General features: G+C 33.7%; 1 long non-coding RNA gene and 11 other non-coding genes across 12 annotated transcripts; 7 read left to right on the top strand and 5 right to left on the bottom strand.

The window, feature by feature from the left end:
* Nucleotides 1-23628: 23628 nt before the first annotated feature.
* Nucleotides 23629-23702, top strand: TRNAN-GUU (transfer RNA asparagine (anticodon GUU)). Its single transcript has one exon. It is a non-coding gene; the product is annotated as a tRNA-Asn (tRNA).
* A 302-nt stretch (nucleotides 23703-24004) lies between these two features.
* On the bottom strand, nucleotides 24005-24084 carry TRNAL-UAG (transfer RNA leucine (anticodon UAG)). The gene has a single exon. It is a non-coding gene; the product is annotated as a tRNA-Leu (tRNA).
* Nucleotides 24085-35292: 11208 nt separating this feature from the next.
* On the top strand, nucleotides 35293-35366 carry TRNAN-GUU (transfer RNA asparagine (anticodon GUU)). The gene has a single exon. It is a non-coding gene; the product is annotated as a tRNA-Asn (tRNA).
* A 1156-nt stretch (nucleotides 35367-36522) lies between these two features.
* Nucleotides 36523-36596, top strand: TRNAN-GUU (transfer RNA asparagine (anticodon GUU)). Its single transcript has one exon. It is a non-coding gene; the product is annotated as a tRNA-Asn (tRNA).
* A 2219-nt stretch (nucleotides 36597-38815) lies between these two features.
* TRNAN-GUU (transfer RNA asparagine (anticodon GUU)) lies at nucleotides 38816-38889 on the top strand. Its single transcript has one exon. It is a non-coding gene; the product is annotated as a tRNA-Asn (tRNA).
* A 308-nt stretch (nucleotides 38890-39197) lies between these two features.
* On the bottom strand, nucleotides 39198-39277 carry TRNAL-UAG (transfer RNA leucine (anticodon UAG)). The gene has a single exon. It is a non-coding gene; the product is annotated as a tRNA-Leu (tRNA).
* Nucleotides 39278-42290: 3013 nt separating this feature from the next.
* TRNAN-GUU (transfer RNA asparagine (anticodon GUU)) lies at nucleotides 42291-42364 on the top strand. The gene has a single exon. It is a non-coding gene; the product is annotated as a tRNA-Asn (tRNA).
* Nucleotides 42365-42688: 324 nt separating this feature from the next.
* TRNAL-UAG (transfer RNA leucine (anticodon UAG)) lies at nucleotides 42689-42768 on the bottom strand. The gene has a single exon. It is a non-coding gene; the product is annotated as a tRNA-Leu (tRNA).
* Nucleotides 42769-46384: 3616 nt separating this feature from the next.
* On the top strand, nucleotides 46385-46458 carry TRNAN-GUU (transfer RNA asparagine (anticodon GUU)). The gene has a single exon. It is a non-coding gene; the product is annotated as a tRNA-Asn (tRNA).
* Nucleotides 46459-46664: 206 nt separating this feature from the next.
* On the bottom strand, nucleotides 46665-46744 carry TRNAL-UAG (transfer RNA leucine (anticodon UAG)). Its single transcript has one exon. It is a non-coding gene; the product is annotated as a tRNA-Leu (tRNA).
* A 194-nt stretch (nucleotides 46745-46938) lies between these two features.
* Nucleotides 46939-47012, top strand: TRNAN-GUU (transfer RNA asparagine (anticodon GUU)). The gene has a single exon. It is a non-coding gene; the product is annotated as a tRNA-Asn (tRNA).
* Nucleotides 47013-49587: 2575 nt separating this feature from the next.
* Nucleotides 49588-51535, bottom strand: LOC131044073 (uncharacterized). Its single transcript, XR_009105617.2, has 3 exons — nucleotides 51189-51535; nucleotides 49934-50359; nucleotides 49588-49841 (listed from the first exon to the last, which is right to left on the bottom strand). It is a non-coding gene; the product is annotated as an uncharacterized LOC131044073 (long non-coding RNA).
* Between the last annotated feature and the right edge of the window lie 20554 nt (nucleotides 51536-72089).

The raw sequence follows: 72089 nt of genomic DNA, 5'->3' as shown, positions 1-72089 counted from the left end.
TAAGAACAATGGGAGAAGAAGGTATGTCATCCTCAACATCTCAATTCAATTTACCAAATGAATATAATGCAGCTATTGCAATTGATGAAGAGACATTTGATTTACCATTTGAACCTAATGCAATTGAAGAAGATAGCGCATTGAATAATCAATTAAATGATGAACATATTACACCTTCTCTACTTGATGAATTGAATGTACATAATGCACCGATGTTAACACCTCCTAGAATCATTCGTAGGAAACCAAAGTATCTAATTGACATTGATGAGAATATATTGAAGTCAATGCCCAATAAAATGAATGAACGAACTTGTAGGAGAATGGTTAAAAGAATATGGAAAATTTATTTTAATAACTTAAATCGAACCACAAGATGTCAATTAATTGTTCAAATGACTAAAAATTTGAATTTTAGAGAGACAATGAAAATTCTAGGCCTAAGATCATCTAGAAGTAATAGTGAAAGAACTATTGTGAGAAATCTATTTGATGCATATCAAGCTATTGGTTCAAAATCATGTACTAAAGATTCTAATGCTACTTGACGTGTCATTACATCAACCATAATGAGCAAGAAAATTAAAAAAAGATCGTTTGATAAGAAAAACAAGTAAGTCATTAAACTTTAGTAGAACAACATTAAGTAAAGCATTAAAGAGGCGGGGAAAAATAGAGGAACCTAACAATAATTCTCTTTGGGCATTCTCGGGTAGATTACCATGCAAAGACAAGGTTGTTGTTGATGCACTAAAAACATTAATTGAAAATTTTTGGCATGACAACACAAGAGTTTCACCCAACCAAAGAGATGTTGTTAGAAGGCGAATTGGGTCTACAAATCGTGAGCCACATGATAAACACTATTTGGATATGACTCAAACTAAATTTTATGAAAGATTCTTTCAAAAGTTTCCTCAAATAAGAATTTCTCAAAGATTTTTTGAAATGGCAAAACCTTTTTATATTAAGATTAATCATGTATGCACCACATGTTGTCGTAGGATGCATATTGAATTTTCCATGCATTATGATATTTTTCATCATATTTGTTCTACTTTGCACACTAATGATGTTTTGCAGGAATGTAATATACAAGCACCTCCTAAGTCGATAAGAGAATTTATTTTAAGTGTGATATGTAATAGACATGATGGTTTCATTTATTATAAGATGTCTTGTTTGGAAGGTTCTTGTGCTATATGTGGTGGTTTGCAACATTTACCAAGATGCGTACACTTGAAGAGCACACATGAAATTGGTATGAAACTAGTTTCTTTTGGAAAATACAAGACAATCACATATGGAGTTAAAGATGGAAAAGATTTGAAGAGATGTGAGCTAGTGAAAAATGATATATGTGTATCTCAATTTATGAAAATGTTTCAAGAGAAACTAGTTTATGAGTACATAATGCATACACATAGAGCTTGATGGTTAGATGAGAAATTCAAGTTATGTAAGGACACATTTCCTCTTGGCACCATTGTCTCTATCGTTGATTTCGCTGAAAATTATACAGTACAACCTCAAAATGAAGTGCAACCCATGTATTATCACTCTACACAAGTTTCTATTTTTGTACACATAGCATGCATGCATGCATGCAGATGGTAGCATAGAGGAGGATAGAAAGGTTGTAAGAGAGTATCACTTCTATATAAGTGATGATCGTACTCATTCATCAGAATTTGTACAAGGATGCTTTAAATTTTTCTATGATAGTTTAAGGGAAAGGAACATACGATACAACCGACACTTAATATGGTCAGATAATTGCACTGCACAATTCAAGAATGGAAGGATGTTTTATTGGTTGACAAGGATGCATATGACAAGCAGTGTACACCATTTTTAGAATTTCATTGAGGCTGGACATGGTAAGGGAGAGCACGATGGTGCAGGAGCATGTGTGAAAAGAGCCCTAGCTAGGGAAGAATTGAAGTACAAAGGTGGTGCTGAGTTGATAGATGCAGAAACAATTGTACGATGGTGTAGGTCTACGATGGGTCCAGGTAATCTAGGTACATCAATGGTTCATAGATATTTTTGGTTGATCACTGAATCTAACATTGAAAACTATCTAGATTTTTGTACAGTTGCAAGATCGAGTGACATGCACTCATTTATGAGTTCAAATTCAAGTTCACTGGTAATTTATACGAGATAGATGATATTTTTTTCCTCTTCATGCATGTATTGTTTGTGGGAAGAATGTGAATCACAAGAGTGGGTTGACAAATGGTCTTGTAGACCGTTGGTTCCCATTGATTCATATCAAATTCTCAAAGCACTACAATTGAGCCAGATGGAGACATCAGTGGATTTTGACCATGTATCCGACCTAGTGGATTTAGGTGATTTTTTGAGTTAATTTTTTTGAAAGTATTCTTTTTGGTTCATTTTGTTGTACATCATACTTTAATTTTGGTATTAATTAACACTTTATAAAATGCAGGTCATGTGTATGCAGTTGTTGCAGAAGAGAACAATGAAGAAGGAACACATTACTATTTGTGTCATTGTGTTGAGCCTAAAAGAAAATTGACAACCACAATCATTGACAGAGAGGGTATTGAGTACCCAATAGGGTCTGTTGTCATGACAGGAACATGGCTTCGGAGATAACCCATCAAGAATTCTGATGTTTGGTTGTTTGAGGACTTTGAAACACACATACATATTCTTCATTTCTCTGACCTTGTTGTTGCAACAAATATTCATTTGATGAAGCATCATGGTAGACCTCATAACAAGATTTTATGGAAAGTTCGTGAATCTGACCACGAGGCAATACTTGACACAATACGGGTTAGAGCCGATCCTGAAGGCTCACTTGATTGATTCTATGGTTCAAAGTAGAATGATTTTGAGAATTTTGTATAAATCATCGACGAATTGTTCTATATTCATTTTTTGTATATATAAATGCCCATGAGCTGATTTTTACAAGTTTAGGGGCATAATTTTGTATATTTAAATGGCAATGAGATGATTTGTACATATGTACATGCCAAATTTTGTATATTAAAATGACGATGAGCTGAATCACACATATTGTAATGCCAAATTTTGTATAAAATCCTATGAGATGATTTGTATATTAAAATGGTGACGAGTTGAATCGCACATATTGTAATGCCAAATTTTGTATAAAAGCCCGTGAGATGATTTCTAAGACATTTTTTTGTATAATCAAATAGCCAAGAGCTGGTTTGACCATATTTAGAGCCAAATTTTTGAATAATATGTGACTATTTTGTGTGTCAATGTTTTGTGACTATGTTTTGAGTATATGTGATGTGTCCCTGGTCAATCATGAGCATTCTTGATTCTTGTATAATCATGGAGAATTATTTGAGTCACTATCAGGTCATAGGGGTCATAGATTGAGACTAGATACAATTTGAGCAAAAAATGTCATTGTTGTCAAAAAAGTTGTCAAGCAACTTCTACATTGCATCGGTAGGGTATGACACTCGACGTTTCGGTGCTTTGGAATGCACAACAGGGGCATGCCTATCGTAATACTGCCTACCCGAATGCGCTCGTGATGTCGGTTTGTGCACACGACGAACCGAATTAATTCTAGCCAATCTGGCAACTTTGCATTGCATGCAACTGATGGTTTTTATAGTAGGCGAAAAAATGCTACCAATCGAAAATGGCCCCAACTCGTAAAAAACCGAGACAAACCATTTTAGAGGAGCCTTACGTGACCCCACGGGTTCAAATGGATCGACCATATGTATCTTGGATTTGAAGAAATAGTTCGTCAAGTTTTGACAATTTTTTGGACTTAGGGCACTTAAGAGATCGCACTGGTACGATATGACTCTTGACGTTTCAGTGCTTTGGGATGCATGACAGGGGCATGCCTAGTGTAAACCTATCCACATGGATGCACTCATGATGTCGGTTTGTGCACACGATGAACCGAATCAACTCTAGCCAATCTGGCAACTTTGCAATGCATGCAACTGACGGTTTTTGCAGCAGGCGAATAAATACTACCAATCGAAAATGGCTCCGACTCGTCAAAAACCAAGAGAGGATATTGTAGAGTATCCTCATGCAACCCCACAAGTTCAAATGGATCGACCATATGTGTCATGTATTGGAAGAAATAGTTCATTAAAATTTGACAATTTTTTGGACACAGGGCACTTGAGAGATCGCACCGATACGGTATGACTCTCGATGTTTCTATGCTTTGGGATGCATGAAAGGGGCATTCCTAGCATAAACCTGCCCACCCAGACGCGATCGCGATGCCAGTTTGTGCACACGACGAACCAAATCAATTCTAGCCAATTTGGCAACTTTGCATTGCATGCAACTGATGGTTTTTGCAGCAGGCAAAAAAATGCTACCAATCGAAAATGGCTCCGAGTCGTCAAAAAATGAGAGAGGAAAATGTAAAGGAGCCTCACGCGACCCCACAAGTTCAAAAATATCAACCATATATATCCTAGATTAAAAGAAACAACCTGTCAAAATTTGACAAGTTTTTGGACTTAGGGCACTTGAGAGATCGTACCAGTACGGTATGACTCTCTATGTTTCGGTGCTTTGAGATGAATGACAGGGGATTTCCTAGTGTAAACCTACCCACCTGGACATGCTCGCGACATTGGTTTGTGCACACGACGAACCAAATCAATTCTATCCAATTTGGCAACTTTGCATTGCATGCAATTGATGGGTTTTGCAGTAGGCAAAAAAATGCTACCAATCAAAAATGGCTTCGAGTCGCCAAAAACCAAGAGAGGACATTGTAGAGGATCCTCATGCGACCCCACAAGTTCAAACGGATTGACCATATGTGTCCTGGATTGGAAGAAACAATCCATCAAAATTTGATAATTTTTTGGACTCAGGGAACTTGAGAGAGCGCACCTGTATGGTATGACTCACGACATTTCGACGCTTTGGGATGCATGACAGGGGCATGCCTAGCGTAAAACTACCCACCCAGATGCGCTCACAATGTTGGTTTGTGCACACGACGAATCAAATCAATTCTAGCCAATCTGACAACTTTGCATTGCATGCAATTGATGGTTTTTGCAGTAAGCGAAAAAATGCTAACAATTGAAAATGGCTCCGACTCGTAAAAAACCGAGATAGGCCATTGTAGAGGAGCCTCACGTGACCCCATGAGTTTCAAACGGATTGACCATATGTGTCTTGGATTTGAAGAAACAGTCCGTCAAGTTTTGATAATGTTTTGGACTCAGGGCACTTAAGAGATCGCACCGATATGGTATGACTCTCAATTTTCTGGCACTTTGGGATGCATGACAGGGCCATGCCTAGCATAAAACTGCCCACCCAGATGTGCTTAAGACGTTGGTTTGTGCACATGACAAACAAAATTTGACCATTGTGAGCGTGAGGGTGCTCTCGCACCAAACATATATTGTTGTTTATATTCATATTGTCGATTTTTGTTGTTTATATTCATATTGTTGATTGCATATGCAAATATTCATTTAAATTTATAAAAGGGAAGCCACCAAATACAACGAATACACAATAATGAATTGAATACAAGGAGTTTTGTAGGGTTAATTCAACATTTTAGAAATTTTATCAAATCATATTCCACGATTGCAATGTTTTATATCATATATTTTTGTTGTTTATATTCATATTGTTGATTACATATGCAAATATTCATTTAAATTTATAAAAGGACAACCACAAAATACAACGAATACAAAATAATGAACTCAATACACATTTATTGGATCGAATATATATATATATATATATATATATATATATATATATAGGCATGTCTACCAAGTCAATACAAGTATTACAAAAATGTGGCATATGCAATGTCCAAATCGATATACAATAAAAATGTAGAATATATCTACATATATTGGTCATTCTATGACCAAAACTAACACTATATGATCCTAAACTCGTGGTGGATCATCAAAATCAATCTTCTTCGATGCAGTACGCATATATATATATATATATATATATATAGGCATGTCTACCAAGTCAATACAAGTATTACAAAAATGTGGCATATGCAATGTCCAAATCGATATACAATAAAAACGTAGAATATATCTACATATATTGGTCATTCTATGACCAAAACTAACACTATATGATCCTAAACTTGTGGTGGATCATCAAAATCAATCTTCTTCGATGCAGTACGCAACTTTGTAGATGGCTGCAAAACCACAATTCAAAAGCCAAGTTAGAATTCTTTTGTAGAAAATATATCACAATTAACAACATAACTATGCATTTAACTTTAATTCCTTTGCAATTGAAATGTAGATTACCTCATCAACTGATCTAGGAGCTAATGTCTTCGCTCTCCTCTCCTTGTCACTCTTAGGAGTTTTCTTGAATACATACTTAAATGGATCCATGTTATGGCTATACTGTGAAGGGGTCTATTGTAGATTAAATGTACAATTAATACAATGTACTAACATAAATATATCAAAAACAATAAAAAGCAATAATATAGAGAACAATGACGTACTTGTTCCTGAGATGCTTCTCCAATGGACTGAGGATGGCTCACCATCGATGTAGAAATTGTCGCTATTACCTATACAAAAAATGTTCAAAGATTAAATACAATTAATATAATGATAAGTATTGAAGGTTAAATACAATTAATTTTACATATCAAACAAAACTATACCGGATCCTGAGATGCTTCTCTAGTGCAAGGAGGAGGGTTCGCCATTGATGAAATAGGTAAGGATATTTCCTGTATGAAAAAATTATAAGATTATAATACATCACAAGTTCACATGTACGCATGCATATAATCATGAAATCAAGAAAATAAAGTAGAGATACATACCTCTGCCCTCTCTTGATCCACAGGCGAATCGGGTGCATTCAACAAATCCACATAGCTCAATGACCATCATACATATAAAATAGACAAAAAACACTAATCAATCTACAAACCCCAACTAATACTTGATTTCAACATTTTCAAACAATTGTACAACTAAAAATGTGTTCAATTACCTTCTTCCTACGTTTTGGTGTCTTCGAAGAATCATTTTTCTTAGGACATGTTGTCTTCAAAATCTGATTCACTTCAACACCCTTATAATAAAATGACTAAACTCTGTGCAGAAGAGATATTAAAGAGAAGGAAATTCTTAGGACAACATATGACAAGGTTTGATTTAACCTTCTACACTTCGGACCTACTTAGAGTCCAGGCGGGTATACCTTTGTGAACTAAATTCACACTTTCAAAAGATAAATCCACAACAAACCAGTCCAGAAAACTAGTGGATCTAATCACCTTGAAACTAACTGAAACAAAGGAATGAAAATTATACTCATATTCAGTATTTTGACCTACAAAACATGTAATAGACAACTTCGATCTATACCAGTGCCTTATCCAAGGTCACACAGTCATCTAAATTCAAACAATACTCCCCAAACAAAATATCTTCACACATCCCATTGGCTCGGCTTTTGTTAACCCTTATATATGCCTAACACACATAAGAATTTATGCATACCAAATTAAACTATGCTCATCAAGATTCAAAGTATCCTACAGAGAATTTACTGGTAGAAGTGAACCCCGCATATTTAATTTCCCTCCTAAAGAGAAAAGCTAGCAAACACATCTATTGAAAGTTGCCTTACAACCCTATTCAAACAAAATAACCCTAGATTATTTAGAATGAAACTGTAAACAATTGCAAACACATTTGAAGATGACACAAAGTTTTACCCAAAACCGATGGTCTGTATATTGATATATTCTTCAAGAAAGTATTACAAAAACTTTGGAATATTCTCCATTAAACTTAGAAAAGCTCAGATATAAATTTCTGCAGCGTTTTCTTACAATTCTTTGCGATCCTTAGTTCGATCACCAGATTGATAGGATGCAAATGATGCACTCACAAAAATGGCTACATTAACTGATATAACAATGGAAGTACGGATAACTGAAAATGATAGCTAAATGAATCCTTTAAAAAACCGATCAAACGGATTAGCAGAGACTTGAAACTTGAAACATAGCTCATCATTTATACCAACATTAGCCCAAAAGAAACATTATGGCATGACGCTTACTGAGGCAACTTTTACACTTATGCGAAAAAGGGCTCCGATTAGCTGTCGAAATAGGGACTTGCCAAAACACACAAATTGCAAACGGATTTGGCTATGAAAACTGAGCAAATGGATTCGTCAAGACTTGAAACTTTGCAGGCTAACTCACATTTATGCATAGAATTGAATCCACTTTGAATTCATCCATGAAGATCAATAGGGCAAAAGATGTAATCGCTCAAAGTAGGCTACTCAATAAAATCTGCATTTGTACCTAAAATGCACTTTCAGCTCACCCCTCAAAATGGGTACTTGGTAAACTTCTCCAAACTGAATTCTAAAAGTTGCACATCACTAAATAGGCCAAATCAAGGGTGTGGGACATGAATCTCAATCCTTACCCTCTGAAAATCAACTGGCTCCACTTTCCCTCTCTCCAACTACGCCATTCAAACTGACTCATTTAGGTACTTTTCTGACATGCAGAGCAAAATTTTGAAATGGGCCTTTAAAATTAACTCAATTTTAAATAGTCCCAACATGAGGGTGTTGAAGTGAATTAGATTTTGAAGACAACAAAAATGGTGACTCTGTTGGGGAATTAAATGGATTCAAATGCTTGATTGATATGGTTAGAAGTGGAATGTATTCTTCGTCCTGTCAATTTCATATCCAGTTAGTCAGTCCATTGTATATGCACAGAGTTGAAAGTGGTTTTATGGTGAAGAAAATGCTCCTTGTTCTGGATCTGCAAAATGATATGTGTTTCATGTCATATTTTATGAAGGAGTAACAGTGAATTTATATTGTTGAGAGTTGTAAGAAGTTCTTGCAGCAGTATGCAAATTTTTCCCCAATTCCTTATTGGGTGGCGACTCTGTGGTTCATACCAGTGTTTAAAGCTTGGAGTGAATTGATTGCAGAAAGATTGAAAGAGAAACAGAGAATTAAATAAGTGTTGAATGGTATTCTACTGTTCAAAATGTCCTCTGTGCAAGAGGTGGCTACTCTGATGTAAAAGATCATGCTAAAAGTGAAGTAAATCCCCAAATCTACAAGTCTTACAGCTGCAAATCTCCAGTTATTTTTAGAGGTTTTAAATGCAAGACATCTCTTCTAAAAATTTGAATGTGTAATGTTGTTTTCCCATTTAGTGAACAACACTAGTCTAGAGGGAAAGAAGAATCACAAAATAAATTTGCATAGCTATTTTGCTGAAATATCCAGTGTTTATGATCTTCTGTAGTATGCAAATTTAGGAAAGATTTGTGTCAAGCAGTGTTATGAATAGATCAGTATGATGATATGTGCTTGAAGATTTTTATCCAAGATTGTAAAATCATTTGTGGAAATAAGGAATAAATGTGTAGTGAACTTTTTCAGCCCCAATTATTTCCACATGTGGCCATGCCTAGTGAAATGTCCCAACCATGTAATAGAAAGAGTTTTAGTATGAATTATTATGCTGCTCTAAACTTTGAAGGTATTCCGGGTTACCCAAATCCCATACCCACAGAAATTAGAAAGTATTTGCCCATATTCAGTGGGAAGAAATTAGAATCAGCATGTCAACATGTTAAAAGACTTTCAGATTTGATAAGAGAGTTTGAAATTTGCCAAGAAGATGTATGCATGAAATTGTTTGTTCAGTCATTGAAAGAGGATGCAAGGGATTGGTTCTCTTTTTTGCAAGTGAATTCTATTACCTCATGGGAAGAATTAGTTTCAGATTTCATGGATCAATTCGATGAGAAGGTGAGTGATTATGACTTGTTGAAATAATTCACTTATATACAAATTAGGGAAGATGAATTGGTACCAACATTTAATATCAGATTTTCACAAGCTTTGTCTAAAATTTCCAGAAAGTATAAACTTGATGATAAAGTATGTCTGGATGTTTATATGAGTGCATTTGATGAAAAGATGAGCTTCTTATTGAGAAACAAAGAACCCAAAACCTTGTATGAAGCCTTTAACACAACTAGGGATATGGAAAATAACTTGAAGTTTGGAATCTCGAAGAGATTTATGTCTACTGTAGTTTCTTGCCAAAGTACCTTCAATGGTGAATTACCATGTGAAGCTGAGAAAATCATTCTGTGTCTAGGTGCATTAGGCTTTGCAGTTCCAAATGGTTTTGTTGATGCATGTGTTTCAGATTTAAATGAGAGTCAAGAACCTCTACTGTTAATGCCAGTTGTCTCTCACAATAATGATGGAATGATCAATGGGAAGTGTTGTGAAAATGTTGATACAAAGATAGATATATACAAGGGATACGTACCATTTGATTTGTATGTTGGTTATGCTAATTATGTGGCTGCCAATTACCAAGTGAATTGTGCATTTCTCCAGGACAATGCTAATGAAAATAATGATGGTGATGACCATCGATCTTTACATGCTGCTAATATATTTGATGTTGAAATACCAAATACAGAGGGATTACCAAGTGTTGCTATTTGTGCAAGTGAAAAGGTGCAATATGATGAAAATCATACTTATTTAATGCAAACAATAGTTGATCCTCACTTAAACATTGATAATGTCACTTGTGTTGAGGATGAAGTAAATATATTTTCAGATTTCACTTCTTGTAATCATGTTGATGATCTTTCTATTTTGAAAGTTATGCACAAGGTTAATTTAGAAAATCTCAATGGTACACATGATTGCAATGAAAATATAGCACACACAGATGGACAATTTTTTACGGAATCTCACATGGAACAACAAAGTGCAATGCAAGTCCAGAAGATTGTAGAACTTAAGAAAGCTCTTGAGGTTGTGGATAAGAAGGTTCAGATATTGGAGAGCCTTCGAGTTGTTGATGAAGACCTTCTGCAATATAGTGAAGAAGATTCTTCGGAAAAGGACTGTGAATTGAATGCTTGTACACTTGATGAACAACTTGCTGATCTAACAGATGGTTTTATGACAGAAACTTTTTGTGAACATGCTGAAAACTTATCAGATGAAGTAAATAGCAACGATATTCATCTTTGTTCTTTGGCTGATGACGAGTGTTCTATTGGTGAAGAAGATCAATTGTGGCAAGATAAGTATGACTATCTTGATTTTCAGAATGATGGTCATAGGATAAAATCTTATGGATGTGAAACATGGAACACTGAGGATTGTTCCAGCCAAGTTTCAATTTCTTCTTTACTTGATGAAGATGATTATGATGATCGAATGGATGGTGTCTTTAGCAATTTTACTAATGCTTTATTCAATGCTGATATAGATACAGACTAGCCACTTCAGTGTCATAATGTTCATAAGGGGATTCTTCATTTTGTTTCTAACCCTTTGTATGAAGAAATCACTGATCAGCCAGATGTTGTAAATGATGAACCAGTCCATAATACTGATGAAATTTCTAACAACAATAGCATGGGTTGTAAAAAATTATTTCATGATGAAGGTAAGAGGCATGGGTTGTATGGTGATTACTTAAGACCACAAATGAAAGTGTTTCAGGTGGATGTAAGCCTGAAAGGGAAAGAGGTAGCTGAGGATTTGCTTCAGCCGGAGGTATACATTCTTTTCCATGAATGGGATGTTGAGAATGCAGAGGTTTTGAGTTTGATAAACAAGGATAGTATGGGGTGTGATCAACATAGTGAAGTGTCACATCCAGATTGTAACATGTATGTTCTTTGTTTGCATCAGTTGACTAGTAATGCCCCTCATTCTATAAATTTAAATGGTGATAAGGCATGTGCTGATAGGAATTGCAATGTTGAAAATGAGTGTTTTATTTTTCAAGTTCAGCATGATGATGTCATTGCAAATGATAGAGTTGAGTCGGATAGTGAAGTGTATGGCAGCTTGTGGGAAAGCCTTTATGGTGAGTTGTCTCATGGTTTTATTTTTGTTGAAGTAGTGTGTGATCACAAAGTTCAAAATCAGACCAAAGGTATGCACACTAGTTGTTTCAGTAATGAGACAAAAGAGGTGGATTATAAGAATTATGCTCAGTTGTTATTGAAAGGTGCCTTTGTTTGGATCATAGTATCAAGTGATGAAAATCAGATTTTTGACAGAGGTAGATGTTAAGATTGTTTGAGCAGCTTATATTTAGTTTTAAGCATGTTTGTATCTATTGTATAGTTGCTTTGCTTCAGTTGTGTGGTTTTCAATAAAGTGCCCTATTGTTTGGGTAGAATAAGGAGCCCTTTGTTTTTGAGAAGAGAAGGAATGTATTTCATTTTTGGGTGGTCTGCTCTGCCATAGATTCTGAATTCTTGTGCTGATCTTGCAATCAACCATCCCCAGTCAGAGCCACTATTGGGACTATTTAAAATTGAGTCAATTTTAAAGGCCCATTTCAAAATTTTGCTTTGCATGTCAGAAAAGTACCTAAATGAGTCAGTTTGAATGGCCTAGTTGGAGAGAGGGAAAGTGGAGCCAGTTGATTTTCAGAGGGTAAGGCTCGGGATTCATTTACCACACCCTTCATTTGGCCTATTTAGTGATGTGCAACTTTCAGAATTCAGTTTGGAGAAGTTTACCAGGTACCCATTTTGATGGGTGAGCTGAAAGTGTATTTTAGGCACAAATGCAGATTTTGTTGAGTAGCCTACTTTGAGCGATTACATCTTTTGCCCTGTTGATCATCATGGATAAATTCAAAGTGGATTCAATTCTATGCATAAATGTGAGTTAGCCTGCAAAATTTCAAGTCTTGACAAATCTATTTGCTCAGTTTTAATAGCCAAATTTGTTTGCAGTTTGTGTGTTTTGGCAAGTCCTTGTTTTGACAGCTAGTTGGAGCCCTATTTTGCATAAGTGTAAAAGTTGCCTCAGTAAGCATCATGCCATAATGTTTCTTCCGGGATAATGTTGGTATAAATGATGAGCTATGTTTCAATTTTCAAGACTCTACTAATTTGTTTGATCGGTTTTCTAAAGGATTCATTTAGCTATCATTTTCAGTTATCCGCACTTCCATTGTTATATTAGTTAATGTAGCCATTTTTGTGAGCACGCTGTTTGCATCCTGTCAGTCTGGTGATCGAACTGAGAATCCAAAGATTTAATATGTACTTCAAGGTACCTGTGTTTCAATTTTGAGAGCCTACGGAGGCCATTTGATATTTTTGAGAAAGGCGTCATGGGTTGCCAGAACATTGACTTTGTCTGGTTCGCAGTGCCGACAAAACCAGTTTGTCATTTTCGCTTATTAATATCTCTTCGCTCGGGACTCGTCTTGAGAAACAATTTGGTAGAAGTCATCCTTGTATATCAGAGTACACTCCTGTCAGATGGCAAGATCCAGAAAGGTGTTTTGACATGTTTGAAAATTACCTCTTCGCGATTAAATGCGAAAGTGCGATGTAATTGCCTGAAGGTTGCATAATTCAGTCTGATGATCCGAAAATGATGTCGATCATTTCCAGAGGTGTGTTTGAGGTTCGTGAAGCATCTCAGAGGTCAGTTGTGTGAAAACGATTTTTTTTTTTTTAGTCGGACCCACTTTGGGGCCCGACCTGGCTCAACTGCAATTCGCCAGTGGGATGGTGAGAGATGATTTCAGTTATTTGTCGTTAATGGATTGATGGATGTATATTTTGCATACTAGTTTTAAACCTCAAATATTTCAGAAAGATATCAAATTTACCAATGTATCACTGTGTTTGATTTTGGAAGCAATAAAGTTGGGATTGCTGAAGTAGTTTGAAGGAATGATGTGGCACCATCACTTAAGATTTCTTTCTAAATCTGATATGTATTGTTCTGGGAGTGAGGCACAACTTGAAAATGGGTCAAGTGTCTGCCCCAACAAAGATGCAATGGTCACAATGCTACAAAGCTCAAACTTCATGGCTGGCTATTTTCAGTCTCATGCCATACATTATAGCCCTTCATTGCTGAAAGGGAAGATGATAAAAGTTCATACAAGAGGAATACATCATTTGTGTCAAAATCTATGCAAGTTTAAGGAGGATATGATTCCATCTCTAAGGCTGTTGGATGTGCGCTGTATGTCCAACCTCCCATAAAATACTATCTATGGAGGACCGAAACCCGAATCTCCCTGGGAGAGGCTAGTACTGGAACAACAGACAAGCTTTTCAAATAAATAGTAGATTTTTGGCACTCAAACGTATTATGTTTGGAGGCCAATTAAACTCCAGAAATATTGCATTGTGCCTCCTATGTGTTCCATGCCGTGTGTCGTTGTCCTTTGGCGTTGAAATGGCGTTTCAAACCTTTTAAGTTTCTGGCAAATTCGAACAGCAAGTGTATGACAAATTCTGGTCAATTCCTTAGTGTGGCGTTTGGAAGGCAAGTGAAGTAACCATCAAGCCTCATGCAACATATGTGGCAGGTGTAACATAGTTGCAAGTGCAGCGTGGTGCTTGGAGTGCTCCAGCGGTGTCTCCTCCCTCACGTGCCTCCCCTAATCTCTCCAGTGCAGCGTGGTGTTAGAGTTTACAAAGCAAGGTAAATGCTAGCATAGCATCCCCCCACGTGAAGCTCCAGTAGTATGATTAATGACCAGTAGCATCCATTCTACCCTCTACATGGTTTTTGACAGGCATGGTGTTTGGAATGAAGGTTAAAGCATCAAATTAATTTAAAAAGCCAATGCCAAGGTTTGAAATTGTTTCCTCCCTGTGAGTGGCGTTATGGTTTGCTCAGAAAGCCATCGAACCTCATGCAAATAGAAGAACTCGCCATTAAAGCTCAGGAAAGCTTTCGAATACATAGTGCCAGGCGAATAACAATATCCCACATTCGCTGGGAAGTGATGCTTTTTAATGTTTATAAGCAAAAACAAACACATCTATAATGTCAAACCCTCTGGGCTTTTGATGGACGGTGCCTATGGGCACCCAAGGTGGGCCCACGCGTGGGCGCTGATCCCGAGGTGATGGAGGAGGTGACTTAGCGACGACCAGGTGGACCCCACATAGGCACACTTCCCAAGGCAAACAGGCAAATTTTGCAGAGAAGGGCTGGCTTAACCAGTGAGCAGGTTCGAGATGATCCGACAAAGCGCCTGATTTCGCGGGCCGAAGATGCACGCGAGTTACACCCTACGAAATGGCGAAAAAGGTAAAGATCGTGCATGTTAGATGGAGATCAACGGCTCGCGTTGTTTCATGAAGGAAAGTTGCTCACCGGTTAAGGTCTGTGAAACAGCGAAACGCGAAATCCGAAAATGCCGTAGGTTAAAGAGTGAGCAAGTTTGATGAAGATCGACGGCCTGCGCGGTTTCGTGGAGTGAAGATGCATGCCAGATAAAGCCCTGTGAAATGGCGAAAGCCAGGTGGCGCACAAGTGGTAGGTCCAGTTAGCGGTCCAACAGGCGGGTCATGGTGAGATGGCGATGACGTGGCACAGAGGTGGCACCTAGGTGGACGACAAGCAAGCAGACACATGACAGAGTGACGAGGTGTCATCCCAGGTGGCACCCAGTGGACCCCATCGACCAATCAGAGGCCGCCACGTGGCAAAGCGTCAAGGCACAATCAGAGCAAAAATCAAAATTAAAATTAGTTAATTACATAGTGCAAACTATATCAAATAAATGAAAAATTTAAATGATGTGCACAAATGGGGAATTAATTCGTCGAGGGCTCATTTTTTGGGCAAAATATGAAGTGTTATATGTTTTCGGAAAGCTCTCGGAATGAGGAATCTGATTATAGAGTTAATTTTGGCAAAGATTAGATATTTTGGGAGCAGTTTGGTTGAGAATGAAATTCAGTTATAAGGAGGGACACTTGGCAGCGTGATATGGAGACCTTCTTTTTTCCCTCTTCTTCTTATTCCCAATTCTTCTTAGTTATAAGGGTTCTAGTTTTGGAGAGATTTTCTCCAAGGGAGAAATCCAAAATTGCAGGTTCCAGTGATGGCATCTTTTTATCAATGCAAATGACAGTGTGTTCTTCTATGTTTTTAGTGTTGTCTTTACTATAGGTTTAGTTTCAGTTTGCAGGTTCACACATATGCAAGGCATGTGTGAGTTTCCATGAAATTGTCTCTAAAATGTACTCAGATTCATATAATTTCATATTATCAAGGATAATTTGAGTTGTCTCTTTTAGATTCCTCTAAGAGTGTAATGTTGTCTTTTGGGTACTCTTCAAGGAAGGATTTAAATCCTAAAACCCAACATTAATGATTTTGAATGCATATTGGATATATATATAAGTATGGTTTTGTGATAGAGCAGAGGATTGTATTAATGTCAGGCATTGATACATGAAAATTTAATGTTGAAAAGAACTTGCATATGAGATTTCTCTTCCAGTTTATGCATGACTTTGCGGCCTGGATAAGGCACTGGTCTTTTATAACATTGAAAGGTTGTCAGAACAAAATTCAAAAATCCAAAATAAGAATATCTTTTTATATTTTATGTTATGTGGAAGTGTCCCTCCATCTCATGATTCAAAAAATGTTGAGTTGCAAGTGTGGATCTAGCCCATCTGCAGTTACCTCTTAGTTTTTTAACCTTTTGAGATCCATCTGCTTTTGATTGATGCAATATTGTGTGTAATAGATCTGATTAAATGCATCAAAGGTATACCCGCCTAGGTTCTACAGAGCCTGAAGAGTAGAAGGATTCATATCCTTGTCATGTTGTCCAAGCCTTGATGTGTTTCATAGACTTGGGTTATCACTTTTGGTGAACAACAGGATGAGCCCTAGATGCAGAGGGGGTACCCTAAAAAAATAAAATTAACATGAGATATTAGTACAGATAATAAATTAAACATAATTTTAAAAATCTAAAATGAAATGACTTGCATATTCCATCAAAACAATACATAAAAAGGGTTGTACAAAATATGATACCGTATAGCCTTGTAGGCCAAAATTGATCGCTGAGAGCGTGATGTCATCAATCTGGGACATTTTGTCCCTTGTCAACACCTACAAACTAGAAATTGGACCAAGCATTAAAGATAGTTAGTATATATTGTATTTTTTTGAATTCAAAGTGTACTATTCTATTTTAACATGTTACAAAATTTATACTTTAGGCATCAAAGTTGCAACTATAGTAAATGGGGGAGGAGTATGGGATACCGTTGCTGCATCTTGAAATGCATATTATTTGTCTCAATTTAAATCGATGTATAAATGAAAATTCATTTATGTAATTACAAATTTAAAGTGACTGATAAATAAAATGCTATGAATTCAAATCAACACACCTGTGTCTGTGGCTCATGGGCAAACACCATGTCCATCAACTCATCTGTCAACGCAAAATCCTCAATTGTGTGGGCCTGAAATCTACTCCCGCAAATTATGCACATATGAGATGAGGATCCATTTGCACCGATTGCATCATCTACCCCCGAGCATATCCCCGAGCAACTGACACACATATGCTCAATGGGCTCTTTGTCGCCACCTAATGGCTCATCATCCAATACAATAGGGTGTGCTACTGACATCCCATGCTGGATGATGGCACCAATCAATGATGTGTCCGCCTAAAGAGTTTGTAGCTCTATTGGGACAACTTGGCGCACCTTGGGTTTGGGTGCTAGGGGGCGGTGACTCTCCGTGGGTAGTCGCCTATGGGCTCCAGGTCTATCTTGGGCAGAGTCACCACCTCTACCATGGAACTCTCTCATGTCAAAATAGTTTGGGCACACATTGAGCACAAACTCACAATATACTTTTCTCAAAAAATATAATGGCACCTCATAATTATTACAAGGTGGATCATCAAAGACCATCAACCACGTCTGCCAAAAAAGATTCTTCATTTGGACATTGGTACACCAATGTATGGGAAACCTCTTTGCATTAGGAGGTAATGACTGACCAGTTTTGAGATCAATGAAAAGGGCACATATTTGTTATTTACTAATATTTTTGTTTTTTACTCCATCGTATGATAGCCCATCGACATAGAATTGACGACACCTATCCCTAAAGCTTCCCCATTTGGTAATTTGTGTGGAAACAACTATGGCACCACTAGCTAATGTTTCTAGGCTAGTGGCGAGGGATTGATAATGCTCAAGTTCAGAAGTTTTCAATTTAACAATGAATCTATTGATTTTAGACATATTTTGTCCTAACTGATTAATTAATTGGTCCTGTGTTTCAGGTATGCAATCAAAAGGAGAAATTGGGGGTTGTTCTTGTGTATTTTTAGGAGGTGCATTTGGTTGTTCTTATGGGTTTCAGGAGGTGCATTTGGTTGTTCTTGTTCTGGATTAGAAGAATCTGGTTTTTGAAACAAAAAATGAAAAAACCTAATCAAAATTAATGAAATTAAATTCAAAATGTAAAACAAATTGAACAAATGGGAAAGAAAGACAAAAATAAACAAAAAATAACCTTGATCCATAGCTTGGAGGACAAATATAGCAACCCGTTCACAGTTTAGAAGAAGAAATGGGTAAAAAACGAAGTAAAAATCGCGCTATTCATAGGTAAATGAGACCCAGTTTTTTTTAAAAAACTTTTTTTACCAGGCATCGCATACACGGTTATATTTGGATTATTAGCGCGTACACACTATCTTCTCTAGGCTCAGGAAGAATGAACCTAGGCACGTACGCAAGAATTTCAAATTTTAAAACCGCGTATGCGCTGCTTGTTTTTCCATGTTTTTTTGGGGAGTGTCCACTTTTCTGACCACCATCTTTGTGCACATACCCACCTCATTAAAAATACCATTTTTTACATATCCCGCAATCATAACATTCCACGAGACCGTATTTTTTTGGGGCATTTCTTTGAAAAGCTTCAAAGCCTCCTCAAGAATTCCATTTTGCTCATATCCTGCAATCATAGCATTCCAAGAAATGACATTTCTTTGAGACATTTTGTTGAGCAGTTGACGTTCCTTGTGTATACTCCAGGGCATTTCAACTACAACATTAGACAAAAACCTGCATTTGATTATGCTTTGATGGATGTCCAATCCCTTTTCCAAAACTCCTAATTTGATTATCTTCATATATGTAGATCTCTCTCATGGCAAAGGAAATACAATTATACCATGTAAGGGTTTTCTAAGACTACATGGACCATAAATAACAAGGAAATAACTATAAAGATGAAGGTTCTTTGGACTCAAAGAAATGACATTTCTCAAAGAAAAGCAAAGATTAATCAAGGCCACAAAATTCCAGCTTTGCTTTAAGCACAAATAAATAGGAGGGTGCTTGTTACAATAAGGGATTCTATTGGTTAATTAAGATATATGACAATCTATTTTAATCATTCTCCCACTTCTCAGTAATTCAGAGGTTTGAAATTAAATAATATATGGAATTGGTTGACACAAGAATTCATTTTCTAATTTCAATGGCATAAAACAAAGATAATTCATCTTGTAGATAATCACTTGGATTCAATAATTGACTCATGTCCAAGACATTTTTTTTGGTATTAGAGTATCTATAAACTGAAAATTTGCAGTCATGCAACATTCACCTATAGACTATAAACATTGTTTATATCTTTATTATTTTATAAAGTGTAAATGTGTTTCTATTCTTAAGTGTAAATGTGTTGTGGCGATGGTATGGTGGATTGGCATTGAACGGTATATTTTCTGAGCATGAATGAAGCATTTGTCACACCTAATTATAACTTTGTAGATAATCCTATTGACTTGATTAATATTTTTTCCCTTGATTGTCATTGAAAGCCAAGATTAACTAGTTGCATTTTAGCATCTTGTTAGCATTATTTTTTTCAAAATAGTGTCTCATTTGAAGATTTTCTATAGTTAACGGTTGTCTTATTTGCTGAATGCAGAAACATAAAACTTGGTACCAAGATGATTGGAGGACGGATTTTTCAGGGCTCAAATGTTTGCCTTGTTTCTAACTGAAGAACTAGACTCCTGGCAAGGTAAATGCAAGAATACACCATTCTTCCTTTGTCTAGCATTAATACTTTTAACAAAGATCTATCCTGCCAAAGCAAATGTCATGTATTGACAAAAAAAAGCAAATCAAAACTATCCTTCCAGGCTTTAGCAGGAACTTTGCTGCCTTGCAACCCTTGTTTATTTGCGTGAAGCCCCCCATTCATCCTGCCTAATTATTTCTTCCAGTCCCTCCCAAACAAGAGTAGATCAGCCAAAACGATCATTTGAGCACGTAATATTTGTATTATTATTGTGTGTGTGCTTTGTTTTTTATCTGCAGTTGTATGTTTCAATCTCTTTTGATGAAGTATTGAAGGGGGAGGAGAAATAAAACAAAACAAGCGTAAGATTTATATTGATAAAAAACAAAGATTACAAACTCTCATCTCTGAGCTTTGGCTCATTCCAAATAAACACCATAGATTGAAACATCTCATATCATATTACAACTTTGTGGAGCTGGACTTTGCTGAGAGAGTGGATACGAAACACTGGCCCATACAAATTATAATAAACATTGGCCCATAAAATTTATAGAAAACTAGGCATTTGTGGAGAAGAGAGAGAAGAAACATAAATAATTTATTTTAAATCACCCACAAAGTGAGAGTCTTGCATATGGGATAGTGGACAATATCTTCACTCACAAGAAAACAAAACACTAATTTGAAATGGATGAACATTTAAGTATGATATTATTCTCCGGTTCCTTTTAACACACGTATGATAACTGTGGTATTTGAACCCATGCCCTTTCGGATCAGAGCCTAAATCTGGTGCATTACACCACTAGGCCAAACTGTCTTGTAATACCTAAATTATACTCATTTTAGTAACTTTACTGATGCGATTCAAATATTTTTTGAGCATTGTTTGACAAATGCCCTTCCAACTTGGGCACTCTGTAAGTTAGAATCTATTCTTCTTTTAATCAAACCAAATTAAAGATTGATGGCCTAAGGAATTTCATCAAACATCTCTATCAAATCAATGTTATTCAATTAGACAGGGTAAAAGTTGATTTGCTTATCTAGTATTATGCATTATAAGTCTCAACAACACACCTATTAAGGTGTTTGTTATTTGAGCTTGTTAGTTCCTGCCGACAGGGACTATAGCGAAGGGTTATGCTCTTAACTAGTGAATAATCTACATTGAGGCAGCCAATCAAACTTCACTATTTCTATTTCTAAATTTCTTTCCGTATATGTCTTAAGGACAACATGCTCAAATTTTAATTCATGACTATAGAAAATTAAAGTGTCTAATTTCAATTGGCCTGTCAGTTCTTGCAGGGAGCTTTCAGTTCCTTCATGCATATTTCAATAAGAGAGAACACACGATAATTGATGTGAGGTCGTAGATACGAGGAAAAAAATACAGTTTTGAACCTGACCAAAAACTATGTCTTGTCAGTGTTATTATTAATATAGCTGACAAAAATTGAATAAGGCAGTTTCCAGCAGCAGGTGGCATTCGTTCACAATCTAGATGCCTTGACTGTGCCTCAACATCTTACATACTCATTTAAACATGACGAATACTGAGAAAATAGGGAGTTATGTTCTCTTTCGGAGCCTCTTGTCGATGTCTTTCTATTCTATGTTCTCCATCGTAGAGGGGTTAGGACACGTAGGTATGACATAGAAAATCTTCAAAATTGCAAAACTGTACCGCTAAGCAACTTGATGAGAAAAATGTGTGGTTTGCCTGTAGCGATACAGGTAGTAAATGGTTGGATAGTTGACAATTTTTCAGAGCGCAATGGCTATAGATAAAACAACCAATTGAGAATGCCAATTTGTTATCCATGTCAAAACGATAATACTGTTACAGTGTTATTAATGTCTGAAGAATCTATGACTTCTTTTAGTATGATGAACTGAATATGTTGCCAAAAGTATTTCTACTCTTCATGGTAGCGGCTCTTGTAGCTGCCATGGCCGGTATTCCTCCTAGGCCCGTGGATGTGCGATTTTCAAGGAACTATGTTCCCACTCGGGCTTTTGATCATATCAGGCAAGTTAATGCTGGAAAACAGGTCAACATTGTTTTAGATAAATCCGCAGGTACATTACTAATACAGACTCGTATAAATAATTATATTGTTTTGAACTGTACTCTTTGAATCCCATGGTGATTGCAAAATATGTCGTTGTTTTAACTTGCATTTTGCAAGTCTCTTAGTATACATATAACATTTCAGTTTGGGTCCTTTTGGGGCATTTTATATATACATCCTACTGGATGAAAAGATTCATTTTTTTTCATTCTACAGTTGCTTATGTTATTGCCTCTAAGATTGTTAAGATATAGTTAAATAGTTAAGATTGTTAAGATGAGCTTTTTCCCTTAGATATAGATGAACTTATGTCTTATTGCCTCTAAGATTGTTAAGATATAGTTAAATAGTTAAGATTGTTAAGATGAGCTTTTTCCCTTAGATATAGATTCATCTATAAATAGAGGATATATCCATTTCTTGTTTAACAACTCTTATTCACTCCAATCTTCAGAGAATAGTCTTCACTAATCTTCTTGCCATGACAGGCACTAGATTTCAGACTAAGGGGGAATATTTGGTTGGACACTTCAGTATGACTATCAATATCAACATGGTTCCAGGGGACTCTATAGGGGTTGTAACTGCCTTTTATGTAAGGAAAATAACCTTTCACAGCCTCCTATATCCCTCCAATTTCTCCTAATTCACTGTTTTAAACTACACAACTGACTGTATATGGTGCTTTTCCTTGATTACTACCACTATTGAGCCATGAGCTGCTATGAGTCAAGTGATGGAGACAAATGGTAAAGAGTCATAAAAGTGGGCCATGCATGATGAGATGTCTTCTTTAAAGAATAATGTCACTTGGGAGTTGGTTCAATTACTAAAGGGTGGAAATCATATTGGTTGCAAATTGGTCTTCAAGAAGAAATTTAGTTCAAATGAGAATGTTGAAAAATACAAGTTTAGATTAATTGTGAAGGGATATTCCTAACTAACGGAATTGATTATGGTATAAGATTTTTAATTTTCAATTGCCCAAGTTGACATCTATTTGTTTTTTCTTAACATTTGTAGCATCTTTTGTTCTTAAGATTGAGCAAATGGATGTGAAGACAACTTTTCTACATGGTGACTTGGGAGAAGAAATACACATGACATAGCTTGAACACTATGTGGTATAAGGCAAGTAATTAGCTTTTAGATTGAAAAAAACTCTATATGATAGCAAATTGTGTTAACAAATATGATCAAAATTTTGATTCATATGTTTTGAAATTAAGATTCATACGATTCAAATCTAATTATTTTGTATACTTTAATGAGGATGATACTCACTTCATTGTTTCATTGTTATTACTTATTTTCTTTGTGAACAAGATATTGATATTATGTATAATAGTAAATAGATAGTTTATGATCTAACTTTCATTCTAATTTGATATGAAAAAATTAATATGCTACGTAAGATGATTGTATGTTAATGACATGATGCCTTAAAAATGCTACAGTGTGCAGAATATATGTTGCTTCTAAACCGTAAAGGATGACAATACACCTTCATTAAGAAAAATAACGTTAATGCACCTTCATTAAATATAAAATACAAATTACTGAATAAAAACCTTTCTGAAAAAACATCAGCATGCGTCATCAAACGTCAGCTGGAGTAGCCCAGTTGGTTAGAGCGTGTGGCTGTTAACCACAAGGTCGGAGGTTCGAGCCCTCCCTCTAGCGTTTACCTTATACCACTGAGAACTGTACTATAGGTATCTGTGGTTAAATTTTTCTTTTTTACGTTATAACACTGTAAAAATTAATTTTCTACGTTACGAAAGCACATTGTGCTGTGGAATGGATTGATAGTAAATTGGCTTTCTTTCTCAACTTCTGTTGTTCCAAGAACGATGATAATAGTTCAACTGGAAAAATGGTTAACTCCAGCGAATGAAATTGAATTTGTACCTTCGCAGACAAGGAAAAATAACACTATATTTAAAATGGTCATAAAAAGATTTAGCAAATCATTTGGTCAAAGTTGACAGCTGTGGGATTTGAACCCACGCCCTTTCGGACCAGAGCCTAAATCTGGCGCCTTAGACCACTCGGCCAAACTGTCACGATAAAATTTATGTAAATGCGTTTTATTCATTGTCTAAGGAATAATCAAGTAAATTTTGAGAAATGCCATTCAACACCAAACTTGGAATACGCTAAAATCTTTGGTTCTTTAAATCACATTAAATTGGAGATTGAGGACCTAAAGAATTTAATCAAATATCTCCATCCATCGCATCAGTTATTAGTCCCTGCCTGCCTTAAGGAGGGAACTAATGTTTTCACCTCCAGCATTAACATGTTTTGGTAACTGTGCAAAATGATAAATTTAATCTTATATCAAAGTTTTATTTTTCTTCTTATTAAACTATTTAAAAAATTATTAATGTTTTGATCAGTCATTGGCTGTTTCATTTTTTGCTGGGGTTTATTTATTTTATTTTTGAAAATATTTACTAATTATTATACAAGGTATATTGCAACCCAGTTATCAAATTGAAATTTTAAAATATTTGTTTAGCCATGCAGGTACATGACACACGTACAGGATTAAGTGTAGCCCCATTAATTGACAAAATTCTGTCAGATTTACTAATGGGTATGGTAGATCCTACTCAGATTTTTAATGGGCAAAATCTACACAGCTGAAAGATGAAAAATTGAGAGGTTTTCTTTTTTCAAACGACTTAGGCCGTTTCATGAAATTTTAAAAGAATAATGTTGAAATAATATAAATTTTTTAATATCAATAAGGATATTAATTTTTTTTTTAATATTTATTTATTATTTTCTGGTTTTTATATATAATTATAATATGTTTATTTTTTTTTATACATTAGTTATAACATGTTGTAAATTTTGACATATATATAAATATTAAAAATTTAAACATTAAATTCATAATTAAATGTTACTTAAAAAATGGATGTTTATTATTTAGTATTTACATATAAGTTTAAAATATTTTTAAAAATATTTTATCTTAGTAGCATTATACTGCATGGTGTACAATGTAAAATGATTCACAATTATAATCTAATGATTTACCAACAAAACTCCTTTCTAAGCTTTCCAATTTTTTCACTAAAAATATAGTATATGTTTAATGATAGAGGCACATTCCATATTTATTTGGAATAAATATTAATATTCACTTAATAATGTAATGGTTTAATAAAGGAATCATCATTATTACTTAATAATTTAATTTAATAGAATTTAAATTATAAACACCTAAGATCAGGGCATATTATTAATTTTCTCCATTTCCCCTAATCTATCATTAAATTCCCTCCAATTTAATTTTTGTCCCATTAATTAAATAATATTTTATTATTTAATTACTATCCCTTCATCCATCATTTAATTAAATAATCTCTCATTATTTAATCAATATTCACTCCTCTACATTTATTAAATCTCATTTAATTAATATTTCATATCCTTCTCACCTAGATTAAATAAATGCCTCAATTTATTTAATTTGGGATTAAAATGCATATGAATATTTATTTATTTATTTATTTAAATCGTATGAATATTTATTTATTTAAATCGTTAGAACTCTCCCAAACATGTCAAGTGGCACCTTGAGAGGTTTCCACTCCCCTTGCCACTCCATGTCCCATTTCCTCCCTCATAATCTCCTACCCTCTAATTGGTCCAACCTCCTAATCTCTTGGATGCATGTCCATTTCCTCATCCCAAGGAATCAAATTCAATCTCAAGCCTTGATTCCTCCAAGTAGTCCATGTCATCCATTTTCAACTTCCTAATGACCTTTATATCCTTCATGATATTCATTGTGGAAATTTGAATACTTACAACCTTATTAGTCCTGCTTATCTATAAGCGGAGACTAATGTTTTCATCTCCCTCATTTATCCAAGTAAATTTGCTTCGAAAACCATGTCAGATTTTTATACTATAGTTTACATTATAGTTCACATTATTTTATTTATTAACATGTTTTTCTTTCTCTTTTTACATTTTTCTGATTGGCTAGTGAACTTTTTCCTGGGCTTTTTTTTTTCCTTAAAATAAAAATAGATAGCCAATGAAATGTGAAGAAAATTTTTTTAAAATAATTTTCTAATGTTTGAAACAAATAATGCAGCCCACACAATTACATTATAAAATGTAAATTTTTAATCTTTAACCAAATATAGCACCAAAAGGAAAGGCAAAGTGCTAATAAATATCTTCAAAAACCCTATGGAGAGGATTGAAGCTATTTTCTGAGCTCTTTTGGTTATATATATTTTTTAAATTATTAATGTTAATTATTATGTTTTAAAAAATTCCTATAAAATATTAATTTAAAATTAATTTATAAAATAAAATAATATGATATAAACATGTTACATTTAAAAAAAAACTTCTTATAATAATATTATATAGTTAAATGTTATATATTTAATTTTTATATAAAATTATTATTCAATTATATATATATTTTTTAAATATATAACATAATTTATACTTATTATTATATCAAATATTTTAAGATATTATATTAAATACCATTTCTTATATATTATCTCTCCCCCTTCTATCTCCTCTCTCCCTATCACAAACATAACATGTGCATATTGGCAATGAATCCTTATTACTCTCCACACTCTATATTGTCATATACATCTATCTTTCCTTCTCCCTCTTCCTCTATATTTTTCTATCGCTTCTGCTTTATATCCCTCTCTCTTCACCCCTACATCTCTCCCTCACTCTATTTCTATCAATATATCACTTCCTATCTCTATATTTATCTTTCTATCTCTCCCTAGATCTCTACCTCTACCTCTACATATTTATCTCTTTCATCTCTATCTATCCCCATCTCATCTCTTTGTCTCCCTCTCCATCTCTCCATATCCCTTTCCTCCATCTCTATCTTTATCTATACCCTTTTTATCTCTATCTCCTTATCCCCCCTCTCTCTCACTCTTCCCCACTCTATCTCTCCCATGCAGTGACTATGTTTGACCTGAAGGGCTGCAAAAATAAATCAAGCTCCACCAGGCATGTTAAATGTTGGAAAATATTTGAAATTTCAAACAAATTATTCTGGCCTAAATAAAAAATTTGGAGTTTCCTTAAGATGGACAAATAAGAAGGGACTTCTTGCAAACACTTTCTCATAAAAAACTCTTGCAAATGTGGCATCTTGCAAATCCCACTCAGATCAAGAACCTCAAACTTTGAAAATGCTACAAAGGCATCTTGTGGGAACCTAATTAAGTGATTTTTTGTCAAGTTTTAAGCACTGAAGATTGAAAAGAGATACAAATACTGCACCAAGCCGCTCCTCTATTTCTTCTTTCCAAAATCTAAAATCTAAATTTTAGCTCCACAACTGCCCACAAGCTGGTTATTACGAGCCCTTCACTCCCTTTCTCCTTGTTTCTCTGGAAATTACCCATAACCTATTGATCCTCATCTGGGAGTTGCCTACAACTGTGATTTTTCAATATTCATATTGAATCACAATTGAAATCTTTAGCAAGTTACACGTCAAAGGTTTGTTGACTAAATTGTTCTCACTGAGTTTACACTATTTGCCAATTGTCCTCACTGAGTTTACATTATTTGCCAATTGTCCTATGCATGCAAAAATAGCTAGCCTAACTGACATGAAGCAGCAGGAATAATGTTTAAATTATAATATATAAATTACAATATTTTTACTAATTACTTGCATATCTATTTATAGTTTGATTAATTACAATCTTTATATAAATTAGAAATTATGAAAAGAAAAAGTTCCTACTATGTCAAATATAAGCTCACCCAAATTAAAAAATTTATCATATATAATATTATTTATTATATACATTTTTTACATGCTCAAAGTAACTTTATACTACTTAATTGTTCTCAACACTTTACTGCATTGCTAGCATGTTTTTAGCTAAAGGCAGGGACTCATGTTGTCTCACAACTCTTGTTTTTTAAATAGTTAGGGCAAAAGTTGACTAGTTTATCTTGTATTTTTGAATTAAAAGGCTCACCAAACTCTTAGTAAGTAATTTTCTATTTAAATTTGTTTTATTATGATGCATTAAAAGTTGATTTCATGTTGCAACGATCAATTTTTTTAATTTAGAAAGATGATATTTAGATTATGTTTAAAATAATTAATTTGGAAGTTATAATCAATTATTATAGTATGAGTTTTCTACAATATTTGTTTTTTATTTAATTGTGTTTATTTTTAATCATGAATATTATGTGATAAAAAATAAGTAATTAGTTTATAGATTGAAAAAAAAACTTATATGATCTCAAATTTCATGTCTTGAGGTTGGGAAAATTTGAGGTTGGGATTTGTAAGTTCCAGATTTCATTTCATTGTTATTACTTTACTTTATTTATGGACAATATGTTGATATTATAGTAATAGTAAATGGGTGGTTTATGATCTAAAGTCTTTAACTCTCATTATAATTTGAAAAAAATAACAGACATAAGATTATATGTTATAAACCGTACATGATGCTAATGGACCTTCATTAAAATAAAGAATAAATATTTTTTTATATATTTTTTAATATTGAGGAGAAAACTTGTTGAAACCGTAAGCCTATGTTAGTTGAGTCGATTAGAGCATGTGGTTGTTAACCACAAGGTCAGAGGTTCGACCACATTCTCTCTACTCAACTTCTGCTAGGAGAATCATAATAATACAAAACAAAATAATCAATGATCATCAAATGAATAATTTATTATAATTTTTCAAAACAAGACTACAATGTATATAATGTCATGGAATGCCTTTATTGTATATCTGATTCTCAAACAAAACAATTTCCGCTGGCTGAATTTAAGCCACCCAAAAAAATGAAATGGAAAATTTTCAGACATCTACAGACAAAATAATCTATGGAACCAAAAACTGCAGCAAAATACTTCACACTAATTCCAAATTTCTGAACCTGCAGAATGAATACCATAACAAACCAAAAAGAGTAGATTTTTTTTACAATGCATACTACACTCCCATATTTTTAGTCATAACATTTTTAACATTTGTCATGGCACTTAATAGTTGTCTAAAGCAATTAAAGGACAAACTTATAATACGTGTCAACCCAAACTTCGATCAATACTTGAATTTTTTTTTTTAGCTATATCATACCTTGTAACAATGATGCAAGTCACAATAAGACTTGTAACTTTGGTCAATACTTAGATTTTTTTTTTTAGCTATATCTTGCCTTGTAACAATGATGCAAGTCACAATAAGACTTGTAACTTTGGTCAATACTTAGAAATTTTTTTTTAGCTATATCATGCCTTTAACAATGATGCAAGTCACAATAAGACTTGTAGCAAGGGGAAATGTGAGGTGGGTTTTCAAACATGTTTTTATTTTAGAAATCAAGTTATTAGAAGATTATGTTGTGGTATGTGAGCATATGGATCAAATTGGTGAGAAGGGTCCTAAGATCATAAAAATAAATTGTTTAGAAGAGTTAATTGATTTTTTTCTTAATTTTGAAAATAAAATTGTATTTAATTTAACTTGAACTTGCATAAATCTTTTGAGATTTTGGATTTTGTTCATAGTAATGTGTTTAGTCTCGTAGATGTGCTTTATTAGAAAAATCGCTATATTATATTTATTTTTATTCATGATTTCTCTTAGGGGGGAGTGAAGAGAAGGGATAACTGTAAGAAACCCCCTGGGTAAAGGTCTAAAATCCTGGCAAATCTTTCAATATTTTGGAGGAAAATATTAATTTTTTTTAAATAGGGGAAAAATATTAAATTACGTTGGCAAATTTTTCTCAGTTGCGTAAGAAAATTAAGAAGAATTTTTCATTCTTTTTGGGAAAAAATATTAATTTTATTGGCAGATCTTTTTCTTTTGCATGATTTTTTTTGAAAAATTAAGGCGAATATTTCATTATTTTTAAGGAAAAGTAATAATTACATTGGTGATTTTGTTCATATTGCATGAAAAATGTGGAAAAATTAAGGCAAATCATTCACTATTTGTGAGGGAAAATAATAATTGCATTGGCGAATGTTTTTTCAATCACATAAAAAATTATAGAATAATTAAGGCTAATCTTCTATTACTAATTCAAGAAATAAACTAATATAGAAAATATATCAGATCTTAGCTATAAGTGTCCTACATATTTGTATGACATCCTTTAGAAATCTGCTTTTTGGCATGTATGAAATCTTGATTGAGAATTCTCTACTATCCTTTTGCATAGAAAACTCAAAACATTGCATGTGTCAAAGGAAGAAAAACATGAAGGATAACACATATTTAATATTCAATCAGAAGCTACTAGTATTAATTTGTGTTGAGGTTTATGAGTCATGTACAAGTGTCAGGACTATTGGAATGAAAGTTTTCTTGTGGAATGGGAGAAAAGTACATCTCACATAGATTAATCTATTATATGGAATAATCCAAAGTATAGACCTAATAGTCAATTACAGCCACTTCGCAAATCGAGAAATAGGGTCATTATTTGCATGATGCATTTCAGAATGTAGAAGATAGAAGTTATATCATTCACATGCTGCATTTTAGAATGTAGAAGATAGACATTTTCTAGAGATAATCTTTTAGGAAGTGTTGTTTTGCTTTCAGAGGTTTTAAAATGAAGTGCATAGAAGGTGCAGCTGAATTCTAGCATAAGGAGATATGGCTGAAGGTTTGCAGATGCCATGAAGTAAAAAAAAATTAATGACTTACTTGGTAGCCAGAGGGTTATTAAAATAGCCAAAGATAACCAGAGGGTTATTAAAAGGCTCAAGTGCAACTGCAAGCTTCAGCTACAGTTGCAAATAATTTTGATCTCTCTGGCAACCACCATGTCCCCCTTATAATGGGTAGAATGCAGAGAGAAAGTTGGGTGAAGACACATGGGATGCGGTTTTAGAATCAAGCATCTCAGCTTCATCAAAACTCTCAAAGTTCTCCCCTACCAAGAAATGGAATGAGAATCTTATATACTGGTATTGTCTGCATTAATAACCACAAATGTATGATAGTGGCATGGCTCATAAGCTACTTCACATTCATGGAAGCTTTCTGTGTCTCTAAACCAAAGCTTTCATGAATATTGGCTCGGAGGTTTTACGACATTGCAATGCATTTTACATATTCTTGTAAAATGTCGGTAGCTTGTTGCATTCCTTATGATTATAAAAGGAATATCAAGGTCGTAAAGAAGGATTTTATAATTTTCTCATCTCTAGGGAGAGTAGAACTAGAAACGGGGCTTTGTCTTGTATAGTGTGTAGGATGGTTTCATGGTGAAAGAATATACACTTTCTTTCAGTAGTTTTTCAATTACATTAAACCACATTAAATTTTATCTTTAAATTTCTTTCGTCTATCCATACAATGAGCTACAAGTGGTAGTTAACTATAAGTCTATAATTAATTAATCAATCAACTTAATGACCATTGGATGATCATAGAGCAATGACATAAGCTCTATTTCAGGTCAAAGTTCTGAAAGACAAAGGTTTCTTCAAAAAGTCATCGGAATAGAGATAGGTCTAAGCATTGTCTAATTAACTATTATAAATTATACATAATTAACGAGGAGGATAGATTGGGCCAACCCTTTCTGATGTTACCTTTGACCTCCAACATGCATAATCTTATTGGTCCACTTAAGAAGAGCTTGATGTCTTCAGGGCCCATGTGTCATGTGTGCAACGGGGCTACGGAGTTAAGGTGAAAGAGAATCTTGATCTAAATGTGCAATCGCACAGAGATTTGGACCGTTGATATTAAAGGAAGTGCACGACGGGGTAAAATATGAAAGTCATTAATTTTAATTTTTATTATGTTTATATTGTGAATTTGATCCTCACCATGGTTTTTCCCACACTGGATTGTCCAGGTAAAAATTATGGTTTTCATGTGTTTGGTGTTTTTTGTTTCATCTTGCATTGATGTTTAATTTGTTAATGATAATTGATAAGTACCCGTGATTAAAGAAGTTTAGGATTTGGTTTAGACTAATTCACCCCCTTCTCAATCTTGTGGCGTTTTTAATATAAAGGTTAGGTCATAATCCATAGCATCATATTCACAAGAATATGGATTAAAATGATTACATATAGGCATCATAAATACATCCATAATCGTCTATAATATCATAGTATAAAAATGTATATATATGTAACTATCACATGATAGATACATACATCTATGTATGCTAAATATTAACCTATTTGTAAACCCTAAAGATCCAACCACTAACCCTAATCTACAAACTAATTCAACAATTAACCAATAGAGAACTAAAAATACATGCAAATAAAATGAAATAAATAAAGTATAAATTTATTCATTACTTAGATTTAAATATTAAATTAATCAATCAACTTAATGACCGTTGGATGATCACAGATCAATGGTATAAACTCTATTTCGGCCCAAAGTTCTGAAGGAGAAAGGTTTCTTCAAAAATTTGTCGAAATAGAGACATGTTTGAGCATTGTCTAATAATTAATTAACTATTATTAATTGTATTCTTAATTAACTCTAATTCTAAACAATTAACTTTAATTGATGACATAAGCTCTATTTCGGGCCGAAGTTGTGAAGGACACATGTTTGTTCAAAAAGTCCCTGGAATAGACTTAGAGACACGTGTGAGCACTGCCAGGAATGAAAGGTTTTAATAAATGAATAAATGAATGTTTTTAATAAAAGAAAGAAAGAAAAAGAAATGAATTTTAACCATGGTTTTTCCCTTTTAGGAAGCTATTGAAATTAAGGGAGATAGGTGTTGTGGAGGGTGGAGATTCATCTCCACTTCCAAGGCAGGGGATTGGTTAGCATCAACCATCCATAGTTGTTTTCCCTGGGGGATATGCTCTGGTTCAGACTTGAGATATCATGTGGAAATGGGAGGATCATCTAGAGAATAGGATTGGTGGAAGTCGGGCAAAGATGATAGAGCATGCATAGGAGTTGGACAAGGGGTTTAGCTAGATAAGGAATATTAGTACCACTGTGGCCTTTGTTGGTTTTGACAGTTGTATCACGAAATTGATTATGGGTAATTTGGAAGGGATGAATCTAGATTCGGGGGTGCAAGAAAGTCGTTTCAAATTCAAATTTTCGGGTAAGTTCCAGAGAGAAATATAGAATGAACTCAACAATGCAAACAGATAGAGATGAATTTAGAATGATATTATAACACTTCAAAAATATGATCACTTACCTTTAGGTCACTAGCAGTCGCTAATGCAGTTAGGAACAATGGTTGTTCCTGGTCTGAAACTTCGCTAGTGATTCGTATCAAGAGCTCAGCACTGACCAAATTGGGTAGAGATAAATTTGTTCTTTAACTATATTTATAACAATCCTTATTTGGCGATTTCAGTGGGAATTTTATATGGTATAGAAATATTTGGTGAATCACACTTAACTATAACACGTCTTATGTAATTTTCAAGGCGATTATGGGTCATCCAATTAATTGGCAATTATAATAGAGTTGGAAAAAATTGGGGTGAATTGATACACACTTTTGCAAAATTCCAAGTGAATTGGGTCCTCGTGGCCAATAAATCTTTATATTGCTATTGGCGAATTATGACCATCTATTAAGACCACCTTGGAAGGTGTAGGTGAAAATATTGAATTTACTGTTTGGAAAACAGAGATTCTATTGGCGAAATCTTGATAGAGATACAATTAATTACATAAAACAATGGACGATTGGGCCATGCATTTGACAAATATTTATAAAGTTTGATCGACATGGCCACCCTCGATCAGTACAATATATTCGCCATTTTCCAGGTCGCCAACATGAAATATTCGCCAGTAAAGTAAACTCTGGTGAAGAGTATGTTCAATGGGGTTAGTTTGAATAAAAAATGATGTGCAAAGGTAGTCATCATCATGAGTTAATTAATAGGTCTCCTTTATCAACACTTATGGATAAAAGCCCCTTTGAGTTTTAAATAATTAAAATTCCTTCTCTCTAGCACCTTTGAGTATTTGATAGTGGTGCATATGCTCATGCACCCAAGGAGAATAAGTTAAACTTGGATTATAACACAATAAAATGTGCTTTCATTGATTACCGAGTGATTGTGTCAAATAATATAAGAGAGAGATCTTGAATGTTATATTTAAAGATATTAAAGCTTCTTTTATAGTTGAGCAACTTGATGGGAGTGTAAAGTCTCAATACAATTAGAACTAAAAATTGAGATAGCTATAGCTAAGGTTGAAATATAAGTTTAGGGTAGATTTGATGAAAAGCCTTGTATAGATTTCTCGAAGAGTTTGAAAGAATAACCTCCACCTCAAACTTTGAAGAAATCCACTCAATAGAGGAAAAAATGAAAGAGGTATATAGTTTGCTTGATTTTATATGCATTTTTCCATTGATTACTAACACTATTGAGCGGTGAGCTATGAGTTGAGAAATGGAGATGGATGATAAAGAGTCCTAAAGTTTGGTCATTAATGGTGAGATGCCTTCTTTACAGAAGAATGACAGCTTGGAGTTCAATTGCCAAAAGGTAGAAATCCTATTGGTTGCAAATGAGCATTCAGGAAGAAATTTGGTTTAGATGACAAAGTTGAATAGTATAAGACTAGATTGATTATAAAGGGATATTCCTAAGTTAGCTAAATCATAATTATAATAAGAATTTTTTTTCAATTACTAAGCGAAAATCCATTCGTTTATTGTTAACATTTGTAGCATCTTTTGATCTTAAAGATTGAACAAATGTATGTGAAGATAGTTTTTCTACATGATGACTTGATTGAAAAAATCTATATGACAGGCCTAAATACTAAATGATAAAAGGTAAGAAGAAATCATTTGTAGACTTGAAAAAAACTCTCTAAAATCTCAACCCATCTTCAAAATTATGATATCAAAATTTGATTCAAAAGATTTGTAAGATCCAAATTTCATTATTTTATATATTTTAATGAGGATGGCACTCGTTTCATTGTTGTCACTTTCTATGTGAATAAATAAACAGATAGTTTAGGAACTAAAAACTTATCTTCCATGATAAGTTCACATGAAAAAGTTGAAAGCTGCTAAGTAAATTAATAACTGACATAAGATCGTATGTTAGAACAGCAACATGATGCCTTAAACATGCTCTTTTGTGCGAAGGATACCTGTAAACTGTATATGATCATAATGCAACTTCATTCATAATAGAATGCAAATATATATTGTTTTCATCTGATATTTTAAAAATAAAAAACAATAATTGTTTTGTAAAATGTCAGCGAATGTCAGCTGGAGTAGCTCAGTTGGTTAGAGCGTGTGGCTGTTAACCACAAGGTCGGAGGTTCGACCGCTCCCTCTAGCGGGTTGCCCTATTCAACTGAGAACTGTACTTTCAAATATTTGTGGTTTGATTTATTTTATTCACCGTAAAATGTTCACTTTTCCAAGTTACAAAAGCAGAATCATTGTGCTGTGAAATGGATTGATAGTATTGATAGTATTGACTTTCTTACTCAATTTCAGAATAAAATGATGTGGGTTGATATTAAGAATCACTCAATTTAAATATTATTTTTTTGTGTTTATGAGAAACATAGAAGCTTAGACAAACTTTGTTGTAGATAGCTTGAAAAGCCTTAAATGTTTTAATATGCACGCTGACTGTAAACAATGTCACATAAACAGATATAATATTTACTCCTCAAAAGAAGAGGCTTGTCCTAAACTTGCAAGAGTATGCTAACATTAAGTTTGTTGGAGTTTCAGATCAATTCGCAATTTCGCAGATTGGAGTTTCAGCTCAATTAAACTTAACCTGCCAATGTGTATAAAAATACCAGAGTTTTGGCTAATGATAATTTGAGAGTTTGTCACTTTTAATTTTGTTTGAGAACTATGACATTGGGCTAGCAAAGGAATACCAGAGTAGGTAAAAACCAATCTTTATTTTTATATATTATGTATTTGATAGAGCACAGATTTATGCTTTGTTCTACTAAATGGTGTATCAGAAATAAGGTGCATTCAATAATTGATAAGTTTGCTAAATGTAGGTTTCGATCTCCTGCTGTAACTAGACAAGTATGCTCGTCTTAGTTTTTCTACTCTCAAACAAGTTTTTTTCAATTTTCTATGTCAAATGGTTACTGGAATCTTTGCGTAAGGTCTCTTTGATAAGTCTCTAAACTGTACATGATGATAATGCACCCTCATTAAAAATTGAATACAATTAATATATAGGTTTCGATCTCCTGCTGTAACTAGACAAGTATGCTTGTCTTAATTTGACATCATCTGAGGAGTAGTTGCATGGTTTATTTAATTTTCTACTGTCAAACAAGTTTTTTTCGATTTTCTATGTCAAATGGTTACTGGAATCTTTGCGTAAGGTCTCTTTGATAAGCCTCTAAACTGTACATGATGATAATGCACCCTCATTAAAAATTGAATACAAATATATATTTTTTTATATTTTAAAATTAAAAAAATATCTTGCAGAAAACTGCTTGCATACGTCAACTGGAGTAGCTCAGTTGGTTAGAGCGTGTGGCTGTTAACCACAAGGTCGGAGGTTCAACCCCTCCCTCTAGCGCTATCCTTTTTCTACCGAAATATTGAACTTATATTGTTTTTGTGTTGATTTATTTTCTTAATTTGTCTAATACTGTAAAATGTTTGATTAAAATTTGTGGGATGAGTATATTCTGCAACTTTTCTGTTTTAATGGCTTTGGAAGTAGGAATAAAACAAATTTTGGCAAATGTTCTTCCACCTCAAATTTAGGATGCGCTAAAATCTATGCTTCTTTTAATCAAATTAAATCGGAGATTGAGGACCTAAAGAATTTATTCCAACATCAGCATGAAGTAGTGATTAAATTGATCTTGTACAGCGAATTGGGATTCAATTTTATTTCAATATTTGTTTCTGATTTCGATGTGCATCAGTCAAAGCTACATGTTTTTTTCGGAAAATACTGATCAAAGTTTTCTGGTTCTCTTTGATTGGAGTTTCAGATGAGTTCGCAGATTGTCAGAAGCTCTGCAAATATTATGATGCGAGAGAAGGCACAAATACTGAGGTGTGGTGGCAGATTGTGAGAATATCGAATGACACATGGCCTGTAATATTTGCATGCACCATATAAACAGTCCACGTACCTTGTTTATGTTTCCACGTTCTGTATACAGGTCAAGCAGGCTCTGCCTCTTCCTCACTATTGTTTTTTGTGCTTCCTTTGTGCTCAGACCTGTACAGGTATGTCTTGCTGATAAGGCATTACATTTTTAACTTTTTTCATGCGTCTTTGTGAAAGAAAAGTTTTGGATGTTTCTCTATGAAAAAGTTAAAAAAATTCTGAGAGGAAAATGCCATAGCTTGGAGAATTGAATTGAATTGAATGTCCTGTCACCTCCTCGTATGGACAGCTAAGCTTTTGGCAAAATCCTTTCCGATTCAAGAGATTTCCTTAGGCAAAGAGAAATAGTAAAAATTAAACTTAACCTGCAAATGTGTATAAACAGAAATTTCAGTTGCATTTAAATTGTATTGCTGATTTGGTGAATCCAAAGGCAACATATTTGTTAAAAAAATTGAAATCTGCCTCTGACATTTTCTCCTGTGTCAATTTTAGAACTTTCTCATGTTCCGTGGTAATGAAATCCACATATTTATTCTGGCATGTAGCTAGCATCTCAAATGGCACAAGTATCGGTTGCCCTATATTATGGTAATCTCAGTCTAATTGCATGTTTATTTGTGAATTAATAACTTTATCTATATGTTACGAAAATGCTAATGATATCCTAATTTTGTATAATTTGAACAAATGTAGTAGGGCTGAGGATGTCTATGAAGACCATATTTCAATCAACAACAAATTTGTCAATAAAATTGAACTGTATTTCTGATATTCTTGATTATGTGAATTTTAGGATTGCATGCTTTCTCTGCAACCAAATTGTTTAATGAAATCCAATGAAATAAATGTTCTAACTGGTAGCTAACTGTAGAATCAACTGTGCTATGAAGATGCATGCCATTAAGGCCAATGGCTCCTTGAAAAGGGATTTACTAATGGTCTCACCTGGATTAGCTAGATCATGGTCCATGTCATACTGGTTAAGAGTTCCATAAGACAAAATCCCAAAACATTTTTGAATATCATGTTTCTGGTTGTAAGATAGAGCTATTAGGTGATGCTCTTGTTATAATTAGAAATGTCATTCCAAAATACAAAATATATGCATGAGAGCTCCAAAAACATTTGTAGTATCATGCTTCTGCTTGCAAGATAGAACTTAGATGATACTGTAAATATAATTTGGAAATGTCACTCCAAAACACAAAATTTATGCATGAGAGCTCCCAAAACAATTTGGAGTAATATGTTTCTGGTTGCAAGACAGGACTATTTGATAGCGCATAGATTTATGCTAATTTGTTCTACTAAATGGTGTATCTATTTGTTTTTCAAAATTTGACATTTTTTTGGAACATATTATTGACCTCTACAAATACACTCAAGGTATGAGAAATAAGGTGCATTTAATAAATGATAAATTTTGTGAATGTGGACTTCCATCTCCTGCTGTAACTAGACAAGTATGCTAGTCTTAATTTGACATCAGCTGAGGAGTAGCGTGGTTTCTGTGTAAAATGGTTACTGGAATCTTTGCGTAAGGTCTCTTTGAAATGCCTCTAAACCGTACATGATGATAATGCACCCTCATTAAAACTTGAATACAAATATATATTTTTTATATTTTTAAATTAACAAGAATTCTTGTGGAAAACCGCATGCACACGTCAGCTGGAGTAGCTCAGTCGGTTAGAGCGTGTGGCTGTTAACCACAAGGTCGGAGGTTCGACCCCTCCCTCTAGCGTTTGCTCTTTACATGCAACTGAAAATTTAGATTTTGTGGTTTGATTTATTTTATTCATTGATCTATCTAACACTGTAAAAGTTCACTTTCCTATCATTTAGTGTTGTGAAATGGATTGATAGTATTGGCTTTCTTGCTCAATTCCTGCTGGGAGAAGAATCAGGTGAACCTTAACGATGATAAAAGTCCATTTGCACCTGGGAGAATGGTTTAGTTGAGCTGACGGAATAGAATTTGTCCCTTAACAGACAAGAAAAAATAACACTATATAAATGGGCACAACTAAATTTATCAAAATTGTTCTTAATTGACAGCTATGGGATTTGAACCCATGCCCTTCCGGACCAGAGCCTAAATCTGGCGCCTTAGACCACTCGGCCAAACTGTCGAATTAACCATGATAATTGCCTTAGACCATTCCCCCGAATTCTTTAATTAGCAATATTATGATGTTTCTATTTTGAAACATTTTTCTTTCAATGGCTTGAGAAGTAGGAAAAAAACAAATTTTGGCAAATGAATTAATTGTAGTGATGAATGAGTGGATGATCCTTGTTGCTTTATCTACGGAAGAGATGCAAACGATTGAACTTGAATCTCCTCCTCAAATTGTTTGCGATCTTGCATATGCTTGCGTTGACGTAGTTATATATACTGTGTATATGTTTTGTAAATTTTGACAATACCAAGTGAAAAAAGTGTATGTGGCAGTAATAGAATAAGTTTGTTGAAGACCCATTTTTATAGTTTCTGCAAGTATGTAATGCAATATCTCTCTCTCTATATAAAATCGTGTCTGAATTCTATACTTGTCACCTAGCACACCCATTTACATAAAGCGAATTATACCTAAAAAACAAAGCATGCACAAAATGTATCCTAAGCATTTAAGCTCCATTTCCTTTTGTCCATACAAAATGAAAACAAACCTGGTGGAAAGTAAGATTTCCACAATATTTTGTAGCCAGTTGAGCAACTCTTTCAATTACCAATCACAGGTACTCTGTAGTCACCCACCAAATATTGCGAAGTAGTATGACAGCCAATATAAGCTGCACCGCCAGTCAGAAGAATAGTCTCGCTCTTCTCTCCTCCATTCCACTCTATATCTCTCACTGATTCAACAGAATAATTTCAGCTGGATGGCCGATTTAAGTCACCCAACACAAAAAGAAATGGAAAATTTTAGAAACTCTACCGACCAAATAATCTATGGAGCCAAAAGCCGCAGCAAAATACTTCACACTAATTCCAAATCTCTGAAGTACTGAAAATAAACCTGTAGCAAAATTTTACACAACCAAAAGGTTCCAAACTGATGTAGCAGCCTTCAAAAGCACCTCTCCAAAGAACAACCTGCAGAATGAATAGCATAACGAACCAACAAAATAGAATTTTTTCACACTCCCGTATATAGCCCCGTGGTGTTTTGGGTCGTAACTTTTTTAACATTTGTCAATTACAGGACAAACTTATAATGCGTGTCAACCTAAACTTTGGTATATTAGAATTTTGGGGGAAAAAGAGAAAAAAGAAGATAACATGATGGGCGCGTGTAACAATGTTAGCTCTGAAGGTAAGATTTTCCATGTGTGTATGTTTTGAAATCGATTTATCAACTTGAATTGCCAATCAGAATGTACTAGTATGGCCCAGAGAACCCATTTACTGATAGCTCTGTAAGATCATAATATATATGGTTCAAACATGCTACTCAACACGAGATTATGGGACAGCTCCCCTAGCACTTGGATACCCTTGCATATACACACATATGTTGGATAATGGCAATAGAGGAATATTTTTTATGTTGGGTGTTGGTTGTAATTCAAAAATAGTTTATATATCTTTATTGTTTTGAAGGCAATGTTGTAATGTGAGTTAAAAATTGTAAGAGCAATTGTTGTGAAATGTAGATTGCAAGAGCAATCGTTAAGATGATGTTGTAAATTGCAAATTAAAAAAATTGTAAGAGTGATAGCAGTAGCAACTAGTTATGGAGTTTGTAATTGTTTTCTCTAAACAATAAGAATACTGATACCTTGCCTTGCGGATGTTTTCTTGGCATTTGGCCAAGGTTGTACCATGCAAATTAGCATCTTATGTGTTATTTTATTATTCCATTTCATTTTTTTCGTTTTTTCTTTGTAACTAATTTTTGTTGGAATATTTAATTTTCTGAATTTATGCTTTCATTTACACAAGAAGTGGTATCAAAGTGATTATTTATGTAGCGATTAAAAACTTAGTATAGATTGAACCAAAAGTTAAGGTTGAACCAAAAGTTTATGATGGATTTGATAAAAAACTTAGTATAGATTGTTCAAAGAATTTGAAAGAATAACCTCCACCTCAACCTTCAAGGAGATCCACTCGATAAAGGAAAAACCAAAGAGGCATATAGTTTGCTTGATTTTATATGCATTTTTTCCTTGATTACTAACACTATTGAGTGATGCGCTTTGACTTGAGTAATGAAGATGGATGATAATGAGTCCTAAAAGTTGGTCATGGATGGTGAGATGCATTCTTTTGAGAAGAATGACACTTGGGAGTTGGTTCAAATGTCAAAGGGTAGAAATTTGATTTAGATGGCGATGTTGAAAAGTACAAGATTATATTGATTATGAAGGGATATTCCTAAGTTAAGAGAATCATTTACAGAAAGAGTTTTTTCAAATACCAAACTAACATCCATTTATTTATTCTCAACATTTGTAGCATATTTTGATAGATTAAGATTGAACAAATAGATGTGAAGATAGTTTTTCTACATGGCACTAACTTAAGTAATAAATCTACATGACATATCCTAAACACTGAGTGATAAAAAAGTAAGAAGTAATTAGTTTGTCAATTGAATCTAAAACTCTATATAGTATCAAACTGTATCACTCATTTCATTCTAATCGCTTTGTATGTAAACATTATTTTAATATTTGATAATAAATAATGGATGGTTTAGGATCTAAAATCTTATCTTCTATTGGGTTAAGGCCTAGTTTGATTGGCGAGAGCTTCCTGTAGTAAAGCATGAGATCCGGTCTCCCCACGTGATACCGAGGACGTGTTGTGTTAACATCACTGATCACATTTAAAAGTTTACCTGAAAAGTTACCATATTCCCAACTTTTAAAAAAACTTATCTTCGATTATAATGTCACATAAAAAACTTGAAAGTTGCTAAATAAATTAAAAACTGACATAAGATTGTATACTAGAATCGTGACATGATAGCATGATGCCTTAAACAGTTTCTTTTGTGTGAAAAATATATGTTAGCTCTAAACTGTATATGAGGATAATGCAATTTCATAAAAATAGAATACAACTTTTTTCATTTTCATCTGATATTTTAAAACAGAAAACATAAATGTTTTCAAACATTAAAGCAAATGTCAGCTGGAGTAGCTCAGTTGGTTAGAGCGTGTGGCTGTTAACCACAAGGTCGGAGGTTCAAGCCCTCCCTCTAGCGCTTGGTAACTGGAATTTTAATGCTATGGTCGCTTTTATTTATTTTATTCATAGATCCAACACTGTAAGTTCTTCACTTATCTACGTTATGAAAGCAAAATCATTGTGCTGTGAAATGGATTGATAGTAAATTGACTTTCTTACTCAGCTTCTCTTGATCTGAGAATTACTTCTGCTGGAAAAAGAATGATGATAAAAGTTCAACTGGAAAAATAGTTAACATGAGTTGATGAAATTGAATTTGTACCTTCACAGACAAGAAAAAACAACAATATTTTAAATGGTCCTAAATGAATTTAGCAAAACATATTGATTTGATCAAAGATGACAGCTGTGGGATTTGAACCCACGCCCTTTCGGACCAGAGCCTAAATCTGGCGCCTTAGACCACTCGGCCAAACTGTCCTATAAGCAACAATTTTTACCTCAGATGAATTCATCATACTCTGTAATCATCAATATTATTATGATTATATTTTGAAAACTTTTTCTTCCAATGGCTATGAAAGTAGGAATCAAATAAATTCTGGCAAATGCCCTTCCACCCCAAACTTGAGACGCGCTAAACTCTATGTTTCTTTTAATCAAATATCTCCATCAAATGGCTTTTGTGAATCAGATCAATTATTTAATTAGGCCAAAGTTGACTAGTTTAACTGGTATATTTGTGTTACAGTGCCCGATTTTCGATCTACTTAAATTCTCGATCTATCTAGTTTTTTTAATGGGTGCGGCGGCCCCCAGATTGTGGGAGTAGAATTAAGTAATGAGATAAGATATGTTGCATGTGTATGACTTCGAATCCTGCTACGTACTAGGAAAAACAAAAGAGAGTTGCTTTTATTTGAGATATGTAAGGGGGATGCCCAATGGATGAATATGGTTTTGAGAGCCGTTCAACGGTGAACGAAATAGATACTGCACTGGAAAATTAATTAATGTATGTACTGCCAAAATAATTAACTGTATCGATGAATGCATGGATGTTCTACCTTACATATACTTATGGAGACTAAGCTATAAGTTTTAAACAAAATGCGTATATGACTATTATAGGATACATTTATTCAAGACCCGTTTTTATATGTGACTAGATCACTCATAAAATTACTTATAAAATGTGTTTCCAAGATGGCACACTCACACATTAAGGAGCATTGTTCAAGGAGATTGATGACAAATGATAAAATGAACAATTAATATTTTTAATCTATGTGGATAGGTTTAATGGTTAGGATTAGTGATCATCGTTGGGAATTGTATTATTGTATTGTTATTGTTCACATGAATAACATTATTAATATGGTTAATAATATAGAATTATGTACATTAATATTAAGTTGTTGAGAAACAACTTAATATTAAACTATAATAAGTGTTGGTGAGTTGTTAAAACAACTCACAAATATAGGAGAGTGGTTATAGGAGGTAGAACAACCTTCCTATTATATAAGATATGAAAAATCCTATATATGTATATAATTCATATTATATGGAGTGTGAAGAAATATTATATTATTGTGAGCATAAAAATGTGAGTGAGTTGTTAATACAATTCACATAAAGATTTAGGAGTGAGAATAGGAGGGAGAGAATAAAGGTGGTTGAACAACCCACCTAGATTTAGTGTGAGATGTTAATGGAGTTGTTATAGGAGTTATATAGCTCATATTATATATTTGTAATTTGTAGCATTGAAAAAAGTATAGAATAGAAGAATAATATTATTATGTGTGCAAAAAAATTTAGTTTCAATATTTTTTGTTCATTTTTCTATCAATCAAGTGTGAAATTAAGTAATGGAGGAAATGTTGATGAAGGATTTGGTTAGGTCTTAACCATCATAATCATGGATTAATCAATTGATTAAGTTGGAGGAATTTGATGTGGCCAATCTACACCAACTAATTAGATAAGTGTTAATTAATTGGTTTAGTTAGGAACATGGGTTTTTTGAATTGACTAATTTTGTTAATTAATCTTAGGCAAACAAAGGGGAATATAAGAATACTAAAAGTAGATAATTAATTAAATAATAGAGTATTTAATTACTTTGTGAGAATTTAGTATAAAGAAGTAAAGATGAATTTAGCTTATCTACACAATTAGAAGATAAAATCATATAAACTGTGTCCATTGATAAATCAATTGTGCTTGTATATAGAGTTATTAGGAAGGGTCAACTCTCGTAGAAATATAGATGGTTCATTAAGAAACAATCTAAAGTTAATTATTTGCACTTGCTTCCTAGACATAATGCAATTAAGGCAACTTCTTCATGATGAGAAAGACTCATCCAAGAAGATTAACTAAATAAGGTACCTACAATAACACTCAAGTGATCCTCATGACTTATAGCACCTATGGGGCTCGATACAACAGAGCACCTCCTATATGCTTTAGGGAACAAAAAAATCCATATCCACTCTCTAGAAAATATCACACATGAACAAGTAGAAAATGCAAGATGCTTTGTAGAGAGCTAAACATGTTTACCAAAAACATGATAAAAAATCAACTTGTAAATACCACCAAAGATTTAATAGGGTCGAGTAAGCCTTATGGGGAAACCACAAAGTTTAAATCATAGTTTTTCTCAATGCCACATTAACATAAGTGTAAAGTTGTAGTCTATAGAGAGATCAAGAGGTGTGGAAATGAAGTTGGCCATGAAGCTTGTAGTATTCTAGGTCATTTCTAGCTCATGAAGGGCATATCACCAATTCAAGATGCTTGGCAACCATTGAAGAACATGAAACCAAATGAGGAAATGATTCCACTTCTCAAATGGAGATATTAACTTTTAAGTGAATTTTGGTCTCAAGAACATGAATCTTGTAATCTATATAAGCATTTGTGATATATCTTGTAGATAGGAATCGTTGCAATTAGGATAAACAACCATACACCCTTCTTAATGGTATGTCATGTACGAAATAGATATATATGAATACAAATGTATTCTTTGTTTAGATCTATATCTCTATCATTATATTCATTAATTTATTCAAAAATTTGTGTATATGCTATCAACTCATTTGGATCCTCATCTAACTAGTTGTTGGCCAAGATTTGAGTCCTAAGAATATATCAAAACTTGTCCACCTTAGTGTTTACAATCTACTTCTAATTGGGCTTGGTATTGATAGACACCAATTAGGATTTCCCTAGGCAAGAATTGTTTCACTCAAGTCAAGCCCTTATCACCAACTCAATAATATAAGATGAAAATCAAAGATTATTTATGTATTCATGTAATATTTCTAAAGTGCATGCTTAAAAAGTGAATAACAAGGTTCAATATCATTGTCAAAACAAGTATTGGTAGGGCCTTTGGAGGCTAAAAATGGTTATTGGACGCCTCTCCTTCAATAATTTTATTCACTTTTTCGGTTTTTCCTTTCTGAATCTTGTATACCTCCATTTCTTATGTACCTATCAATGCAAGAGCATCAAACAAATTTCTTAGAGATAGTTGGATCATTTTATAGTCTTTTCCCTTATGTGTATTGTTGTTTTGTATTTGTAAATTGGGTCGGTACTATTTAAATACTCATTTTTACCCTTTCATGTATTTACTTACAACAAGATTTATGATAGGATCCATATGCAAATGTCTTCGACTTATATGGCTGAATTAGTTTCATTGGACATGTATTGTTAAGAGCTTTCATATATTCCTAGTTCTATTGAATTGTTAACACCGTGCATAAATATACAGTTTCAAAGAAGTCAAACTGAATCAACAATTCAAGATGAACTGGAAGGCCTAAGTCAATACAAAAACACAAAACATATTGATTCATCAGCTGCTCTAAATACATCACACTATCAACTGAAACTTAACACAATGTGTCTCTATGCATATCACATTGAATTAATACATTGATAGCTAGAAGTGGTGATATCATCATTTTAGATATTTAATTCTTTATTCAAATTTTCCATTTAAAACACTTTATTATTTTTATTTAGAAAAATTTAAAACTAAAAAATTAGAAACATATAAAAAATATTGTATGCTGGAGTAGCTCAGTTGGTTAGAGCGTGTGGCTGTTAACCACAAGGTCGGAGGATCAAGCCCTCCTTCTAGCGATTATTCATTCCAATTGATAAGTGTTTTTTCATTGATTGATCTAACACTGTCAGAATACAATTGTCTAGTCACAAGCAAAATCATTGCACTGTGAAATGGATTAGTAGTGTTGGCCTTCTTATTCAACTTCTGATAACTCAAGAATTGAACTTGTACCTTTACGGACAGATGGTCATAAATAAATTTAACAAAATTACTTCAAATATGACAGCTATGGGATTTAAACCCACGCCCTTTCGGACCAGAGCCTAAATCTGGCGCCTTAGACCACTCGGCCAAACTGTCGAATTAGTATCGTTATTAACTCTGACAATTCTCACAATCTGTTTAATTAGCAATAAAATTTTAAAAAATATTTTGAAACTTTTTTCTTTCACTGGCTTGGAATTTAGGAATAAAATTCCTAGTGTTGGTATTAACTTATTTGTACAGGCTTTTCACTTTGATTCGGGATTTCATTCTATGTAGTGAAATCTTTTGCTGGAGTAGCTCAGCCGGTTAGAGCGTGTGGCTGTTAACCACAAGGTCGGAGGTTCGACCCCTCCCTCTAGCGTTAAATCTATACAATTAAAAACTGTTGCTTTGATATTCTTGTGCATTCGATTCCTTTATTCATTGATCTAACAGCGTAAAACTCCAATTTTCTTCTACGTTACGGAAGCAAAACCATCGTACTCTAAAAAGAATTCATAGTGTTGCACTTCTAATTCAACTACTTTGGACAAGAATCATCTGAAGCTGATTGATGATGAAAGTCCCATGCTAGAGATGAGTGAATTGAATCTGTACCTTTACAGAAAAGCATTAGGTATATTCAGATGGCATTAATCAGTATGTCAAAATCACTTCGTTTTTCTCAGGATGCAACAATGGGACTTGAACCCATGCCCTTCGGAACCACTCGGCCAAACTATTTATTTAGTATTATGTTTGAACTTTTATGCCCGTTTTAAGGATTCAAGACGATTTTGAAAAATTCATTTGTACTTCAAACTTGGATGCTTATTTTAATCAAAACGAAAATGGAGATATCTCTTTCACATCACTTTTGTTGATCAAATCAAAGTTATTCTATTAGAGAGGGCAAAAGTTGACATTAGAAAGCTTGACAATACATTCCAATGTCATGGAATGTCTAGACATTTTTTCTTTAGCCTCATTTTCTTAGAATAAGTAGGCTAAAACTATTTTTCTAGGTACAATTTAGACTTTAAAACTGTGCTCTTTTAATATATAATAAAATTAATATGTATTTAAATATTATCAAACATTTTTTTATATAGGAAGAAAGTTGAACCATTCTTCTAGTCAAGATCTTTCAAAGATAAATTATAATTTAAATTAAAAATTCTCATGAGATATTTCGAATCTTATAGTCTTAATTAGGTTATTGTATGTTTGTTTAAAATTAAAGCTTATAATGTGTGTCAAATTGATTATATTTTCTATTGAAATAAATCAATTTCAAAAATTTCTACATAGATATCAAATGTCTTTATGTGTCCCTTGTGAAAGGCGAGCTTGGTGGGACTTATGGATCTACACCATTCTTATTGTCAAGTGTTATTATAATCAATTTCATTTTTGTTTTCAATTTCTTTTTTAGAAATCCTAAAGTGGCGAACTGTACAATGCATGATTTATTTGGGCTAAAGATAATTTCAAAAGGAGATTTAACATTCACTTGTTATAGAGGCCTCATTATTTTTATGTGTAGTAACCAATTACTAATTATAAGTATCTAAATAAGATTAATTGTAGAGTCATTTATTGATAGTTGAATCCCAATGTTTGTGGGTGGGTTGATTTATTTATTGTAAAAAAAATGATTGGGAGAGTCAATAAACCTACCTCACATTAATAGTTGATGCAATTACTCATAAAATATTAACCTTGTCTTTTCAAACAAAGTGACTTAACCAATTGATTTGTAAATGTCTGTCTACTTTAAGTCCTACTCAATATCATCTCAACTTGAGTTAAAATTACATTTCTTCATTTAAACGGAATTATTAATCCACCTTCACTACTTATAAAGATACTCATTAGAAGATGACACAAGACGTGCAAATAATGTCATTTATTTCATTCTCAGGCAATAATCAATGTATTGTTTCTCGCATTCACAAATACTATCTAAGGTGGTTTATTGTATTCAAGAATAACCATCATTTGACTAGCAAAAATTGGACAACTATTTACCTCTTTTTAAATTGCTATTGATCATTTGGCTAGGGAACAAAATAATAGAATTATGATTAGAGTGGCCATCTATAGATAGATCAGAAATGGTCAACTTGGTAGTTAGGTATCTATATATAATCAAGCCTTATTGTGAATTATATTAGCCTTGCCTCAATCAAATCTAGAGTGTAGTTCCTTCCCTCATAGATAATTCTTAACTCTATATAAAGTTCTCAATCTATCAATTTTTTTACATGCTTTGTATAGTTTTGATGGGTGTGATAAGCCTAAAATCTAGGAGCTATGTATTGTGTTGAATTTACATATGAGATAAGTTTTCTTGTAACATGTGATTGAGATCAAATATCTTTGATCTTTTTTAAGGTATTTAGGATTATGGAAAGGGAATTGTTGAATGAGGTGGCCTTCCCTTCGACAATAGAAGCATGTGGTATGTCTTTGAGAAAGAATAGAAATATGAATTATTATTTTTTCTTTGCAATACAAGATAACATCAAAAATTTCATTAGGCAGTCCAAATACAACCATTTTACCTTGATTGTCCAAAGGACTTGTGGTTGTTGTTTGCTAAGCTTGCAAGGCAGAAGTAGAGGCATCAATAGTTGTAGGGTTCTTATGTCCAAGCAAAATTCCAACCGATTTGGCATCAACATTCACAACAACTATCACAGGCTCAAATGTGGGGTCACACGAAACCCCTTTGTTTTAAGCTTTATTTGGTTTAGAGCTTCCACACTCCCTCACTTTCTTTTTCATACTTTTAGTTCTGATTTTTTAGTGTAAAGTATGCTCCAAACGATGCTGAAATGGGTCAAATACCTTTGATTTTTTCAGCACTAAAACTTTGTCCAACTTAGAATCCAATAAGAAACTAAGGTTATATATATAGTAACTAATAGAATAAAAAAATTTACCATCTTTTCAGTAGATTTTTATTTCCCATAGGAATTATTATAGCACAATTTTTTTAGCCAACCCTGTTTTAGCTAAATAGCCAGAAAACATCCCTCAACAAAGAAAGAGAAGAGTCCGGCAGCTCCCGCTTAATATCTTAATAAAAGGCAAGTAATGCAAGCACATCATCAGGTAAATCTTAAACGTAAAGGCAACGGAAGTAACTGCCTTTTTACGTCACTTAAATGGGCAGTCAAGTGAATGCAAACGATCCGTCGAAGCCCTGAAAAAACAGCAAGAATGGGAATATTAAAGAGGAATAAAGGCTAAAGGTTAAAGACAACAGATGAAATCATGGGATGACTTTATGTTTACATGCAATAAATGCATCAACTGTATGCCTATGAATCGTTTTTCCTTCTGCGTGCAGATTTTCTTTTCCTCTTTTCTTTGCATTCTGGTTTAAAAAAATTGTGATTCTGTTGACCAATGGTCCATGGTTTCAAATCTTTCATCTCCTTTCTTTGACAGCTGGTCTTCCTGTGCCAAGAAAAACAGCAAGAATGGGAATATTAAAAAGGGAAAAAGGCTAAAGGTTAAAGACAACAGATGAAATCATGGGATGACTTTAAGTTTACAATGCTATAAATGCATCCAATGCATGCCTATGAATCGTTTGTCCTTCTGCGCGCAAATTTTCTTTTCCCATCTTCTTTTCATTCTGGTACAAAAAGATTGTGATTCTGTTGATCAATGGTCCATAGTTTCAAATCTTTAATCTCCTTTCAACATCTGGTCTTCCTGTGCGACCGTTTAGCTTTTAGTACTTTTAAATATTCTTTATTCCGGACTATTTGCGAGATCCGACAAAGCTACAACAATTGCCTCAAGAAACTCAAATAACTGATGTATTTGTTACTTAATGTGGTGTCATTACCTGCTGTGTATTTATTCTATACATGGCTCTGATTTCTACGATGCATGGAAAGAATAAATTTGTGGTTAAAAATATTACAATAAACAGACAGATTTGGCGAAACAGTTGTCAGGTTTTTACAAGCTTAATTGGGAAAAAATTCGGCGGAATGCCAGAACGGAGACAGATCTCTGCTTATTTTACCTAGGAAGAAGACACAATCTGATTCTACAAATAGTATTAGGCCACCACTAAAGTAGCGAAAATTTCCAAACGGAGAAGGTGCAGAGTAATTTTAGATAGCTTGGAGTTCAATGCATAAAACTTATAGGGCATACACACCGTCCAGTACAATAAGTTTCAATATTTTACTGTAAATATTACTAAATACAGTCATTTGACCATGGACTTTGAGGTTCTTGCTTTTCTTTTTTTTCAAAATAAGCAATTTTGCACTGGATAAGCATTGCAAATGATGAGTTCCGATTAAATGAGAGATAAAATCATCACGCTTAGTAGCAAAATCAAAATACTGTTTTCAAATAGGAAATCGACGTATACAACACAATTATAGAAAGCGCCAGAACTCTATTTAATTTTCTCTTGACCTCGGAATTCGCAAAGCTGTTAAAAGCGTTTTAATGGCTTATCTTCTTACAATAATCTTTGAAATACTCTCTGCATTTCTGTGTTGAACCTGAAATAATTACTTACTTCATGCTATTAAAATGAGCACATTCTTTACTTTTTACTGCCTTGAAATGTTCTCGTAGACTGAATTCCCTTCTGTTCATGCACTTTTCCATAACCAGAAGAAAACAGAACAAATACTTCATCGTTCTCTAGACAGATACTTTCCCCCCTTAGGGACATTCCTCCTTTTAAAATGTCTCGCCCGATTTGGACATGCAGGCGGGGTTGAAAGAATATACTTGTTTACGAAAGCAACATGTCCGCTTTGCTTCTTCAATGGCCGCTCCTAATGATTTCGAATCCTGCCACTTTCTCCATATTCCACATTAAAAGTACCATCAGAATTGACCTTTCTCCACCCAAGCTTATGGCTGTGGTTTGAGTGAAAGAAAATACACAAGCTACACACCCCTACTATTTATAGGGCTTTAACGATTTTGAATTTTTCAGTTGGGGTGTACAAACTAAAGTAGATGCTTTTACCAGGATACTTATTCCTCTTCCTTGAATTATTTAAATTCAAATTTTAACTTCGTTAATATAAATCGAGAGTTTGATTACTCTTGCAAATTTTTTTATTTATTGAAGTCAATAGATATATTGGGATAAAGGAAATAGACCATGTACTGAGTGTTAGTATAATCAGTGAACGATTGAGGGGGGGAGAGGGGGAGTGAATTAGTTGTTAACAATTATAACATTTAATCCACAATACAACCTTCAAACAGATCAAGTACTGGTATGTCGGTAGGAACAGATACCGGTAAAAAATACAACATAACAATTAAACAAATAATCAATGCAAAACAACCATACCACATAACACCATGATTTGTATGTGGAAAACTCGGAAAGAGAAAAACCACGGTGGGAAGCCTACCCATAGTTAGATGATACTTCTGCAGAAAGTATGTGATACAATGAGGGGCATGCACATGCAGGAATGCACACTGCCTAGAGCGTATTGTTCATTACAAAAGAGTCTCACTGACTACAGAGGTTAAAACCACCTCAAGATAAATGGACAACAATCCAATAAAGTGAACCATCAGAGATGTCATCTACCATGGCTGATTACAGTCTCAGTTAAGCTCAATACCGGAGGCCTTTGACCTCTTCCATAATCCCAATTCGATCACCTATGATCGACCAAATCTCCTTCGCATATGATATTGCATTTCAAGACCATGATACATAATCCCCATGATCTACAATGAAATCTTACGTCATTTTATACAAACCCTAAGACCTAAACCAATTAGGTCGGCCACCTAAAAGATATAACAATAAGATCATTACATAATTTCATATTACAATGATATGTCATGTCGTCTTAAGACCAAAACAACAATAACAAATCCATAATCCTCCTGAAACATCCCGGTAACGTGTAGAGTACACGTTAGTATGATACCCGTCCATAACCGAGATAGGCACCAGACTTATTTTGGGTCCACCATGCCAAAGCAATATCTTCAAGCAGTTGAAGCACGATCAAAGAACATCTTTAGCATCTTGAAATCCATCTAGAAGTCTCACCAACACCACTTATGCATTCTATCACGATTCCTCAATGAAATCTCTATCGGTAAAGCCTTAAACCAATGTCAGTAAGGGTTTACAAGAGTGTATGATAGTATCCAATACCAAACCAATACCAACTGACCAAAACATGCTCCAGAAGCACTTATCACATGTAACCAATCACATTCCATAGATCCAAACATGTCGAAAGTGTCCAACATATAATCTCTTTTGTCAGTAACACCAGATCTTCTATCGATAACCAAAACCCGTTTGCCGGTAACCATCCAAAATAGCTAGTGTTGACATCAATGAAAAAACATCAAAGCAACACATAATCAATTCATCCATAATGTCAACAATCTCCCCCTTTGACATTGATGACAACACTAGATGTGAAAAACATCTAAGTACCAAGAAGTGTCAAACAAGTCTCCCCCTGTGGAAGACAACCAACAATCTGTGTGAATGATATATCTGTAAAGTTCTGAATAAATCTCTCCCCCTAATGTATACAACTCATTTTTCTTTATTTTCACATCAATATCTCTCCCCCTTTGAAATCAATGCCAGAAATCTGACAAAAATATCAAAGCAATAATGTAAATCTCAAAGCTGACTACTCACCCTGAGTAGTAGCACCACTCATCAGTGCCAGAATGAATAATATTTTTGATAATGCATGTCGGACTGATGACAAACTTCATCAATCAAGTCTATGCCGAAGGGGCAGAAACCCCTAACCTATCTCTCGAATACTCAAATGATTCCTTAGACAGTGGTTTAGTGAATATGTCTGCAATTTGTTCTTTAGTGTTCACATAAACCAATTTGACTTCCTTTTCTTCTACCTTGTCCTTTAGAAAGTTGTACTTTATTGATCTATGCTTAGTCTTAGAGTGAAATACCGGATTTTTAGACATGTCAATAGCTACAGAGTTATCACAGTAGATAACTACCGGTTCACTACAATTTACCCTGATATCCTTCAACATTTTCTTCATCCACAAGACTTAAGTGCAATTAGTTGTTGCTACAACATACTCAGCTTCTACTAGTAGATAAATAAATGCATGAAACCAATTTCTTTCCAAGAAAGAAAGCTACACCAAAAGTGCTCTTCCTGTCATCAGTATCACCTACCCAATCCGAGTCAGTATATGCACATAAAGTGAAATTATCATTTTTAGAATACCATAAACCATATTATGTTGTTCCTTGCAAATACCAGAATATCCTCTTTACTGCACATTCATGATTTTCTTTAGGATTACTTTGATATCTTGAAACAATACTTACTGCATTCATAATATCAGGTCTAGTATGAGTTAGATATAATAGACCACCAATCGTAGACTTACACCTTATCGGATTTACCGGTGTAGAAGTATCCTTGATAGATAATTTCTCACTTGTCACCATAGGAGTACTTACCAGTTTGGAATTATCCATACCAAACTTTTTCAACAATTATCTCAGATACTTAGTTTGACAAATAAAAATGTCTTTGTTAGTTTGAGTAATCTGCAAACCTAAAAAAAAAATCATCTCACCAATCATGGACATTTCAAATTCATTCTTCATATTGTTAGCAAATTTCATGCACAATTTATCTTCTCCTCCAAAAATGATATCATCAACAAATACTTCAATAATCAAAATATTATCATCAGTGATCTTATAATATAAATTACTATCAGCACTGCCTTTAGTAAAACCAAGCTTCAAAAGATATTTATCCAACCTTGCATACCAAGCTCTAAGAGCTTGTTTCAAACCATATAAAGCTTTCTTCAATCTGCAAACCATATCTTTGTCATCTGTTAGTGAAAATCTACCAGGCTGCTCAATGTATACTTCTTCCTTCAAAGCATAGAACACCCATTCCTTTCAATTACCGTGTCCACTAGCAGAGTTTTTGGTCAGTTCATCTCCAAAGTCATCAGTTACTCCTTGCTCATCTGCTATGTAGCATTGTTTACTTTTCTTGAATCTATATATGTTCTGGTTAGGCTTAAAATATTTCTTAACTCTTTCCTCAATTCCTCAAACCTTGCATTCCTTTCAGTACATCTAGATGCAAAATGACCAATCTTATTACATGCAAAACATTTTAAAGGTGTTTTTCATTCATACTTACTTCCAATTGGTCCTTTAGGTACTCTTCTAGCAAATAAGGCTTCAAGTTGCTCAAGTTCTTCATCTTCTTTCCTCATGTCTTCCAATTCTTTTGCATATAGGGCTTTCCAATCACTTTTGCTTAGTAGATGATGATGATGCATGAAAATTAGGTTCAGACTTTACAGCTCCAGAAGATCCAAATTCTTCAAGCTCAAAAGCAGATAATTTCCCAATCAGAATGTCTTTGTTAACTGAAGTGTTTGCCATTGTTCTTAACTCATTAATTGCAGTTGCCTTCATTTTGTAAGCCGGTGGAAGGGCTCTCAAGACTTTGGAAACTATTTCATCTTCACTTAGAAATCCTCCACAACATTGAATTCCCATAACAATCTCATTTACTCTTTCCATAAGTACAACAATTCTCTCATTATCTTCCATTTTCAAGTTTTCATATCTTACCCGGTAACCATCAAGTTTATCAATTTTGACAATAGAGTCACCTTCATTCAGAGTTTTCAATTTGTCTCACATAACCTTTGTCGATGATTTATCTGTCAATCCCATGATCTACTGATCAGTAAATGCACACAAGAGGGTTTCTCTAGCTCTACAATCATTTTCAATATTCTTATACAAGTCTGCAGGAGCTAGATTGCTAGATGCCAGATCATAAGGTGTGTACCCTTTCTTAGTGATCTCCCAAGTATCCTTACCTAGACATCTAAGATGAGTCTCCATTCGAATTTTCCATATCCCATAATTTGTTCCATCAAGTTTAGGGATTTCTCTTCTGAAAATAGTTGTCGGTGGATGAGAAGTGTTAGTTGACATAGGATCTACCTCAAGCGGTTAAACTTATACAAAAGAGGACCAAAGCTCTGATACCAATTTTTAGTATAATCAATGAACAACTGAGAGGGGGGGGGGGGGTGAATCAGTTGTTAACAGTTATAACATTTAATCCACAATACAACCTTAAAACAGATCAAGTATCAGTAAAGCACATACAGATGCCAGTAAGAACAAATACTGGTAAACAATACAACTTAACAATTAAATAGATAATCAATGCAAAGCAACCATACCACATAACACCATGAATTGTATGTGGAAAACCCGGAAAGGGAAAAACCATGGTGGGAAGCCTACCCACAGTTAGATGACACTTCTGCAGAAAGTATGTGATACAATGAGGGGCCTGGACATACAGGAAAGCACATTGCCTAGAGCGTATTGCTCATTACAAAAGAGTCTCAATGACTATAGAGGTTAAAACCACCTCAAGATAAATGGACAACAATCCAATAAAGTGAACTATCAGATATAGCATCTACCATGCCTGATTACAGTCTTGGTTAAGCTCAATACCGAAGGCCTTTGACCTCTTCCTTAATCCCAATTCGATCACCTATGATTGACCAAGTCTCCTTCGCATATGATATTTCATTCCAAGACCACGATACATAATCCCCATGATCTACAATGAGATCTTACATTATTTTATACAAACCCTAAGGCCTAAACCAATTAGGTTAGCCACCTAAAAGATATTATAATAAGATCATTACATAATTTCATATTACAATGATATGCCATGTCGGCTTAAGACCGAAACAACAATAACAAATCTATAAATCCTCTTGAAACATCTCGATAACGTGTAGAGTACACGTTAGTATGATACCATTCCATAACCTAGATAGGCACTGAACCTATTCTGGGTCCACCACGCCAAAGCAATTTCTTCAAGCAGTTGAAGCACGATCAAAGAACATCTTCAGCATCTTGAAATCCATCTAGAAGCCACACCAACACCACTTATGCATCATGTCATGATTCCTCAATGCAAGCTTTGTCGGAAAAGCCTTAAACCAATGTCATTAAGGGTTTACAATAGTGTATGATAGTATCCAATACCAAACCAATACCAATTGATCAAAACATGCTCCAGAAGCACGTATCACATGTAACCAATCACATTCCATAGATCCAAACATGCTGAAAATGTCCAACAGATAATCTCTTTTGCCGGTAACACTAGATCTTATACCAGTAACCAAAACATGTCTTTCGGTAACCATCCATAATAGCTAGTGTTGACATCAATAACAAAACATCAATGCAACACATAATCAATTCATCCATAATGCCAACACTTAGAAAATAGTCAAACATTATTTGTAAAATCTATTTAACGATATGTACATAAGTAATGGAATAGAATATAGAGGTATGTTTGTACAAGATTCAAGTGATGGTGCACTTCTCTATGTTTTGGATCTAGCATGATATGTAGGATTTCCTACTAGCTTGATAGTGGTTTGATTATAAAATAAAAATAAAATACTTGGACAATCTTGTGATTGTTGTATTTCTTCAAGTAGTCTTCTAAGTTAGGATACTTGTTGAGATTCTTTTGATGAACCAATATATTCAACTTATGTGAATGACAATGACAATGTTCATTGTTTCCTATTGATCCAAGAAATTGATTCAAATGCAAGGTGAAAGATATATTTATAAGTTGACTTCTTTCATCAATGTCACTTGTATAATTAAATGATCTATATACCCTACTAAAGTAAGATCTCCTCCATGTTTGTATTTAATTTCAAGTTGACAATTACCTTGATGTATTTTAGTATTCTTTTAGTTGCTTAACAATGTTCAATTTATGAATCTTCCATGTCCTTAGATACAAAATTTCCAATTGATACAAAAAGCTTTCAACAAATTCTATATACTATTTACCATCCACCTTCTTTTGAATGGAGTTTGCATTCAATATTCATCCTATTTCACATAGTCTACTAGATAGTTTGCAATCAATCAAATTCAATTTTCTCAATACATCAAAAGAGAAAATTTGGTTTGAGAAAGTATGACCCATGTCACACTCAAGGATAGCAAAAATTTATTAAAAATAAATAAAATAAAAAATTATTTTTAGGGGGTCGTGACCCCCCACACTTGGCACCCCGTACAGTTCTGCAGGGTATGAGTCTATAGGTCCACCTGTACTTCAGCCCCCGCACATCATCTCTTGTGCCACCGTCGACCACCACTCGTGCCTGCTCCAGTCTCTATTGTTGCCCCGACCACCAGTGCTTCAGCCTACTAGCGACCTACCTGCTTCGTCGATCATCCTGTTCGGGCCTTGCCTCCGACCCCATGATCTTCCTGCCTAGTGACCCCTGCAGGTTCTGACTCCACCTCCTTGTCGGGCATCGTGTCTTGACCATCGACGCTCCAGTCACCGGCCCCTCCAGCTTTTGGTTCCTCGACAACCGACTCCTCTAGCAGCCTTTTAACCTGGTGGGACCTGCGTCCGCCACGTGGCAGGCGGCCAATGGCTCATGGTAAACTTCACTCTACCACATCAACATACGAATGCCATGTCATCGATCATACCTTTGCCATGTGTCAACTTGGTCAGCACCACGCCAACAATCTGTACCATACGAATAGCCATGCAGGGGGAGGTGAAGTTTTTTTTATAGCTAGATGAGCATCAAATTTAAGCTCGCCATTTGTTGACATCAACACTGCATCAACAGTATTTTGAAATTTTTTTGGACCACCTCTCATTTGGATTTTTGAAATTGCAGTTCAACTTCAAATGGCCATATCTTGCTCATTTTTGCTCCTTGTTTGGTGCAATTTTTTTTGAAATGGGGTAGAATTTTGTGCTCTTCGTAGTGGTGGAGGAATTTTCTAATTTTGATTTGCAGATTTTTTAGAATGTGTAGATCTTCATGACTGTACCTGTCTAATCCACGATTTTGCAACTTCAGAGGCTTTGTTTGGGGTTATACGACCTACTTCTCAAGTGCCATTTGTTTTAAAGGTGCATAATTTTTTGTCTACTTTCATAATCTACCATTAGTTTGCAGTGATTTTGAGTAGAAAATGTATTTTCAGTATTTGGTCATTTTTGGCCTATTTGGTACTTGTAGCTTGCTTGGATCTCAGTTTAAATCACTTGTAGTATTTGTGGGAGTCTCTTTTAGTCTATTTGAGGCATTGTAAGATTGAAATCAGAAGTCCACCTTGCCTTGTTTTACAAGTGGCCTATTGTACATGCACTAAGTATAAAGTGTCAAATCACCATTTTTTTTTTCTTGGGGGGGGGTGTTCTTGATTGAGTAATTTGGGGGGGTGTCTTGTGTGATTGTTTCTCTCTCTATCTTATGTTTTTTCATTTTGGTGCTATGGGTTCTCCTAAATTTCCACTTTTAAATCCTCATAATTATGCTTCATGGAAGATTAAGGCTTGGAATAAACTAATGGAAAAATGAGTCAATCATTATGTAAATGGAACTATAACAACACCACCTGATCATAAGGTTGGTCCTAATGCTCAAATTTAATGGCTCACTAAGAATGCTATGGCACTTGGAACTCTTAGAAAGTATGGATCAGATGACCTCATTTTTCACATTGATAAGTGTGCTACAATTAAAGAGGCTTGGGATATTTATGAGAAGTTGTATGGTCAAGTTGATGAGATTAAGGGCTACAAGCTTGATAGTGAACTCACAACTTTAGATCCCATGGATTTTGATACAATCTAAGATTATGTCACAAAAGCAATTGAGCTAAGAGCAAAGCTAAAGGATTGTGGAATTGACAAAAAATATGCTCAATTGGTTTATAACTTGTTGGACAAGCTTCCTTCAGAGTATGTAGCCTTTGTATCTAGATTTCACACCCATAGGTTAGCTCAAGGTTCCTCATACACTTCTCCCTCATTTGATTCATTCATGGAGATGTTGATACTTGAGAAATCTAAGTTGACCAAGATGGGGATTCTCGAATCTTCAAAGTCACAAGCTTTGGTGGCTAATAAAGAGAATCAAAGCAATCAAGGAAAAGGTAAGAACCAAAAGGAACCTAAGCCTAGACAAGATGGAGCACAATCTTCCTCTCCACAACAAGGTGATTCTACATCCCCACCTAAAAGGAAATATCATAAGGACAATCTTTTTTGTGCATATTGCAAGAAGTCAGGAAATGATGAACAACATTGTTACAAGAAGGATATTGATGAGTTGAATAATCTTCTTGAGAAGAACAAAATCAGCCTACCTTCTAGAATGTCTACATCGACTTCTTCTTCAAAGGATAAAGATAAAGGAAAGAATCACTCTTTTGGGATAGATAAAGGAAAGGGACAAGCTATTTGTGCTACTACAAGCCGTGATTCAGGGAGATGGCTTCTAGATTCAGGGGCTTTTCATCATATGGCATCTTTGCAGTCTATGTTTTCTACATTTGAGCCTTGCCACATGTCTTAGATTTTAATGGGCAATCATACATACATGGATGTTATTGGGAAAGAATCTATTGCCATTGGGGATAACTCCTTCAATGATGTGTTGTGTGTACCCCATTTGACAAACAATCTTCTTTCCATCTATCATCACACATGGGGCAACTAGGAAAAATGTGGAGTTCACGCCTGATTCAGTTATCATTAGAGACTTGGATACTAGAGCTATCATTACGAATGGGGTGGTTGATCATGCATCTCGGTTGTACTCATTTTCACATTTTGGTCCTATTGATGAGGTTGATTCTTCCTATGTTGATGATTCAAATTTTGAGGAGAACTTTGGGTACTTCAACTTGGGGATTCTCACATATGACCCCATTCTTGAGCCTTGTATTTCATCTCCTCCTCTTGATATCACATCACCTATTGCACCTGATGATTCAACTAGTGCGACAATTTTGCCTTCTTGTGATTCAGTGCAGCAGGGTATTTCTCGTCTTCCAGCTTCAGTTGATTGGGATGACTACTTGACATACATTGTAGATTTGTTTGTGGAGTCCTACATTGCAGATTTGGGAGACATCATTGATGACATTCATCTTGTCTTTGATGAAGATGATCCCTCTTCGATTGTTGTGAGGGAACACTCTGACCCTCTTGTTCATTCTCTACATGATCATTCTTTTGAGGCTGATATGATTGTGGATTCTTTTGTACATCAGTTGGAGGAGGTCTCTTTACCTTTTGAGGAGACATGTGAGTCAATGGATATTGCTCTACATTCATCTCTACTAGATCTTGGAGTGCCTTTTTCAGCAGTGTGGAGCAGTTCACCACCTTTGGAGGGGGTATCTTTTAGCATCAACATGGGGACACCTGAGCAGTTTTCAGAGATTTCATTCATCATGAGTATTTTTCCTACATCTTCCCTTCATGATTTGGGAGACTTCATGGATACACCTTTGGTTTTGTTTCTTCCCAAGGGGAAGAATGTTGTTTGACATTCAGGAAGTAGTTTCTTCATACATCACCGAGCTTCTATCATTGGTGTAGATTCTACATTGAGGGGGGGCTATCTTGCTACTCTTCTTCTCTCATATGAGGGCACTTTGTCCTCACATGGGGTTTTGTCCTTCACATACTTCTATGAGAGTTCTCTTGTATATTTTTCATCTCTCTTTTGGGGGAGGGTTTTTTCCATTGATTTTTTCTCTCTTTCCCTTCTTTATGAGAGATTGCATTGGTTTGCATGCATTTGCATTTGTACATGGGTACCTAACATGGCCTAGTAGTTGGAACCCATATTGCATTGCTTAGTTAAATTGTAGACTTAAGTGCATTCCCCTAAGTTTCACTTAAGGGGCTGTGTTGGTGTAATTATTTATTCATGTTGGATATTATTACACCTTACTTAAGTTTACTTAGGAACATGCATATCATAGTAGTTTGGGTATGAGACACTTGGGTGTTTGTACCACATTGGGATAGTGTGTGTAGGAGAATTTCCACCTTGTGTGGTCTTATCTTGTTGTTACATTCCACCTTCGATGGGTGATCCACCTCATGTGGAATATTATATTGTTTCTCCTATCTACCACACCTATTTCCTACCTACCCTTGTTTCTTATTGAGCCACATGTCATGTTTGTGTTCTCACTTATCCATATAGCCTTGCCTATATAAGCAGGCTCATATTCATTGTATGTAACAATTGATGATCTAGTTGATCAGTACTTTCATCTTGATAGAATACAGTTTATTCCTATCATCTATTTTGTCTCTCTATTGTACTTTTCATTGAGCTCTCGAACTTGGCAAAATCTCACAAATACTAAGAACAATGGAACCAATTTGGAAAATCAATTTAAACTAAGTTCAAGGATGAGCTTATTGGAATCCAAACATACAAACATATAGATTTAAAATGTTAAGGTTATTGTTTAACTCTTGTTTCTAAGTTTTGTTTAATAAGATATTGTCGTTATCAAAATGAATTAATCACAAAAGAATTTTGAAGGATCCATGAAAATGTCAAATATGAGATTTGATATAAGAACCTTATCTAATGGAATATTGTAACATTTGAAAAGATTTGGATACTGAGTTATCAATCATTATGTGAGAACTAGCATAGATTCAAAAAAATGAAATGTTTAAACAAATTTTAGTTCCAAAACCCATTAAATTAAGGATGAAATTGCAATGTATCTAGTCATAAGCTTTTGTTAAATCTAATTTGAATAATGATGCATGTCAATTGTTCAATCCATTCATTAATTTTCCGTACCAAAATTAGATTATCAAGAATATATCTACCTCTTAGAAATTTTATTTTTTATATTCCCATAATACCCTGTACCACTAATTTCATATAAATAACAAGAATTTTAACAATGGTTTTTTAAGAATTATATATTAAGATAATAAGAAACTAGTAAATAAAAGTATTTTGTCCCAAAAAAAATTGTGGGATAGATCTTTTATTAATGCTTAGACCTAAAAGTCCTTTTCAAAATGCTTTAAAAAATTAAAAAATCAATATCTTCTAATGAGAGAATATAGTCCATAACTAATTGTAACCTAGACCAATTCTATTGGGAATATAATTTTTATCATCTTTTCAATAGGTTTCTTGAATGTCCTTTCATAGACTCCTCTTTGAAAGGTTCCTCATAGAAATATGCCTCATTTTTCAGGTTAGCCTTTGCACCTTGTCCTAGGGAACATATGAACAAGGTGATGTGTACATGTTGTTGTCTTGTTTTAATAGTCAATATTGTTCTTTCAAACAATATCCAGTTTACTAAGGTAATGTCTTTGGTGTTTGGCTTGGGGCATTATAAATTCCATTGTGTTTGAAGTAGATTGTAGACATGCCATAAAGAATACAAATATTTTAGCATCTATCCTTACTCATGTCAATGGTGATGTAATGACTACTCTAAAAGAACATTTAAATAATTAATTATAGGGTAGAAAATTGCATACCCTTTTGCAATTCCACCTAAACTTTTGTAGTCACTTTAGTGTCCATTCCCCTAGCATTTGAGTAGGCTCATTTCAGCCCTTGCATCAACCTTTTCCCTCTTAGGATGCTCAGGACACCTTTTCAACAACTATCTTTCAGCTTCTGTTTTGTATTAGCCGCATGTTTCTATTGCCACTTGTCATTTTTTAGCAAGATTCGTCTGGACAATAGCACGCCGTGCAGACGTCCGCCCGTCGTGAATTTATCCCATGATATCTTAATGTTCAAATGTCGGCTCTAGATGTTTTTCCACTTGTCACCTATCCTTGTCGATTGAAACGACTCAGAATCTTCTAGACCGCTCGACAACCCTATTTTCCCTCCTATTCTCTCTTTTAAAATCCATCTTTTCTCTTCATTCAAGCTCTCTAGTTCCTCCCTACAATCTCTTTGGTTCTCTTGGCTCACAACTTTCTCTTTCTCTCTTGCTTGCTACAACAGTCTCTAGTTTGCTACAAAATTTTCAAGCTCTCACAATAATCTTTTGCAACTCTCTTGGCTTTCTGAAGCCTCTTTGGTAATATATTTCTATCATTCTCTATATCTTATCTTTGAGCATCTTGGGATTTATCACATCCACTATCTATTTGATCATTTTATCATTCTATCTATTTATCTAATTGATGTATGTATCTATCTATCTAGGTTGTCCGTGGGGGTGGAAACACTAAAAAGGAGGTCTAATTAAGACAGGCCTCTAAACATAGCCCCCAACATTTTTCCTCATCTTCATGTATGTAGGTTTATTAGAAGCATTCGAATGCAAGAGGTGACTTAGCTTTGCCTATGTCACTCTATGTATTTGATCCCTCTTGTAAAAAATATTTTGTCTCAAAAGATATTTTGTTGCAAGAGGATGAAATGGTTGATACCTTTACTAATGTTACCCTACCATATCTTTATTCCATTGCACTCTTCTAGAGTTGATGGATTAGTGACTGATGAATCTCATCTCACATCTGATCTGCCATAGGTCAATGTTAAACAAGTTCCTTTAACTAATTCTTCTACAAGTTGTATTGAGTCTATAAATGTTATTGTTGTCTCTACTGCCCCTAGCAAAACCCAAGAGACCAATCATTTGTGTGACTACAACTAGTCCTTCTCCAAAGAAGGTAATTTCTATTTGTGATGTTCCTTTTAAAAGTGACTCACTGGATCTTTTTATGAGATACAAACAGTCTAAGGCTCTTAATAGAATGGTAGCCCACACCTATAATACTCATAGAAAGAAGCAAAATGTTGATCACTACAATACTTCTTTACCACCTTCTCAACCAGATCTTCCTCAAGCACCTAAGCCTTCAGTTAAGCAACCTAGTGATTATGATCTTCTTAAGCAACTTCGTGTTACTCCTACTAAGATCTCACTTTGGGATTTGCTTCAAACTACTCTAGTTTATCAAGGTATGCTTCAGGAAGCTCTTCAAAAGATCTTATTGCCTTCTTCGAATAGGCCTTAAAATGGAAATGCGTTGATGGATCATATTCATGCAAATTCGTCGAATATTACATTCTATCAACATGAATTCCCACCTCCAGAAGTAAAAAATTGAATAGATCCATTAATGATAATCATTTATGTTAATGGTGTTGGCATTAGATAGACTCTCATTGATATTGGCTCGGCACTAAATGTTTGTATTCTAGATCTATTTCCCAAAATCAAAGTGGATTCAAAGTCTCTTGCTGCATCTTCTATGTTCATCTATGGTTTTGATAATACTGGTAAAGCTACCTTGGGCACTGTTATTTTGCGTATAAAGATTGGGCCAATTACTATTCCAACCCTAGTGCACATTATGCCAAGGCCTTTGTCATATAATCTTCTCTTGGGTAGACCTTGGATTCATGCTTTAAGAGGGGTAGGTTGGACATTGTTGCTGCTAGGATATGTTGTCATTGATGTCAACATATTCTTGTTGTTTATTGGGATCATGGTTTGGTGTATGGACTTTTTCTAGTATCATTACATCCTTCTGTATTGGTTTTGGTGATTTGGAAAGCTTAATTGATCATATTATATGATCTGGTTTGTAGTTTGTTTTTCTGATTAGTGCTTTGCAGAGTTCAATATTTCCTCCTGTATATTCTGGTGCGATCAGTTCTTGAGCTGAGGTTTTGGGAGATTTTTTGGGATGGTCTTATGTATCTTCATTTCAGATGGTTCATGATTTGGGCACGCTCTGCAAGTTATCTTTCCTCATGATAGTTGTTGTTGTTTGAGTGTTCTTGAGTTTCAGATATTGATTGATGAAGATTTGATAAGTTGTGTTGGTACAATTGTTACTGATGATTCTAATATACTTGCCGATGTTTCCTAGTTGTGTCCAATTTTTTTTTATGATGTGCATTGGTCGTTGTACGAGGTCTTGGTGATTTTGCTGAGCCCGTGATGCTCTTCGTGTTATGAGGTATTTTTGGTGGTGTAGCATGTTGCGGTTGATCTTGGCATGATTTTTTGATGGTGTTGTGTATTTGGAGATTTGAATTAGGTACATGTTATGCCATGTATATCATTATATTGGTCCAATGGTTGATCTTTGTATCGTGTGATGTAATTTTGTAATTATGGGTTGAAGGTTTAGCCGACCTTGTTGTCAAGGTTGATGAATTGTATAAATAGGTAGTATAGTCATGTAATTTAAGTATCAAGGTTGTGTTTGCATTATCATAGAGTGATGTATGTGCGAGCAAGGGATTCATCTTTCAATGTGGTGTATTGAGTAGAGATTGGTGTTGTAGAGAAGACATATGTGCTTAACCGGAACTATCATCGGGCATTAGCAGATGTTGTTATTACAATTCAATTGATTCTTGAGCTGTAAGATCTAGGTAGTGTGCTTGAATGCTGGTGCATTCCCCATTGTAATATTTTTGCATAGTATTGCAGAGTATCATCTTATTGTGGATAGGTTCCCACTCTGGTTTTTCCCATAACCAGGTTTTCCATGTCAAAATCTTGGTGTTGTGTGTTGTGTTATCAATTTTCTTATCTTTTTTGTTACTGTAGTTTATCAGATTTGCATTTGTGGTTGAGTTTGTTAATCCGGTGAAAATTGATTCACCCCCCCTCTTAGTTTTCCTTCATTGTTGTTGCCAACAATTGATATTAGATCTAGATCCTCTGTAAGAATATTAATTTCTTGAGAAGATTTGGGATGGCAACTAGAAGTGGAAGTGTTACCTTTAAGGAGATTCTGAGATTTGATGGATTTCCACATGCGTGGTTGGAAGGATTTTGGTAAATTAAAATGTTGCTGTATTCAGCTTTACATGAGCCAATTGCATTTTCTTAAAAACATCTAAAGCCCTTTGACAAATACTTTTTGTGCATATCCTGTCATCATTACAATCTAAGAGACATTGATTATTTGAGGCATTATAGTTCATATGTTGCTTCTGTGCCTCCACATTTTGTAAACACGTCTACTAGGGTAATTACAACATTTGTATCTTGAAGGTCGTTCATTCCTTGTTTCAAAGCCTCCTTTTATAAATCGTAACAGTATTGGATAGCTTAAATCACACACATTAAGCTTTGACTTCTAAGTTTAAAAGTATTAAACATTCATAATTGATTGATAATATATAGCTTAATGTGTGGTTTAAGACTGACCAGAGTACCTGCAAAGTTCATGGGCATTGGCTTAACAACTTCCAAGTGCATTTACTTGAAACTTTTCCAAGGTATCTGTATATCCATTTCGATGGATATCTTGCAATTGTTGTGTTGGCATCTTTATATATACAATTAAGTGCTTTGCCTATAATTTCACATTGTGTATACATATATACCAAGGCAAGGATCAAGTTCATATTTTTAACTTTCCCTTTCACCCTCTTCTGCAAGCTGAATGAGAAAAGCAAAAGGAAACCAAAACAAAGAAGAAAATATTTTTTTGTTTAGTGTTGATTGCTAGTCTGTCTGGGTGCTTCTATATCAGTTCTTCACCAATTTTAACAAAGCTTGGTTGTGGTTGCATGTAAAGTTATTTATTTAACTTACCATATAGGAATGCACTTTTTATATCCATTTGATAAAGTTTTCAATCAAATTTTACAATTAAATAAATTATTGTACATGAATGGAAGTCATTTTAGCAATTGGAACCAAGATTTTAATATAATCAACCCCTTATATTTGAGATAAACTTCATTTCTTCTATTCTTGTAGTTTTCCATAACCATAACAAAAATCTAACAAATACTTGGAGTAACTGATATTCATTGGCTAGGAAAATACTTCTCTTGTACGTGACATTCATTCTTTTAAAATGTCTCTTCCAATTGGGAAATACAATAGAACTGCTCCACTTCTTTTATTACCACTTCTTAGGGGACTCAAATTCTGCCACTCTTCACATACAAGCCTTGAATTTGATGGGTCTAAATAGTCATTTTTCCAATTTTAAATCATATATTACAACCTTAAATTTACTAGACTATATTGACTAACATGCTATATTTTTCTTGACAAACTCTTTATTCATCTTTATTATTTTCTGATATTACTCTCATATAACTTTCTCTAATATGCCTTTAGACTTAGGTTGGTTGCAATATAACCAAGAAGTAGCTCTAAAACCAACAATCCAATCCCATTTGGTCCAAATCCTTGTATTCTTTATTAGATATTGAATAAGAGGAAAAATATACATGTGTGGTAAGAAAGATTTCATTAGCTACTTACATTTTTCTAACCAAAGAAAGAATTTTTTGTCCCAACTATGTAATTTATTCTTAAGTCCGTTGTGCTACCAATTCAACTTAGTAAGTGATATTCCATTCTTTGGGAATACTAAGAACAATGGAACCAATTTAAACTAAGTTTAATGATGAGCTTATTGGAATCCAAACATACAAACATAAAGATTTAAAATGTTAAGGTTATTGTTCAACTCTTGTTTCTGAATTTTATAGAAATAAGATATTGTCGTTATCAAAAAAAATAATCACAAAAGACTTCTGAATTATGAAAATGTCAAATATGAGACTCGATATAAGACCCTTATCTAATAGAATATTATAATGAAAAGATTTGGATACTGAGTTATCAACCATTATGTGAGCACAGATATAGATTCAAAAAATTGAAATATATAAACAAAATTTAGTTCCAAAATCTATTGTACTGGTAAATTAAGGATGAAATTCCAATGTATCTAGTCATAAGTGTTTGTCAAATCTAATTTGGACAATGATTCATCTCAATTGTTCAACCCATTCATTAATTTTCATACGAAAAGGAGAAATTATCAAGAATATATCTTCCTCTAAGAAATTTTATTTTTTATATTCCCATAATACCCTATACCACTAATTTCATATAAATAACAGACATTTTAAAAATGGTTTTTTTAGAATTATTTAATAAGGTAATAAGAAACTAGTAGAAAAAGTGTTTTTTCCAAAAATAATAATAATAATAATAATGTTGGATAGATCTTTTATTAATGTTTGGACCTAAAAGTCCTTTTCAAAATGCTTTAAAAAATTAAAAATCAATATCTTCTAAAGAGAATATATAGTTCATAACTAATTGTAACCTAGGCCAATTCTATTGGGAATATAATTTTGACCATCTTTTCAATAGGTTTCTTGAATGTCCTCCCAATGACTCTCCTCTTTGAAAGGTTTCTCATATAAATATGTTTCATTTTTTAGATTAGCCTTTGGACCTTGTCTTAGGGAACATATGGACAAGGCGATGTGTACATGTTGTTGGCTTGTCTTAATTGTTGATATTGTTCTTTCAAAAAATATTTAATTCACTGAAGTAATGCCTTTGGTGTTTGGTGTTTGGCTTAGGCCATTATAGATTCAATTGTGCTTAAAGTAGATTATAGACATGCCATAAAGAATACAAATACCTTAGCATCTATCATTATTCATGTCAATATTGATGTAATGGCTACTCTAAAAGAAAATTTAAATAATTAAAATGATCAAATAATATACTTGTGAGTCATATCTAAATATTCTAAGGCCTTTTCCTTTTATGCAAAACTACAACATTCAAATTTGAATTTTTTACATGACTTGCTGAGCAACAATTAGTTAGGATTGGGTCAACTTGGGCTCTTAACAAAATTTAAACTTTAAAGTTGGATTTCAATGCTACAATAACAACCATAATCTAGGATGAAGTCCACTGAGGCAATCTCAATCTTGAACTAGAAATTGACTAAATAAATATTAGATCTAGGTTAATGGAGAATATGGAGGTTTTATTCAAATGCATGATGAATACAAACTCTTACATAAAATTAATTAAAATAAACATTAAACTATTATATAAGAAACAAAACGTAAAGTAAATCTAAAATAAATAAGAAAAGTAACAAAATATACACTTTTCACGTCTACAACAATTAGTATATTACCTCTTCAATCAAAATCGAAATCAAATAATAACTTAAAAATGTATATTAACAAATCTCTAATTTCATCATATTACAAGAACAATGTCTATTATTATATCTTATATTTATATATCTTCATATTTTTAATTTAATTATTAATATTTGTTGTTATCAATATTGATCTAACTAAAAGCAACAAAATCTCACAATGAACTTCTCTTTAAACATCCATGTGAGTGTAAAGCAATACTTTGGGGGAGACAACATTTCTATTTTTTTCAATTCTTGCTATCTATTCAAAGAATAGAAGCTTCTCCTCGGTGGAAGGAACTCAAAATAAATTAAATATAAAAAAGAAAAGAAAAGAAGGATACTTTTCATATATTTTTTTGTCTTGCAACCTTGTCTTTCATATGCATTCATTTAACTTAATGACTTGTCATGTAGCATATGCATTCCACTTTAGAAATTCTTTTCCTTTTAAAAATGGAAAAAAATATATATTTGATGTAGACGAGGGTGGCTTAATAGATTATTATATATACATTTTCAGCTTTCATGGAGATACAAATATTATATTTAAGTCTACATTAATATTAAAATTAGATTGTCGATCTCCCAGAGATTTAAATACTATTTTATGAACCATTTCTAAAAGTGAGGGTTAATAAATTACTTCTAAGAGAAAAAAGAATTGATAATATAAGGTTATGCTTTTTTAATGGGAATGTTTATATACATATATATGAAAAATAGTCTTACATTAGTCCCTGAACAAGGCTTGGACAACAGAGTTCAACCACAACTATTTAAATAAATCAATTATAATATTATATTATATTTTTATAAGGATTATCACTTTTCTTAGTGTCTTGAATAACCAAATGAAATGTGTTTACAAAATGTATAAGTGAATTAATTTAGATAAAATGCAGATAGTTGATATATATTTTATTTTAGTAAGTGAATTAATTTAGATAAAATGCAGATAGTTGATATATATTTTATTTTAGTAAGTGTATTTGTGATATTTAGATAGAAAATGAGAAGGATAAGAATATTTATCTTTATAATTGAAGAATGATGATAATTAATAAATATTAAAAGATATTTTAATTCTTTAGAATATTTTAAGCCTTGAAAAAGGTGATCTCTCAAATCAACAATTGTCTTTAATTTTCTGTCTAATCTATATTTTGATAGAGGATAGATTCATAGATCTAATTTAGGTTCACAACCATAATGTGGTCATCTACACTCAAACTTCTTGTAGCCTTCACTTGGACTTCTACTATTTTTACTTGTATGATTTAATCTTCACATTAACATGTGTACTAGGGGTATTTAGGAATACCTTAAATGGTTTGCATTTGGTCACAAGGAGCTTTCGCCTAGATCAATCCCCCCAAAATAAACAACAATCAAACATAGCATGCAAATACTTAAGATTTACATTCATTGTTGATTTTAATTTACCAAAAACAAAAATCTTTTTACATTGTTAATTACTTTGATAATTATTTAGATTCATGAGAGAAGGCACATAAGTTGTACTTGATTTTAAAATTCTTCAATGATTAGAATGGAAGCCTTTAATACAATCATGTATATAGGATCCGATGGAGGATTATCTACCATTGTAAACAATGAACAAACACACAATTAATTCATTTTTTATTTTATTTTTATAAAATATCATGATCTTTATTGATTCATAGTCATAGAATAATCATAGTTCAATATAGAGGATGTTCAACATGAAAGGTTATATCCATTTTATTATAATTGGTACAATATGTATGAATGATTAAATTTAGACTATATAAATATATAAGTCCATAATGAAATATACATACATTACCTTCCTACATTCTTCATTTCCATATGAAGGATCGTGAGAAGTGATTATATATAATATTTTTTATTTGTATGAAATATCCCAATTAGTTCTAATAAGGCATAAGGCTCAATGCTCAATCAAACATGTAGTAAAAGAAAATGTGTTTGAACCTTCTAAAATGAATAAAGTGATGATGGATCAATCAATATCAATATGGTTCATACTATAATCTCTCTTAGGTCTAATGTATCATGTAATGTGTCCTGTGTTGCACAAGCATAAAAAAATTGTCAAAATCTATTAACAATAAAATTGGATGTCTTCTTATTATTCCTAGTAATAAATATGAGAGTTGATTATGTTGTGGTGACTATAATCACTAAGAAATTTAATTCAACATTGTAGGCTTAGTGTAAATCATATATTCATTGCCATGAAGTGAGATGTTCAACTATAATGAAATATAATAGGTTCTATGATGAATAATTATGACTAGAATGCAAATGTATAACTTGTAAATAAATAAATAAAGTAACTAATATATTTTTTGGTGATGTAAGATTGTTCTTACACCCTAGGATACTCTTGCTTCAAATCCCTAAGGTTTATTGAAAATTGAGTCCCTCATTTTCTAATGACTAAATAGGAAGAAATATAATGTAGTACCCCTCCTTGATCAGACTCTTTTTGTATGTTTTTGATTGACTTCAGTGGAACATTATTGTATATTGATTCAGATTTTATGCAATGTTATTTTATGCTTTATCTG

This window comes from Cryptomeria japonica, chromosome 3, assembly GCF_030272615.1.
Source record: "Cryptomeria japonica chromosome 3, Sugi_1.0, whole genome shotgun sequence".
Lineage (NCBI taxonomy): Eukaryota > Viridiplantae > Streptophyta > Pinopsida > Cupressales > Cupressaceae > Cryptomeria > Cryptomeria japonica.
Note: the sequence above shows the minus strand (reverse complement) of the source record. Positions and strands in the feature narration are given on the sequence as shown.